The sequence below is a fragment of the Dermacentor silvarum genome, unplaced genomic scaffold (assembly GCF_013339745.2).
Source record: "Dermacentor silvarum isolate Dsil-2018 unplaced genomic scaffold, BIME_Dsil_1.4 Seq580, whole genome shotgun sequence".
Classification (NCBI taxonomy): Eukaryota; Metazoa; Arthropoda; class Arachnida; order Ixodida; family Ixodidae; genus Dermacentor; species Dermacentor silvarum.
Genome location: NW_023606462.1, coordinates 1 through 60,001, shown reverse-complemented (window position 1 = coordinate 60,001; position 60,001 = coordinate 1). Strand labels below are relative to the sequence as shown.

The following is a 60,001-nucleotide window of genomic DNA, read 5'->3' as shown; positions in this document are numbered from 1 at the left end:
AGCTTTGCAAGGTGCGGAAACCAATTGAAGGAACGCTGCGCTGACGCAAAAAGCCCCGCAAGAGCTGTTTCCTTCGCGTTGGCTGCTACGGCGCCGGGCGCATTTTGCGTAACGTAGAGAAATGTGTGTCGCCAAAAAACAAAAAAAAAAGAAAACGAAGAGAAAAAAAGGACTCATGCTGTTTGTTCTTCTTTGTCGGATATATCCATCTGTCATGCGCAATGTTCACATTTGTTAAATGGTAACTAAGCAGACGAGCAGATTTTGCGGAGAACGAGCGAATACACGTACGTGTAAAGTTGCGCGATCGCGCATTTTGTACGAAGGTGCTTACGTCGACGCTTAGCCAGCCACGCGCTCCGGTGTTCCCGCAAAGTATTGTTCCCCCTGTGCAACACAAATTCTTGTATAGTAGGAAATGCACATAGACGGTTGACCAGTAGCTTACAACGTTTGGCAGTTAGTCTTCCCGTAATAGGCATTTTGCAAAACGAGGAAGAGAGGGAGTAAATAAAAGGTTGAACAAGGTTATCCCGTCAGTGCCTTATATACAAGCGACTAAGAAATTAATGGATCAATATAGTTTACTTGTAAGAAACTGATCAGTATTTTCAGACAGCTGTTGAGAAAGCAGCATTACCAAACCTGTTACTTCAATGTAGCAGTTAAAGTAAGAATTTGGATTGTGAAATTTTTTGCCACATTTTTAGCCTAAGTCTCGCAGAAAAATATAATGAGAGTTTACATACATGAATTGAAAGCACTGTTTTGAGAAAACAGTGCTTTCTATTAGCCGAAAACCGTCCCATTAGCCTAAAGAACAAGATCATCAAGTAATCGCGAATGCCCCAGCTCCCGAAGGAGCACTGGAAGATTATCGCCCGCCCCAGGGCGGTCTTGTTCAGAAGACGGGCTCCGCTCGGCTTGGTCGGGCCGTTGCCGCCACGGCAGGACTCACGCCTGAGCAAGCTAGCCACGACGTCGTCTGCCCCAACACAACACAAAACACTATCGTCCTCAGCACCGCGTCTCGCAATAACGCAGATGCTTATCTAAAAATGAATTGCATCACCCTGGGAATGAAACAGTACGAACTTAGCACTTACGAAGCCGCGCCGCACGCCACGTGCAAAGGTGTCATACCGCAACTTGATGTGTCAGAGAGCCAGGACGACCTGGAGAGAAGCATTCTCAACGAGAGAAATCCCTTAGCCCTCGGAGCCAAGCGAATCAAGAATAGCGAAACGGTAGTCATCGTTTTCGACGGCTACAGGGTCCCCAACTTCGTTTTCTACGGTTCGGCGCTAGTCAAGTGTTCCTTGTACCTCAGGCAGCACGACTGCTGCTATGCCTGCGGTAGACTAGGCCACAGAGCCGACGTCTGTCCAACGCCGGAGGACAAACTATGCAGGAAATGTGAGCCCAGCAACCCCCACGAAAACCACACCTGCTTGCCTACTTGCGGCCTCTGCGGGGGCCCGCACGCCACAGCGGACAAGATTTGGAAGCAAAGATTCCAACTCCCGTACATCGTTCGACGGAGGAAAAGGGAAAGAAATGCGGAATCCAGGAATCGAGACCCGTCACCAGCACAAACAAGCGCCGGCAGCGAACCGGCTAGACCTTCGAGCAGGCGCTCCCGCTCGAGAAGCCGCTCGAGGTCCAGTAGCCGTTCCAGGTCCAGGGCCGCTCCAGATCAGGCGGCCGCTCTCGGGGACCACAGAACAGGGTCCGGTTCGAGGAGCCAGCCGATCCCGGGAAACAAGGCGCCACCTGGGCGGACAGGGTACGTAGCGCAGGGAGACCTGCCGAAAAGGTAACGGGGGGCGCGGGGTCAGAGCATGGTTCGTCTGAAATAGCTCAGCTTAGGAAAGAAAATGCCGAGATTCGCAGCTTAATGGAGTCAATGCGAGCCGAAATAGCATAGCTCAGATAGGCTAATCAACCTCACTCCGTTCCAGTCCATAGTTCAACCCCCTCGGGGACCCCGTCTCCGCAACCTGCAGACATTCCCATGGTCGTGGAGGCGAGCCACCGGGGAAACCCATCCAAAAGAAAGGCCGTTCCCAGCATGCCCGAAAATGTACAGGCTAAAGCCAAGTCGTAAATTAGAGAAATGTTGCATTCCATCTGCTTCGAGATCCAGATGATTAACGAACAACTCTCTGCAGTGGATCAGCGACTTTTGGTAGTTGATCAGAAGATAGACGCGCAAAACGTCAAAATTCAATGCTTGGAAAACAGAATACCAGAAATAGAGTCCAAGGTGCAGGAAATGGACATCAGATCGTCGACCCGCGTACGTCCCGTTTTCTTGCCGGATGGCGCGTCGGTACCTACGCCGCCACCACTGCACGTCCCCGGACCTCCCTCGTTCGAGACCCTAGTAGCAACGCCGGAAGGCGCTCTATACAGCAAGGATGGGGCCATACACTCAATTTAGGATTTGGCAGTGGAACTACAGGGGACTCCACCATAAAAGATGCACCCTGCAGCAGTTTGTTCGCACTCACAAAGAAAAGCCTCATGGTATATTATTGCAAGAAAGGATGACTGATCTGGTTTCACTCCAGGGATACAAAGCTTTTGCTCTCAGTGGGGACGGCAGAGGAATCTGTACATTAGTCAGCAGCAAGTTCACTTTCGTCGCACACGATCTAGGGGCCCGGCCTAGCAAGACGGAGACCTCCCTAGTCGTAGTCATCCCAAGTCCATACAACATCTCCAGCATTTTTATACTTTACGTATACAGCAGCCCGCGCGATCACAGACACGGTTTCAAAACCATAATCACTAGGGTAACGAAACTCGCCGGAAACTCTCCACTGGTTGTGGCCGGCGATTTCAACGCCCCCTTTCGCACTTGGAACTACCCGCGCGGCACAGACAAGGGCAGAAGCTTGTGGCAGGAGGCGGGAGATGCGGGGCTTTCTATATTGACGGACCCAGCCTTTCTCACCAGACGCGGCACCTCCTTCGACCAGGGACTCTGTCCCGGATCTCGCCTTTGTTAAAAACGCTGGCTCAGCCGTGTGGTCGAATCTGCTCATAGACCTCGGTAGCGATCATTACATCACGGCCACCAGCCTACAAGTGGAGCAGAAAAGAAAAAAGGCCTTCTCGGTCCCTGACTGGGAGAAATTCCGTGAGGTTCGCAAGGCCCGCGCCGCCCGTGGAGAAAAGCCCGAGAGCCTCGTCCAGTGGTCCGAACTAATTCTGCAAGATGTCTGCTCCACCACCAAAATCATAGAAACGGATCTGCAGACAGATAAAATGGATAGCAGGCTAGCACACCTACTCGAGGCCAAGTAATCAATCCTCGAAAGGTGGAAAATCCAACGCTTGAATCGCAAGCTGAGGAAAAATGTCACAGTTTCGCCCTAAGGGCGAATCAATGAATGCGATAGCATCACAGCAATGTCATACGAAGTAAGGTGAGCGGCTTTGGTAGCAATATGAATTGTAGTAAACATGAACTGATTAAGTAGGCAGGTGTACTGCGGCGTAAGTAGACCGACATGAAGAGAGACTCGATGACCACGAGAAGGTGCGTGTGAAACGGTGGTGTTGATGAGAAGCGCTTCCCGGGGCAGCGCGTGCGAAGGGGCAAACCTGTAGCACTGCACTGCCGATCCAGGCAGCATTGCATGTGTAGCGTGCGTTGCAAAATGTGGCCCGACTGTTACTAACTGGATGAACAAGCGTGGTGTGAGCGCGCACAAACATGAATAAATCACACTGAATGACTGCAGACAATCACTGTCAAAACGCTGGCTGCAAGCGCATACGCCGCAGCGGGCGAAGGTACGTGCGGTCCATCGCTTCAACGGAAACTGAGCGGCGAATGCACAGCGCATACAAAGGTCAGAGCCGTGTGGAGATAAGAGACGGTGCGGGCGAGCGACGAGCGCGGTTGTTGGCAAAGTAGAAGTGCGCCCCCCCTCCCCCGCTCCCTCGGCGCTGACTTCCTGCTTCCTTGCTTGCGCGTGGAAGATTGAGTGCGTTCGCTCTCCGTAATATCGCGCGTCCCCGCATGCTTCCGCTCGGGCATACGGCGCGCGGCGAAGATTTTATCTATACGGAACCTCAAGGCCACGGCGACGCCGACGGCCGAAATCCGGTTGAAGTGTCCATATAATTGCTAACGCAATACAAGATAGCCGAGATCAACAAACACATAGACGAGCACTGCCAAGCCCTGGCAGCAGTGGGAGGAAATTTGCAATCCAATCGACGGGAAGATGCGCACGGGCTGAAAGTGGAATCTTCTGAAACACTTGCCCGACGACTCCGGCACAAAATCAAACCAGAGAAGTATCCTCGCTAAAGCGCTACACGAAGCCAAGAAGTCGTCTTCGGAAGCAGAAGTGCTGGAGACGCTAGCTAAGAAATACCGGCCACTCAAAACTGTGGCCGATGAGGCTGCATACCCAGTATACAAAGGGAAGTCGAACTCCGCACTGGACGAACCTTTCCAAGTCAGTGAAATCCGCCGCGCCCTACACGACCTCAATGGTAGGTCGGCACCCGGCCCGGATCACATTAGCAACAAGGCTCTCAGAAACCTAGAGGACGAATCAGTCGAGTTTCTCCCAAATGAGATAAATCGCATTTGGGAGGAGGGAATTGTACCGGAACAATGGAAAGTGGCGAAGGTCATACTCATCCCAAAGCCCGGTAAACCACCGAGTTTGGACAACCTCCGCCCCATCTCACTGACGTCATGTGTAGGGAAGGTGGCCGAACACGCCATCCATAACAGAATTGCCGAGTATATCGAGACCAACGACCTTTTCCCTCACAACATGATAGGTTTCATGAAGCTTATCAAGATCCAAATCCTGGAACGCTGCACTTGGGACACGAGAGCTTGGTTTGGACCTGGAGAAGGCCTTTGATAACATCTGTCACGAGTTCGTTCTCGACGCCATCTCCAACCTCGACCTGGGCTCGTCCTTCCATGCCTTCGTCAAGTCTTTCTTGAGCAAACGATGCGCCATCCTCAAGGCTGGAGATTTGGAATCAGTGAAGATGGAGCAGAGCGGTAGAGGCACCCCCCAGGGTTCAGTCATCTCACCGCTCCTGTTCAACATCGCAATGGTCGACCTCTCGAGATACCTAGGCAAGATCCAGGGCATCGGTCACATGATCTACGCGGACGACATCACTGTCTGGTGCACGGGAGGCAGTGACGGACAAGTCGAAGCCACTCTCCAGGAAGCTGTCGACACTACAGAGCGTTTTATAACGGACACGGGACTCCGATGCTCCCCAAAGAAATCGGAACTCCTTCTCTACAGCCCCACTAGAAAGGGCCGCAAGCCACAGAACTGGAAACCCCCCACCGAAATCGACATTAATCTCTACATCTAGTGCGGAGATCCGATTCCGAAAGTCGCGTCCATTAGAATCTTGGGAATCACACTCAAAGTGGCGGGCACAAATAGCATCACCATTCACAAACTAGCAAAGAAGACGGATAGCGTCATCGGTCTAATCAAGTGGGTAGCTAAGAGAAGGAGAGGCCTGAGTGAAGACAATCTGATAAGGCTAGTCCACGCTTTCTTGTTATGCCATTTCACGTACGTAGCGGCCAGGCACGTCTGGAAGAGGGCCGAGCGAGACAAGCTAAATGCTATGATAAGGAGGGGGATCAAGAGCGCGCTCGGACTACCAAATTACACACACACCGACCGACTTCTGCAGTTGGGCATTCATAATACACTGGAAGAAATTGCAGAAGCACAAGAAACGGCACAGATTCTCAGACTCTCTGGCACCACGGCGGGCAGACGACTCCTAACAGAGATGGGCGTCCCCCCGGCTAAGGTCGAAGACTCCTACCAGGGCCTTCCGAAAGAGCAGAAAGACCACATCATCATTTCCCTCGCCCCGCGCAATATGCATCCCCAGCGCAATGTGGAAAGAAGGAAGGCCAGGGCCGTGGCGCTCCTACGCCGGGCGACAGAACTCCCTGGCGGCAGCTGCTTCGTTGACGCGGCCCAATATGGCAACAGCAAAAATTTCGCAGTAGTGTCCATCAACCACAAGGGTTCGACCGTTAACGCAGCTTCGGTACGAAGCACTTCGTCATGTGCGGCCGAGCAAGTGGCCATTGCCTTGGCCCTCCTGGACGAGAAACATGCCAACATCTTCAGCGTCTCCAGGGCAGCCATCCGCGCCTACAGCGTTGACGCCGTGTGTAAGGAAGCCTGTCGCATCCTCGACGGCAAAAGCATCGCCACCCACACTCTCACGTGGTTCCCCGCTCACATGGGGTCCATCATGGCAGGCCCCACAAACCTCAACGAGCTGGCCCACTCCAAGGCGCGAGGACTGGCTTTCCGCGACCATGGAGAACTCCCCGGCCGGCCAGGAGTGGTGGAGAACAGAGATCAACCGACAACATATAATGAAATTACGCAGCACTTTTATCTCTGCAGGAGAAACTTTCCCCTTCCTCGCAAGAAGTTAAATAGAGCGCAGGCATTGACCCTCAGATTATTGCAAACAGGCTCGTATCCCTGACGTAATAGTTCAGCGGAAGTCCGCTAGGTGGAGATAAGTAATTAAAGGAAAACTGAGACATCCACCGAAATGTGGCTATTTGCTACAATGGAAACTCAACCGGTTTCCTCGAAAAAAAGCCTCGCAGTTGAAGCAAAATTCGTCCTGGTCCGGGACTCAAACCCGGGACCACCGCCTTTCCGGGGCAGCCGCTCTACCATCTGAGCTAACCAGCTCAGATGGTGAATCTTTCGCTATCAACCAGGGCTAACCAAAGCTAAACGACACCAATTTTAGCACCTTGTTTAGCATCCAGAAATTGAGATTATTGGTCGTCACAGAGCTGTGCTTGAGGAAATTATGGCCAGTGAAAATATGCTAGTGAATATGAAACACAAAAGATCGTCCTGGGTTTGCGATATTGGAGGAATTCTATTACTTTGTTTATGCCTTTTGCCGCCGTTGCCAGGCTGTCATTGGTCGAAAATGACTGGGGCACACCCATTTTGTCTGTCAATAACGCAACATCAGGAACCCGCCACAACCCGCTACGTCAAACTGACGTTAACGCACTCATTATGCGAACCATAAGGCAAAATTTATTATCACTGCCGGAGGCAGGGTTGTTTGAGAACGCATAAAAAATGGTTGCCCCTTGTTACCTATTCGGCGGCTCGACGCCGAGGGCGGCAGGACGACCGGCCCAAGGAACAGACGACCCACGCAGTGCCAGGAAGACGATCACCTTTATTCTTTCAGCGACGCGCTTTTTGTGCGCTACGTAGCCAATCAGGGTGTAGCAAAAATAAAAAGAAAAGATATCGCGGCAAGCGGGGCAATCTTATCTGCAGGCCCCAACGTAGAGTGCGACCAGCACCGCGAATGTTATACCCTCTCATAGCTATGGCGGTGGCTCTTCGCCGTCGCCGACGTTGACACAGAGAGCCGGACAACGTGTTTCACATGCCGGATGACCATTTTCGACGGCATTTTCGCCTCTCGAAGGAAACGGTGCTGTTGCTGTGCGAGGAAGTGGCGGGGGAACTAGGAGCTGAGCGAGTGACGGGACTGTCGGTGGAGTGGAAGGCGCGCTGGGCTTCATTGCTACCGGGAGCAAGCGTCCGTAGGGAGCGAGGAGACGATCGGGTGTGGGAGTCGACCGGGATCAAGTGCGTGCGACGCGTGGCAGAGGCTGTCGTAAAGGCAGGCGCCCGCAACAAGTATGTCCATTTTCCGAAGACGTCCGAAGAAAAGGCAGCCGTGAAGGAGGTTTTCCTTCGGTGGGACTATGATGATCGGATGCATGGACGGTAGCCTCATTGCCATTATTGCACCCAAGGGTGAGCGCAAGGCTGCGTTCATGTGTCGATAAGGCTACTTCGCCGTAAACTGCATGTTCGTAAGTAGGCGTCATGTTCTCTAGTGCATGAGATAGCGGGATCGAATCCCGGCCGCGGCGGTCGCATTTCGATGGAGGCGAAATGCAAAAACGCCCACGTCCTTGCGTTGTAGTGCACGTTAAAGAACCCCAGGTGTTCAAAATTATTCCGGAGCCCTCTAATACGGTGTGCCTCATAATCAGAACGGGTTTTTACACGTAAAACCCCAGAAAGAAGAATGTACTCTAGTGCTGCTCATTCTCTTGACAGTTGTGTTGCACTCGTCAACGCGCACTTTCTCCGTCACATTTTCCTCAGATCTGCGACGCGGACCTGAGGATCGTGACCGTGGATCCCATGCGACCGGGTTTGGATCACGACTCATTCCTCTGGCGGACGAGATGGCTGCGCCAGCGGTTCTATGTGGGGCGCATCGCAAATCCCAGTGAATACCTCCTCGGTCAGACAAACCATTTTCTGTCTCAATTACGCTTCATTAGCGAATAGAACGCCATGTCCGCCCCAACATAAACTTTTAACTAGTAAAAATCACACGAGTAACTGCCTGCCTAATGTAGACAAAATCAAACCAATTAGTGCTAGCACTGACAATGTTAAATGTGTTAATAAGTTACAGGCATGCTACCAAGTACCTGCCAGGAGCAGAAGAAAGCAACACGTATTAGTGCTACTACTGTGTCATTGATAGCACCAATAAGTGTTGATTTCTTCAGCTTTTCGCGGGTACCGAGTTGCACGCTTGCAATTGGTTAACAGTTTGTGTCGAGGCGGACATGCCCAACTCGTGCTTTTATTTGAGACTCACAACAGTGATCTCTAAGCACTGCAACGTCTGAACCCTACCTTTGTTGAATGATGCTGCAACTTTCCTCAGTTGTCAACTTGCCTCTCGTCACAGGAGTACTCAGTGCACCATTTACATCTTCATGCAGGTGACAGCGGCTACGCCTCATTGCCAGGAGCCACGCATTGGAGCCGTGGCTCCTGGCCACAGTTCCCGGCCATCCTCCTACGCAAACGACTGAGGAGAAGTACAACAGCACATGCCGCCATGCGTTGCGTAGTGGCCAGGTGTATTGGGCTCTTGATGGACTGTTTCCGCTGTCAGCAGCGGTACCACACCCTCCTCTGCGAGCCGGAAGGTGCCGCTAACATTGTCGCGGCATGTCCTGTGTTGCACAACCTTCGGCTGTCTGAGGGCAACGTAGAAGACGACGATGAAAGTGATGACAACAGTAGCAGCAGCAATACAGCGAGCTTGATAGTAACGGCGACCCCATACCACACGGTCCGCCCCGAAACAGGGGATCTCGACTGAATTATCTGAGACGGCTGAGAGGCTGCCCGAGACAGTGTAATCGGCAGGTTAGACACAACCCGTGCGCAGCACATGTATTACTTGAGAACTGTGTGGCTGCATTTGCGACGTCAACAGCAGTGTGAGCATCGCTAGGTGCATACATGCTGTTGTATTGTCAGCAAGATGTGGTGGTCTAACAGGAGGAGGAGGAGGAAGAATAAACTTTATTGAGAGATGAGCAGACGGTAAGATCGTCCGAGGTGGGCGGCGTCCCTAGTCCAGGATGCCGTGGGTCTGAGCTGATAGCTTAGCCCTACTCACCAGGCGATGCTGGTCTTCAGGGCTCGGGCTTGTCAGCTGGGCCTCCCACTGCTCGACGGTTGTTCCGGTGATGGGTGGTGTCGATGGGTTTTGTCGACATTCCCATACCATGTGGTAGAGGGTATTGGGCGCAGAGCAGAAGGCGCATTTGTGAGTATAGCTCGTAGGATACATGGCGTGTAGCAGGGTGCCATGGGGAATGTGCCTGTCTGAAGTTTGCGGAAGATCACCGCCTCTTCTCTTGTCAGCTTGGGATGCGGGGTTGGGTAGATCCTCCTACCCAGTCTGTAATGATTCAGGATATCGGCGTATCTTTTCGGGACGCTATCATGTTGGCCTACCGGTGGTCGTGTACCCGGTGGGAAAGGCCGGAGAATGTGATCTCGGGCAGCGGCGTTAGCCGCTACATTACCCGCCAGGGACTCGTGTCCCGGGGCCCAGACAATGTACAGTTCTTGAAAATTGTCTAGTTTTTCGAGGATGCTCAGGGCTTGTTTGGAAATGCGGCCCTGTTGGTAATTTCTACATGCTGTTTGTGAGTCCGTGATCACTGTTATGTGATCTTCCTCTCGCTTGCCCGTAGTGGCCGCCAGGGCTATCGCCGTTTCTTCCACGCAGTCGATGTCTGGAGTGCTTACCGAGGCCGCTGGTACCTCTTGTCCTTGGCCGTTGATCACGCTGATAGCGTGGGCCGCTCTGTTCTTGTACTTTGCCGCGTCGGTGTATCTGACTTCTCCTTGTTTTGGTCCTTCGTAGGCCTTACGTAGAGCTTGCATTCTCGCTCGCCTCCTTTCTCTGTTGTATTCAGGGTGCATGTTTCTCGGGATGCTGGCCACCGTGATCTTCTCCCTCAGAGGTAGAGGAACCCGCTGTTTTATGGACTCATATTCGACTGGGTAGCCCAGTCTTATTAGGGTGTCCCTGGCCGTGCTGGTGAGCTTGAGTCGCTCTATCTGGCTCATCTTGTGGCCTCTGCTAGTTCTTCCCAAGATTGTGGATGCCCCGGCTGAGCAGCTTCTCCGTCGACGTCGTCGGTGGAAGCCCCAGTGCCAGCTTGTAGGTCTTTCGTATTAGGGTGTTCAATTTGTCTCTCTCGCTGGTCTAACAGATACGAAATAATTGCATTCTGCATTTAATGCTGTCAAATTGCTGACACATAATTTTTCATACTCAGCTGTAGTTGATGTCTACGTAGTGCAAAGCATTCACGATTTGCAGGGAAATGTAAATGTTGTGTTGTCGAGGTTTATGTAGACCTTACATTTATAATAAGTAAAACAGAATATTTAGTGGTGACGTATAAGACTGAAAGCAAGCTAAAATTTAGTGGCTTTTAGAAGTGTGTTTGACATGATTTGCTTACTGCTGCTGTCGTTATGTAGATGTCCTGTGTGCCATGGATGTATCGTGTAGTTTTGTTTTCTACCCTTTTTTTCTTACTGGTATCCCTGACAGATCTCCGCGCCCTTTAGCAATGAAGGACTTTAGGGTTCGTCTGCTTGTTTCAACTCGGGCAGAGACGCTCATAAAAGCCAAAATGCACATTGCACATCAAACATTCCACTCCATCAAACGTGCTGTTACAAGCACACCTTTAGGTCCTCCACCATTTTCTGTCGCAACAACCAGTCCTCTGAGCGACAAAAATGCTGTCAACTGGTCATCCAACTTGTCAAGCGCCGTGGCTTCCGTGAAGTGTGTTCACCCATGAGCAGTTGATAGATTTCCGTAAAGTGCCCTCACTTGTAAATAGTAGAGTCAATTATTGAAATGTTACACCGTAATATTTTTACAGTGCAAGCAAGCACTGCAAACGTAGCAGTGACATGTAAATAAAAGCATTATAATGCTTTTATTGCATTAAAATTGCAGTTTTGTTTGTGATTGCATTGTAATTGCAGCTGCAGTTTTGTTTATAAACAAAACTGCAGCTTTCTTTATTATTCAACCTACAGCCCTTTTTAAAAGTAAATCATGTTTATGCACACATCACATGGAATAGCCTCTACATTAAAGACAGACAAAGAACTTTACTGAATAGGTCCTGAGAAGCCCTGCCCTAGGGCAGAGCTGCGGGCCGCTCCCACGTGGGGACTGGTAGGCCGAGCCTAACCGCCGCATCGTGGGCCCTCTGGACAGCCCAAGTTTGTCGTGAAAGCTCTGAGCTCTGGATGGCAGAGCTCCATTCTTCTTCCGTGATTTGATTGGGTCCCGGTAACGAGGGGCATCGCCAGAGCATGTGTTCTAGATTGCTAACAGCCGCAAAGTTGGGGCAAGTAGAGCTAAAAGCCTCTGGAGTGATCGAATGCAAAAGGGCCAGGTTGGGATAGGACTTAGTCTGAAGCATGCGTAAACTGGATGACAGAGGTCTAGCCAGTTTGCTATGAGGGCATGTCCGCCTCGACACAAACTATTAAGTCCTCCTACCCGGGTGATAGTGCTTAGTGATTTCGTTGAATGTAGCGAGAGTGTCCCGTTAACTCGAGAACCCCGACCTCTGAGCTCGCCCTTGCTGCCGCGCGGTGAGTTAGTGCGCGCGCTTGGGAGTGGGCGATGTCATTGAGATTGGGCAAGGAGTCAAGCTGGGGGCCGAAGTGCGCCGGAAACCACGTGATGGTGTACGTAGAGATGATCTTGTTCTTGAGAATCTTGTGAGCCTCCTCAGCAATGGACCCTGAAGCGAAAGCCCTGACCGCCGATTTGGAATCAGTGAATATTTGTGTTTTGCTGTTATCTAGGAGTGCCATAGCAACGGCGACATGCTCCGCTCTGGATGAAGTCGAGCACTTCAGAGAAGCTGCATTCACTATCTGCCCGTTGTGATCAACGATGGCAGTGGCGAAGTTAGACTACTGTCCATATTGGGCTGCATCGACAACATGCCGAGTGGGGATTGTCTTTGATACTCTTGAGGAGGGCGAGGGCTCTTGCCCTGCATCTGCCTTCGTTGTGTTGAGGATGAACATTACGGGGAAACAGTGCGACTCACCTATTACCCCTTTGATCTTCTGAGATTTGATATTTCAGTTCTTCGATGAGTATAGGGCTGATCCCAAGAACCACCAGGATCTTCTTTCCAGCCGGAGTGCTGGATAGACGGGCCAGTTGGGCCGACTCCTGGGCCTCGATTATCTAGTGTAATGTGTTGTGCACTCATAGTTGCATAAGGAGGTACGTGCTCACCCGTAACGGAATACCTAGTACTCTTTTGATACTCTTTCTCATGAGCGTGTCAAGTTTTTTTTCTTTTCGGAGTTATACCAATTGTGCATGGCTGCCACATAAACTATGTGACTCATGAGAAAGGCGTGGAATAACCTGAGGAGGTTGCCTTCCTGAAGGCCTTCACGCCTATTCGAGACTCTGTTGATGAGCCTGATCATGTTCTCGGTCTTGGCTGTGGGGTTGTTGAGCGTCCTATTGTTGCGCTGTGTTATGTGCTCTCTCTCCTCATCCCCATCTTTCATTCCCCCTCATCCTGCTCCCATGTGTAGGGTAGCAAACCGGCTGTGCTGAACTGGTTAAGCTCCCTGCCTTTCCTTCTCCACTCTTTCCTTCCTTCCTTCAGGTTCCCGCTTCTCACGTTGACGCAGGTGGCCAGAATATTGTGATCGCTGCCCAGGTCCACGTGCAGGTTGGACCAAGAGGCGGACTGTACATTCCGTATGAAAAAGAGGTCAGACGTGGTATCCCTAGAGCAGGAGTTGCCGATCATGGTCGGAAAAGCCGGATCTGTTATAAGTGTGAGATTTTCATTCACTTGGCTTGCCATAGGTCAACGCCATTGCGGTTAGCTTGTGGACACCCCCATGCTTGATGCGAAGCATTGAAGTCTCCGGCCACCAGGAGTGCGAATGTCTTGGCCTTGCTAACGGCCCTGTTGATGATTGCTGCGAAACTTTGCCTGAGGTCTTTGGGTGTACTGTATATGTAAATCCGGGATTTATTTGTACTGTATAAATACACTTGTCTTGAACTGTAGGTGGGGATGATTTGCACGAGCGACTGTTCAACCTTAGTGGATTCAAGATTGAGATCGTGGACTATGAACGTACATTTGTTGGTGACTAACGTGCTGATGCCCCTTTTCCCATCTCCATACCGGGTATGCGATTTATAGCCCGCTAGGGTGACCGTATGCGTGAGCGTTTCTTGTAATAAGAGGACATGCGGCTTTTCCGGGTGGGAGCGAATGAACTGCTGGAGGACGTTCTTTTTACGATGGCGTCCCCTGCAGTTCCATTGCCAGACATTAATTGCCCTGTGATGCGCCGTCATGGTGGTACGTAGTAGTTGGCTTGTCCTATAAAGTACTGCGGAGTGCAGCCGCTGCTCACCTTTCAGTGTCGGCAGTATTCAGTTTGTCCGTCGACGTAATTGGAGCCGTTGCTGAAACCTGGCCCTCCAGATTATCGCATCTGACCCATAGTGCTCTGACCGCCTCCGCGAGTTTGTCGATTACAATTTGAACTTTTTCGTTGGATTCGTCAATTATATATGTCGTCTTTTCCAATTTACGAACACTGGCACTGTTGCCTGAGGCATGAACCGCCAACGCCCTCTTCTTTGCTAGACCATTGGAAGTCGGTTCCGCTACTGGGATCTCCATGGGAGTTTCTGCCGCAGAGGCATGAGTGGGTTGAACCATCTCTCGCTTGCTAGCCTTTTTGAGTTCTGCAATTTCTGCTCTAAGCTGCTCCATTCCGCACTTTAACGAAACGTTTTCTTTTTCCAACTGTGCTATCCTATTATGCTCTGACGATTGACCCCCCGTTACTTTTTCGGCGATTCCTTGACCCGATCAGCCCATTTGGTACCACGATCAGCAGGCTCCTGGATCTGGACTCCATGTCCCCGGGAACGGGAGAGGCCCCTTGTGCGGGAGCGGGTCCTGGAAGCCTTGCGGCCCTTAGAAGACTAGCGTTCCACGGAGCGTCCCGTAGAAGAGGCACGGTTCTGGCAGCCGCCATCGTCGCCGCCGGGGTCTCGGAATCCGCTCCTGGATCAGTGCGAGCTGCTGAGGGCCGGCGTGAGAGGCGTTGGCGACGTAGTTGATAGGTTGAATTGGCCGCGGTTGCACCGTTCTCTTCTCCGTTGTCTAACGACCAACGGAATTTGATATCTTTGCTGGCAAGTTCTGTCAGCCGTGGGATGAGGGCTTCCACAGAGGGTGCACTTCGGTTTACATTCGTGTTTATCGTCCGGGTTGCTCGCACCAAAGCCGCGACAGATTGCATTTTCAGGGGTTGGGCAAATGTCGGCTCTGTGACCGAGCCTTCCACATGCATAGCAAACGTCATTTTGTTTGCGAAACAGTGAGCATTTGACCAAACTGGGACCGCATTTTACATAGCCGGGGACGTTGAGTCCATCAAACAGGATGGCTACCGTGCTTGCTGTTCTTGATTCTTCTCACCTCGCGGGCGCTTGGATTCTTGGGTTGAATGATGAGGCGTTTGAGCTCCTCCCGCTCCATGGTTGGATCAATGTTGCGAATAACTCCTTTGCACGAGTTTTCTGGCGCAGCGAAATAGGCACTGTCTTCGTAACTTGCTTGTCCAATAAGTATCGCTTTCACATCGGCGTAGGCCATGGCGTTGGGCTTTGATGGTGTGTTTGCCACCAATATGTTTTGCACCATGTTCGGACATGTGATATCCTCCGCCCTATCCGCCTCCGTAAGCCTAGCGGCGGTAGGGACGGCCTGGGCAACTCTGAGGTGGCCCATCTTCCTGATGTCCAGTCCTCCACGGGGACGGATTATGACTCGAAAGGGCTCTTTCAGTAGTGGAGGCTGTCTGGAAGCAGTGGTGAGCCGTTTCTTAACACTCGCCGGAGCCGGGCTTTTGTTCCTGCCACTTGACGTGTCGGGGGCTCGGCCGGCCTGCTCGATCGGGTTCTTGCTGATGAATTTTCGCTTGTATAATGCCGTGGTCCAACCAGCACTTTCACTGACTTCGTCTACATTAAAGAACCGTGGAAATCATCGGGCTGAAGTAGTAGAGACATATGCATCATATATCACATCATCTTGTATAAATATCACATACCCTTGCACTTGCATCTAAAATATCAGTAGTAATGGCACGTATTGTTTCAGAAAACTCTTGTGTATTACATATATTGTAACGGGACGTCAAATACATAAAAGAGGGACAATATTTATGTACAGGGACTGTTAGCAGAGATGGCCAAGATGGCGGAACACGCGCAGCGTTTCCCGGCGATCGTCGTCTTCTTCCTTAATGCAAGCACTGCACGGGCCGATTTACAACGTAAACACGTTGTTTACGTTGGGCTGCCCGCCCGAGCCCGGCCAAAAGTTTTATGGCAAGACCCTAGGAGAAATAATCTACGTTACCCGCCCGACCCGGCCAGCCACCCCTTTACTTAGGCCCGAGCCCGTCTCGAAATCGGCCCGAACCCGGCCCGAGACCGAAAAAGACCACCGGGTCTTTTTCGGAGAGAAATAAAATAAAGAAGAGAATGAAAGGAATTTATTCCTAAGGCATAAATACATGTGATATGATATTATGAACACCATTTTAGCGGTCTGAACGCCAATACCAGCGCGAGAAGTAGTACGAATGACCCTGCCGAGCAGTATCGCCAGCACTTTCCAACGGCGCGACCTTGATGCGGCCCAATCCACTTCGATCGCAGCGCCGCCACAGTATTTTTTCACGTCGGGCGCCTCACTGCAAAGCATGCGCCGCCCCAGCGGCTCGTTCCACTCAACCGCATTCTAGTACACTCTAGCCGAAGCGCAGCCACGACCGGAAGTGAGCGTAGCGCATGGATGGAGTAAAAGAGAAAAATTCTCGTTCGTCCATGGTGCAGCATAATGCGCTGCTGCTAGGCAGCCGGTTGAGAACATGCATGCAATCATGGATGGACGCAGTGCCATATTTCAGCCACGTGACGAATTATCTTATCACCAATTCGCCTTTGAAGAATCAGCAAGTCGCGAACCCGCTTACACCGCGCTGAAAGCCTTAATTACATTGATTTAGGTAAGGAATACAATGGCATCCTTTGGTTTGAGGCGACTTCGGTCTTTCTGGACATTCTGTGCAAACAGCGCAAAATACGACGGAAGAAGAAAAGGGAAGTACAGAGGAGTAGCACTGCTAGCTTCCAGCTGCGCCGGGGCAACCGGTTTTTCATAGTCAAGAGGCGCGAGGATAACTCGCTGCACGTTACATGCACACCACTAGAAAGTCCGTGCCCGGCCCGGGCCCGCGTCAAAATACCCGAGCCCGGCCCGTGCCCAGGTCAAGAAGCACATGTAGTGCCCGAGCCTGGCCCGAGCCCGTGAAAAAACTGGCCTACCCGGCCCGACCCGGCCCGTGGGCCGGGCCGGGCCCGGGCTTTCGGGTAAGCCCGAGCCCGTGCAGTGCTCTAAATTGTGGCTACGGCTTCAAAAATAGGAGCACTTTCGTTTGCTTTCTTTATTCCGTGCAACTTTCGCGTTGTAAGGTTATAAAATAAATTTACTTTACGAAGGGTGGACGCGTGCTTTTATTAAATCTATTTTTACTAAATAAATTTGCTATACAGCCCCGGAAAAAGAGAAGAGGCCACGAAAACAACATCCGCCCAACGGACGGAGCTGTTTGTTGATTGGACTATTCAAAAAACGTCGTGCATGCGTCCCCACCACTTCCAAAAGCGTTGACGTCGCGCGAAAAGGCATTGGCATAGAGAAATTCGTTTCTACAATTTATCACCCCTGCAAACATCGTCGAGAAGATAATAGCGCAGAAAGAAAGCAGGCGATACTGGCGTGACGGCGCAATCCATCGCTGCTAAATTAGTTTCGGGTGCGTAGCGAGTGGGATTATCACCAGGGTCACGCGTGGGCATCAGAAACAGCGCATGCGCTCGTGGTACTCAGATGTTATACAAATAGCTCTGGTTTAGCAACTGTTCACGGGGAGCAACCTTGGCATGTCGCATGATTCAGAATACCATGTATGCGCCCGGCCCTCCTCTCTCGTTAGATCTCGTCCGAGCGAGAGGGAACTAGGCGCACAGAGGGACAGCGCCGGCAGCTGCGATAGGTTAGGTTGGCTTAAGCGATGCGAGGGTCCGTCGTAGCTCTGTACCTACATGAAACGCTGGTTTGCCTGCTTTGGCTCTTTTATTTAAAGGGGTTTTTCAGGCCTGTTTTGTTGTTCATACTGCTTTCTTTGTTTCAACGATGTCACTCGCTTCTCAGGTTGATATTCACGTATAAAAGCACCGAACATCCTTCTGCTGGTCTCTGTCTCCGTTATCATCGGTTCAGCGACGCAACCACCTGTAAGGGTTCCGCCATGAACGCAGTTGTGAGTATCAGGAGAGGCCGGGACAAATGCTGAACGTTGGCTGTTTAGCACGTCGATTGTTCTTCAGGACTTGGCCCCTGTCCCGATGCTGTCCTCTACCGCTTTGTTTAACGAAGTGAACTAGAGAAATTAGAGGCTAACCGCATGTGTATAGACAGCTCATGGCAAACGCTTATTTAGACGGTCTGTAACAGGTCCCTTAGGGTTTTTGCTTTCTTTTTATGACGTCTACAGACGTTTGGAAGCGAGCTTAATGCTTACTGTTACGCACTTTTGGTAGATATTGCTTGTCGACTGTACAGGAGCTATTATGTGGAGAGAGAGATATAATTATTTGCGGTAAAGGAGAGAGATTAGCCTCAGCTAAACATCCTCTAGAGAATTGTGTGGAAGCGGATGCAACAAATATGTGCTAATAGAAGCACGCTCTTTAGTACAGTTTGTTACACAACGTATATGTTTTCTACAAACAAACGGTAGGTATATGGCAGAGTACTCGATTAGGAGTATTTAGGCAGACGTGCGAGTAAATAGGCCTCTCCTGGGGTGCGTCACACCACATCGAAACGTCACAGCGTGACGTCACCGGCGCACGTGCGGTGAACCTGGTTGGCAAAAACCAGCCGCCGCCAGATTACTGCGTGGTACAGTTGCGCATTATATGGTGAAGGTGGGTGCCACGTGGACGCGTGTTTTACTTTGTGCATTTATTTTTTATTTTTACTTAAACCTCCACAATTCTCTTGCCAGCCAGATGAGCAGTAATGTGTGTAGAACATCGGCGTGTGGTAAACTGCGTGAAGAAAATGTGGCGACGCAGGCCTTTTTTTACTTGCGAACGTGAACCACGTGTTTGTGGTGTCTGATGGATTGGGCGATGAAGAAAATCGGCTTTTCTATAGAAGTGTGCCACGTATGGTGTGGTAAAGTGTACGGCGAAAACAGCGACGTTATCGGCTTATATATTTGTGTAGGCAAACGGACCACAATGTGTGGTGTGTGTGTGTGTGTTCTGCGATTAGCAATGCATCTCGCTTATGAGACTGTAGAGGCGTGTAAAAACCAGTCGTAGTGATCAGGGGTGCTATTTTGTAGACATGACTTTCTTTATCCCAATGCCTTTTCGAGTGACGTCAAAGCTTTTGCAAATGGTGGCTACGTATGCACAACATTTTTTCAATACCCCAATCAACAGCTCCCTCCGTTGGGCGGATGTTTCTTTCATGTTCTCATCTCTTTTTGCGGGGCTGTATAGCAAATTTGTTTTGTAAAAGGACACTCAATAAAATCACACGTCCATCCTTCGTAAAGTAAATTTGTTTTATAGATTTACAACGCGAATACTGCCGCAGCATAAGGAAAAGCAAGCGCAAGTGCTCCTATCTTTGAATCCGTAGCCACATATTTGTCGAATCTACATCCAATCCAAGCCGTTGAGCGCAAGCAAAATGCGGCCTCTGTTGAACCCCGGAACAGCTGACTGTCGCATCACCGAGCGTTTACGCTAGTCTGTAATGTTCCGCAAGTTATTGTGACCCATGACGGTGTACTTTCGTCTGAGAAGAAATTCAGACGCTGCTTCCGAGAAAAGTGAGATACCGGAGTCAGGTGAGCAAATATTCTCGAGTAGTGCTTGCATTGTTTTGTGGTTTTCGCTGCAAGTGTTGAATGACGTGTGACCCTTTTTCTCTACAGCGTAAGCTGTTATGGGCTCATTCCAATAGCCGTTTGGGGTCTCGACGCCGCCGCCGCCCCGTAGCCGCTATCGCATGCGAAAAAAAGTACCCGCTCTCTGCCGGGATCGAACCCAGGGCCGCTGCGTGGGAGGCGGATACTCGACCACTGAGCCACGCAAGCTTTTTTTTTTCTTTATTGCCGGGCTTCGACACAGTACAACAAATGAACACACAAGAATAGACAGTACGCCAGATTGCTCAAGTGGCCAAATTGCCACTGCGGCCAGGTGTTGTCATTTTAAAATTCCTGCGCACTACCAAAGGCTCCAGCCTTGAGAGCCACTCAGGAACATCTGTTTGTGCTTTCAATACTATCTCCAGAAACCTGTGCACATTTTCGCAGAAATACATGCGTGCTGGTCTTGCGTCTGGGTCACAGAAATAGCCAGCCATTCGGGAGCGCCCATATACTCGCTTGCTATCCGAGAGCGGGAAAGTCGCTAGCCATCGTAGATGGAACGCGTCGGCTTGCACGCGCGTTGGCGTCCCAAGCAGGCCGCGCCGGGGGCGTTGCAATGGGAGCGAATGTGACAGCTGTAGTTGCATTGTCGGCCACTTGGCTGGGCCGAACGGCGCTAGCCATCGGCGATGGAATGCGTCGGCTTGCACGCGCGACGGCATGCCAAGCTCATTCCTTACGTATTCACTCAAATTACTAGGTTGTACTGTCGAAACGCTCGTCTAGCTTACGCTCTGACTGTGCTGCGTGTGCCGCACCGGCCTGGTATTTTTTTAGGAAGAGCGAACAAGAATTATTCATAACACCGGAGGACAAAATTTGGAACATAGTGAATCGAGAACTGTCAAGGCACCGAGCACCTTTCAGTAGGGCACCGCCTCGACAGAACAACAGCTCCGTCAAAGTGGTCGCATCGGCGGTAACCCTTTCTCGGTCAGGCGCCCCTGCATTGACGGTTCCGCTCCTAGAAAGAAGCTGCTACAACGGTAAATGTGAGAAGCGACATTACCTTTTTTTACATGAACGGTATAAAAACCTAAAACATGCAGTAATCAAATCGAAGTGAGCACGTTATGCGGGCGATAAGCTTCGACTGTGTTGCGGTCGGGCTGAAATTCTCAAGTTTCTAGAAAGGCTTCAAAATGTCGGCGTCAGGCTTAGCCGTGTCGAATGAACACGCCACAATTCTGTTGCAGTTTATCAAGCAGCATTCATACCTGGCGAGAGCTTCTACCGACTTCTCGATACGTATGAATGCTGCTCGAAAAAGCGAGCCGTGGGAGGAGATGGTGCCTCTTCTAAATGAACAGCGGTAAAGCCAACAAGCCGCAGGCGCAATCACTGGGCAGCAGGTGCTGATCTCTGTATTAATTGTATCGATCAGTAAACAAAGCATAAAGTTTACATGCAGTGCTGTGATGATCATTTCTTGTACACATTTGCATGATATAACTGGCAATATCTAGGCACTTATGTGGCTAAAAGGCAAAAGTGAAGTTCAAGTAACCATGTAAGACACCTTAGTTAAATGGGATGGCAGAATTTTGATGGGCCAGAAATATATTTTCGGTGTCTCAATATAGAGTGACAATAGCATTATTACAGTAATTGCGGACTAATGCAAAGACATACCAAGGCCTTGTTACTGAGCTAGTGTAAGTATACTAATTAAATTTTTTTGCGAGCCCCATAACATACAGATGGCTGGGCTGCGGAAGCTGACAGAGGAAGTGCGTAGCCTGCGGGGTATACAGCAGCAGTTGCTCGAGCAAAAGTACCGGTCTCAGGGATGAATCAACGCCTCCTGCCGCTGTTTCTGGCTACACTTGCTCATTGTGCAACCCAAGCACCTCACCCCTTTCAGCCCCCTCATTAAAAGTAAAGAAGCATAGGCAAGGAATTTTTCGTAACAATTTTTTATTGGCTGTAAAGGTTTGCTGGTGTAGTAATGAATATATGAAGCCACAATATTGCTGGTTTCCAAAAAATAATTGCTTATGTCATCCTTTAATGCAAGCGCAAATAGCTTAGCAGATGCAGCGTGATTGTGAGCTTGAATTGATACTGCAGATATAGGCGTGGCCATACCATCAGGTTCTCCTGCACAAGTGCCAGTAAGCTTGGTGGTGCGAGAATTCTCACTGTGGCACTGAAATTTCCAGGCACCAGATTACTGTCATGTAAATGCGCGCACGAGGCCACACCACAATTGTTCTACAACTTCATCCTTGCTCATCAAATGGCGACAATCAGCTCTTGAGAGGCAGGGATTTTGGACCTTATCATAGCATCGAAAGCAACCTATGAACACACACACATAAAAATGTGATGAAAATGCCCTGCCTATGCTCCTTTATTACATTCGTATATTTGTGAATATCAAAGTACAGCATTGTTCTTTTTTGGATGTGACTCCACGACAGCATGTTCCTTTCACATGTGATGATGTACCTATACATCTGGCTGTGATAAATATGGTTCTGTTGATGCGTGATGATTTACGCACCTGTAGATTTTTTTGTGGTACAGATTAAACTGGGTGCCATTTCTGTGTAACTATGGATTGCAGAATAGGTTTCTGAAACAATGCCTGCCGTTACTTGCGATAGTTTAGATGCAAGTGCAAGGGGATGTGATTTTCATACAAGCTGATGTGATATATCTTGCATATGTCTCTACTACTGCAGCCTGACGATTTTCACGGTTCTTTGATGTAGCGGCTATTGCATGTGATATGTACATAAACGCGTTTTACCTTAAGAAAAGGGCTGTAGGTTGAATAATAAAGAAAGTTGCAGTTTTGTGTAATGCTTTTATTTACATGCCACCGCTACATTTGCCGTGCTAGCTTGCACTGTAAAAATATTATGGTGTAACACTTCAGTTATTGTCTGTACTATTTACAAGTGAGGGCGCTTTGCTCAAATCTATCAACTGCTCATGGGTGAACACACTTCAAGGGAGCAACAGCATTCGACATGTTCGATGACCAGTTGACAGCCTTTTTGTCACTCGGAGGAAACTTTGCGGTTGTTGCGAGAGAAAATGGTGGAGGACCTAATGGTGTGCGTGTAAGACCACGTTCGATGGAGTGGAAGGTGTGGTGTACACGGTGCATTTTGGCTCTTGGGAGCTTCTTTGAGAGAGTAGAAAGAGATGAAACGTACGCTAATCTCCTTCATTGCATAAGGGGAGCGGAGAACTGTCAGGGATACCAGTAAGAAAAAAGGGCAGAAAAAAAACTGCACGCAACATCAATGGCACACAGAACATCTACATGACGACAGCAACAGCAAGCAAATCATGTCAAACACACTTTTAAAGTCACTTAATTTTAGTTTGCTTTCAATCTTGTATGTCACCACTAAATATTCTGTTTTACTGATTATAAATGCGAGGTCTGCATAACCCTCAATTACACAACGTTTACATTGCTCTACAAATTGTGAATGCTTTGCATTACGTACACATAGAAAATGGAAAATGTGTCGGCAATTTGACAGCATTAAATGCACAATGCAATTATTTCGTATCTGTTACAACACCACATCTTGCTGACACTACAACACCGTGTATGCACCTAGCGATGCTCACAATGCTGTTGACGTCACAAATGCAGCCACACAGTCCTCAAGTAAGGCATGTGCTGCGCATGGGTTGTGTCGAACATGCCGATTACACAGTCTCGCACAGCCCGCCAGCTGAGATAATTCAATCGAGACCCCCTGTTTCAGGGCAGATCGTGTGGTATGGGGTCGCCATTACTAGTCAGCTCGCTATTTCTGCTGCTGCTGCTGTCGTCATCATTTTCATCATCGTCTACCATGTTGCCCTGAAACAGCCGAAGGCTGTGCTACACAGCACATGCCTCGACAATGTTGGCCGCACGTACGTTCCGGCTCGTATAGGAGGGTGCGGTACCGCTGCAGACAGCGGAGGCGGGTCATCAAGAGCCCAATCCACCTCTAAACGCATGGCGGCATGTGCTGTGGTGTACTTCCCCTCGGCTGTTTGCGTAGGAGGATGGCCGGGAACCGGGGTCAGGAGCCACGGCTCCAAGGGGTAGCCGCTGCCACCTGCAAGAAGATGTAAATGGTCCACTGAGTACTCCTCTGACGAGAGGCAAGTTGGCCACTGAGGAAAGTTACAGCATCATTCAACAAAGATAGGGTTCAGACGTTGCAGACCTTACACTGTCATGAGTCCCAAGTAAAAACACGGGTTGGGCATGTCCGCCCCGACCCAAACTGTTAACCAAATTACACGTGTATTACTCGGTGCCTGCCAGAAGCTTAAGAAATCAACTTATTGGTGCTACCAATTACACAGTAGTAGCACTAATACGTGTTGCTTTCTTCTGCTCCTGGCAGGTACTTGGTAGCATACCTGTAACTTATTAACACTTATAAAATTGTCAGTGCTAGCACTAATCGGTTAGATTTTTTCTACTTTAGCAGGCACATCCTCTGGTACTTGTTATTGATTTAAACGTTTGTGTTGGGGCGGACATGGCGTTCTATGCGTTTATGAAACGTGATTGCGACAAAAAAATTATTTATCTCACCGGGGAGGTATTCACCGGGATTCGCGATGTGCCCCGTTTGGAACCGCCGGCGCAGCCATGTCGTCCGCCAGACGAATGAGTCGTGATCCGAAACCATTCGCATGGGCTCCACGGTCGGGATCCTGATGTCCGCGTAGCAAATCTGAGGAAAATGTGAGCGGAGAAATTCTGCTTTTACAAGTGCAACACAACTGTCTAAAGAATGAGCAGCACTAGAGAACACGGCGCATACTTACGAAAATACAGTTTACGGCGAAGTAGCCCTTCCGACACATGAACGCAGCCTTGCGCTCACCCTTGGGTGCGATAATGGCAATGAGGCTACCGTCCATGCATCCTATCACGTCGGGAATAGCGCCGCGCCGAAGGAAACCCTCCTTAGCGGCTGCCTTTTCTTTTACAGGTCTTGGGAAACTGGATGCAGTTGTTGCGGGTCCCTGCGTTTAAGACAGCCTCTGCCACGCGTCGCACGCACTAGCTCCCGGTTGACCGCGACGTAGATAGATTCAAAAACTTTATTAGAAACATAGAGTTTTCTCATGCCCCGAAGGGGCATCGCTAATGGACGGTGCTCTTAGTCCAGGGCTCCGCTGGCGCTTGCCATCTACTCTGGTCTCTGGATCAGCTTGAGCTGGTCGTCGAAGGCCGTCGACTGCGACCCGATCTTCTCCTCGCTCCCTACGGACGCTTGCTCCTCGTGGCAAAGAAGCCCAGCGCACACAACACCTTCCGCTACACCGACAGTCCCGTCGCTCGCTCTGCTTCTAGTTACCCCGCCAGTTCCTCGCACAACACCCGCACCGTTTCCCTCGAATGGCAAAAATGACGTCGAAAATGGTCATTCGGCGTTTGAAACGCATTGTCCTGCTCTCCGTGTCCACGTCGGCGACGGAGAAGAGCCGCCGCAGGGGGCAACCATTTTTTATGTGTTCTGAAACCACCCTGCCTCCGGCGGTGCTAAAAAATTATACCTTATGCTCCCCATAATGAGTGCGTCAACGTCATTTTTGACGTAGCGGGTTTTTGTGGGTTCCTGTCGTCGCGTGATTGACGGACGAAATCGGCGCGGCCCAGTCATTTTCGACGAATGGCACCTGGGTGGTTACGTCAAAAGGCATAAACAAAGTAATACAATTTCTACAAAATCGCACCCCAGGCGCCGATAGAACTTCAGGACCTGTAATTGTGGAATAGGTGAGAATGAATGAGACGCGATGATTAGTGAGCGCATGTATTTCGGCGCCATCGGTGCTGTGTGCAAAAAAAATATGAAAAGAAAAAAACATGTCGTTTGAGAAAAAAAATCACCGTGTAGGTATAAATGAAGTTCATCTTGTGTACCGTTTAAAGCTCCAGTGTAATGAGGCGCAAATCTGTGCATTCACGACAATGCTATACAAATTTGTGTTCGAAGATCAGTCATTTAAGCGAAGTATCAATCTGTCACCGCGAATATGTGCATCATCTGGGGTAAAATGTTCGTTTGCGAGGTGTAATGCATTTTTGTGGATGTTTGAACTACGGAAGAGGCGCACTTTTACGAAATCACCACACGCTGACTTACGGGAACCGTGCACTCGGCAACAACGCTGCGTTGTTGTACCGCTAAAGCGGGGACAATTATACTTCCTAAGCACAGGGCGTAAATGCTGTCACTTCAAAAAATAGCAATATGCCAGACTTACTATCCCGGCAGTTGATATACAAGCAGCGCTCTTATGCAGAGAGGACAGGTAGCATGAACGTCTTTGGCCAACCAGCGCCCTCTTCGGAGGCGCGGCCGACGGGATGCGGCCCCGGCAGTGACGTCACGCTGTTTGCAAACAGAGAGAGGTCTACTAGTTTTGACAGAGCACAGCTGCCTGCGGACAGCAGTGACTGGATTCCTTACGGCATTGCTTATGAATCCTCACTCTACTGAATTGTTGTGAATTGTCGAAGTAAGAGGAACGGGAAACTTTTTTTTATAAAGAACGACCCATGGAAGCGTTACGTGCTTCAATTTTTTTATTTTAAAGGACTACTCTTATGACCCCTTAAGGAAAGGTGAAAAGAACCTACACTAAAGCACTACCCCAAAAGTGTTATGAATGCTTTAGTACAACCGGTGGCCTAGTTGCACGAATTCATGTGCACGGTCCAAAGTTAACTTGTTAGTTTATCTCTTTGACTCAAACGGACAGACAACTGCTGAGACCATGAATCGAAATTACCCCGCTGATGGAAAGATTGCCTATCGTACTGGTTAAAACGAGCCATGTCTTTCTCAATAAACGTGAATTTATATATTTAATTCTTCACTAAACGTCGCGAAAAATGACCTTTGGCGCCCCACGCTGCAAAAACATGAAGATGCGTAAGAGATCTATCACGTGACCGTCTGTTCGTGTACGTGGTTGTTGGGCTCTTATTATTATTGAAAGTCAATACACCTACACTTTTTTTCTGCTTTAACTATTTTCTAACTTACAATGTGGGCATAGGCCTTCGTTTGTAGTGAGTAGAAAAGTGGCGCTGCCTTCGCCTTCGTTTTCGATGAGTTCCCTTGGCTCGTCTATCGATAGAATAGGGACGACGGGTGCGAGCCAACCATGGCCTAGGCGTGTACTTGAAAAAAAAACGCGGTACAAATATAAGAAAGATATGCACAACGCACATTTATTGTAACAGCTTTTTATTTTCAAGTGGTTGACGAGATGAAAATGCAGGTGGTAAACCACAGTTGCACTCACTACTGTGAAAGTAGAACGATGGGCGCCTTTCACAATGTGCGAGGCGGGCTATCGGAATCGCTCTCACTTCACAGCGTTGCTGGAGGAGGGACTGTTACTTTTTGAGAGGCTGCTCAGATCGACACATTCTGCTTACGTACTCGTACTTACTTTTTGAAGTAACCGCTGCAGGTGTAAACACTACCGAGGGGGATCTTATAGCTGCGCCGTAAAAAAACAAGGTCATTAAAAATTGGTTCTCAGTCCCTTTAAAAGTAAGCTGACAGGCTGGTTAATTAATTCCAATCTACTAAAGTAAGGCAAGGAAATGTCCTTAAAACCATCCTTTCTGGAGCCGCTCGCTGTACAGACACTTGAAACCTATTTGTTCAATTACAGAGGTTTAAGTGGTTATCTAGAAGCACACTAGAACAACTTTGTCCTTTATGGAACCACATTATGGTCATTACGGACCACACGCCATTTCGGGCGTCTGTGAACACCACTCTGAGCAATTTCAGTTTTTCGTCATGTTTTGAACTCTTCGTTCCATTTCTTCCAGCACTAGGCAAGAAGGCAAATGCATTATTTCCTTCCTTTATGCTCACTGGCTTATATAACAATGATTAATCAGCAAACATTTCAAGCATATAGTCGTGTAACTGGGTTACGTGTAGTCAACTCCTGTGAACACTCTACCGCAGCTCTCAACCGTCCTCCTCGGTTTCGACTCTGCCGCCACCGCCGGCGTTATCATTGGTGATGATGGCGGCTACGGCGCTGGACACGGCACCGGCGACGGCACTGCCTACAGGGCCGGTTATGGCACAGGCTCCGGTGCTGGCGACGTGGCCGGTTATAGTGCCAGCTCTGGCCCAGGCTCTGGCTCCGGCTCTGGATATGGCTCTGGTTCTGGCTCCGGGTCTGGCTCCGGGTCTGGCTCCGGTTCTGGCTCCGGTTCTGGCTCCGGCTCCGGCTCTGGCTCCGGTTCTGGCTCCGGCTCTGGATCTGGCTCCGGCTAGGGCTCTGGCTCCGGCGCTGGCTACGCCCCTGCCGGCGCTGGTCTAGCCGTCGCTAGGGTGGCTGGATGGGTAGGTGTGCCGGCCAGCGTAGTTCACTGCTTCTCCGCATCATGACAGCAGGTGTGGCGCAGCGGTCGAAGGCCTGTCGCGAAGCGCGCTTTGTCTACTACTGGTGCGCGCCATGACCATTTCAAGTTTTTTGCTTTTTCTAACTAAAACATAAAATAAAGTGGGACATTTACGGCGAAAGAGTATAAACGTCTGATGTTTCTTGTTGTAATCATCATCGGCCTATGTTTTAGTCCACTGCAGGACGAAGGCCTCGCCCTGCGATTTCCAATTACCCCTGTCCTGCGCTAGCTGACTCATATTTCCACCTGCAAATTTTCACATTTCGTCCCCCGACCTAGTTTTGCATCGTCCACGACTGGTCCCCCCGCAAACTACCTTCCACAAGACATGACCTGCCCAGCTCCATTTGTTTCTTTTAATGTCAACTAGAATATCCGCTATGCCTGTTTACTCTCTGAACCACACCGCTCTCTTGCTGTCTCTTGACGTTACGCCTAACATTTTTCATTTCGCTCTTTGTGCGGTCCTTAACTTGTTCTCGAGCTTCAGAGTTAACCTCCAAGTTGGAATCAGTCGCCCTCTAAAATAGTCATTATATCATCTGCTAAGAAGTAGACGGCACGCTGAGCTGGCCTCGGAGCCATGATTGTGTACCGTTATTTCATCATTTACCTGAATGTTTAGGCAGTGGAATCAACAACTTGGATAATATTCGTCATTATCGTGCTCCTCAGGATCCAAGACCGAGTGAAAACGTCGCTACGCAGAAAAACGCCAGGAGGGACCCCACTTGCTTTGCACACTATTGTAAGTCTGGATACAAACATGCGAGCCAAGGGCAACATATGTCGCTTTTTTTCGACGCCGCGCGACCCAGAAGTGTTAAAAATGGGAGGGTTCACTTCAGCACGCTGACGAAGAATTTCAACCGCATTCGATGGTGTGCGAGCGCCACCTATATAGGCGGCTAGGTTGTACTGATTCCGAGGGCATATCCGCGGCTAAAGAGCAACGATGTTCCATTAACACCGCCCAGCGCACTTGCTTACCTACCAAAGACAATTCCCGCAAAGAGAAGCAGCATGACTTCGACGGGATGTCGGCCAGTAAACACGCGAATAAAGAAAGCGTGCCTGAACTTCGACAGATTTCCGCCGAATCAATTGTCAATGAAAGCAGCACTTGTTGTGATCCACCTGTTGTAACCACCCAGGAAAGCATTGATGTAACGCACTGATGTAACGCCTCCACTTTGTCCAACATTTCATGGACGCTGCATTCAATGAACGATAGCCCAGAAACGTCGGCGTTTTTAATTTGCTCAAAAGGTGGCCACAGCATCACCCTAGTAAATGTTATCCTTGTACAGTTTTTAGGCAATGAAATTCTCGCTAGTATGTGTGTTCAAGGAAAAGTAGTACTGAAAAGACTTTTTGCACACAATTGAGGAAATGAACTTACTCCTAACGAACGTTGACAAAACAATCCCGTGTGAGGGAATTAAAGCAAGTGGGTAGCTTGAAGATGCGCTGGCAAGAACGACAGCAAATACAAAGGGCCATGGCAGCAGAAAATTCTGCCTGAAGTGCAGCAGCATCGCTTCCTAAGAAAATGAATGCTGCGTGCACTGGCGCTACACGAAAAAGCTGCTGCAGAATCAGATCTCATTCGGACCAAGTAAGAACAAAGGTTCCGGCAACTGTACATACAGATACAAGCTTATCCCTTACAAAAATTTTTAATGTGTTTTTTTAGAGAGCCTTTTGAACTTGTTCGATAGAATTCTATTGTGTTTATTTTGACTGCTTATAGAATTTTCCTATAGAGTTCCAACAGTTATTTGGCCACCGCATTCTTATAGGAACTCTGAAGACACAATTCTATAGAACATTCCTACGGAGTTACTTTTAAGATCCTAAAGACAAATTTCTATAGAACATCTCTACGGAGTTCCTTTTAAGATCCTAAAGACAAATTTCTATAGAACATTTCTATGGAGTTCCTTTTAAGATTGTAAAGACGAATTTCTATAAAACATCTCTACGCAGTTCCTTTTAAGATCCTAAAGACAAATTTCTATAGAACATTTCTATTGAGTTCCTTTCAAGATTTAAAGACAAATTTCTACAGAACGTTTCTATGGAGTTCTTTTAAAGATACTAAAGACAAATTTCTATAGAACATTTCTATTGAGTTCCTTTCAAGATTGTAAAGACAAATTTCTTTAGAACATTTCTCTGCAGTGGCTTTACAGACCCAAAAGACAAATCTCTATAAAACCTATGTCGATGTTTGTAATGTGCTTGTACTTTGCCGAGGTTCTAGAGAACTGTACTGTAGGCATTAACGATTACAGTAAATGCAGTGGCAAAAATAATTGGCACTACAACCACAAAGTGATCTGTTTTAAACGTTTATTGCACTTCAGACTAGATACATGCATCATACATACTACATACACACTTTAGAACAGTCAGCATACATGCTTCAGCCTAGAACTTGCAACACACAAACTGTAGCTGCCAATGCGCTTCACGGATCAAGCTGGTGGTGCTAACATACGAAACAGGAAAACATTTGTGGCACACTCGACTGGAGTTGACATCTGAGAAAAGCAGGCTTGTCTAAGACAAGAAAGCTTCGCATTAAAACTGCAGAAGGACCTGCTGTTCCAGCAATGCACATTAAACGGTTGGATACTAAAGCCTGAAAGTAGATTCATATCAATGTGCACAGATATATGTGCACTGCAATGTTTTGCGTCAGCTCCACAAAACCACACTAAACTTATAAAACACAGCATTCTGGCCTATTTTGAAGTGTAAAAAGAACACTGGCAGTCCTTGTAAAAATGCAGCAAACAGTGGTACTCCTGGAGAAGTGCATCATATATTGTACAAAGCTTAATAAGCTTGAATGTTGTTATAAGGCAAATTTGAGATCAGGCTCAATATTCCAAAATTATGCTGGGAAATACAAACATGACTGACGCACACCAATACCTAAGAAAACGATTTAGCTCAGGAGCTCCTATGCATGTGAATAGTGAAATCGTTTTTCTTGGCAACCACAGGACTGAACTTGATGTTTGTTATTTAAAACATTTTTAATTGGTGTTATTTACATTTAGACCAATTTTTATTAAGAATGGTTGACAATTGCACAATTAAAAAAAACATGTTTAGAACTATAACTCACAAAAAAAACTAGCAAGCACAATTATGTTCTGCAAATCGGAATTGGCCTCGAGCTTTAGCTAAGGACCAACTCCGATGTCCCTCCTTAAATACGTGTGAAATTCCTAAATGGTTTTGAGACAACCACAAGGCTATTTTGAATTAAATTTGTAGCATTTGAGAAAGTTAAGGTCTACCGGTTGTTGGAAGAATTTCAATTCAGAGCCTAAAGTAAAAATTATTAAAAATAGGCAGGTTTAAAGAAAAGTAAAAGCATGAAGTTTAATAATCCCCAACTCTGCAATAAAAACACATATCACAGTTCTGCAGACTGGATCAGCTATGTCTTAAGTCAAGCAATTTGATATATGAATTTACAGCTTGCGTGAAATGTTCCAATATTTATAAGCATTTTGCATGTCCTACTCACAAATTAATGATTGTATTTTAGAGCAGTATATGATACGTCAATTTTGCCAACTTTAGTTATGGATTAGGTGCAACTAACAGAACGGTGATATCACTGTTTTTTTTAGTCAGAGTTGTTAACTTAATAGCTTCGTTTCTTGGAATTTTCGTGGATTTGTATGAAACGTCACTTGAATAAAAAATGTTACATCATGCTTGTGCTATGCGAATGATGCTTTTTTGAATGACGTGTTTACTTTGATTTAATAATGCTTTCCTATTTTACCTAATTCCTTCCTGGAGGCATGTAAGGCTTTAGTGAGGTATAAACAAATAAATGTAAATTATTTAATACTTAAATAAATAAATAATAAGTGGTTTGTCTCAGCATTCCAGTTTTTACCACCAGCATGACCTGTATGAAGCTTTGGCTACTGCTCACATGTTGCAAGTTCATTCTTACATGATCGCCCACTACTTCACTTCCTGGAAAGCAGCGAGGAAAGGCTAGCTTTTACCTCGTTGGTTCCGCCTGGTACTCTGCCACGGTGAAGCCTGCAAAATACAATTGAAAATCATTTTAAAAAGGTGTAATGAACATTTAGCCATGATGTATAGGCAGGCGCAAACATGTCACAAATATATATATCTACAAATGTGGTATAAATATTTATATGTATATAGTTGTAGCACTACACTGTTTCATTTAAGTATTTCAGAAAAAAAAATTATAACAAGAAAGTAGCAGAAGTATCTCCGTGAAGAGGGACAGTTCTCAGGCAATCACTTTTGAGAATATTTTCCCTTCCCAAGATTTTGTGACACTAGAACTAGGCCAATGCACTGACACTAGCATGCCATTGCTAGTGACAACAATAAAGTGTTTCCAAAAGACAGCAGCCCAGTTGCACATTAACGTCATCTTGTAATGACAACACATTTTAAGTTTAACATATGTAAGCAAGCAGGAACACCCATGAACTAAGGCTCCTATATAGACATTGTGCTACGCATAGCAAACAAATTTTTGGAAGAAAAAGAGAATGATCTACTGGCTTCTATTGTTCAGCGGGTGAAACAATATTACATCTGCCGGTCGCCATAGTTCGTATGTGCTATGCGTAATATGGCAGTATTCAATTTCTCACGTGGAGCTTGAGATTTTGAGCAATCATGATAACAATGCATTTAACTATCTGTTGCATGGGGACCAATCACATTTTTTTAGGGTTGTTTGCAATGAAAAGTTTGCAATGCCAAGTTTGGACTGCTGTCCTCAATTTCGCATTGCTTTCACAGGCAGAGGAAAAAATTGGCTTTATCGCTCAACCCCTGGTCCGTATAATTTTCTCTCCTAGGCGCATGTTGAGGCACCGGCCAGTCTGCGCCATGTACATTTGACCAAATATGCATATGATCACAGAAATAGCACTACCCCTGACAGACACAAGACAAATTTAATAGTATCTTTAATAAAGCAAGTCTCCCTGGCCAGGGTGCCTTTCTTAGTTCACTTGTACACTGCTATGCACATGTATTTCTAGCGAAAAATAAAGCAGGCAGGATATGCATGGCAGCCCGCAAGCGAATTGAGAAAGGCAAGCAGGCAAGGGAGGTTTGCGTCGGTGAGAAATACCACCAAATTTGTCCATTACGTGTCACAGGTAGTGTACTGTACTCCTTTCACATGTGGTCAAACTTACATAGGGCAAACTGGCCGGTGCCTAAACATGTGCCTAAGAGATGACCATATTTCACTCAAAAGACCAGTATGCTTGTCCTACTTGGCCATGCATTGTCACAATAGGGCATAATGTAGGATTAAGATTGTTCATCTGTGTTCACCCACACTGAAAAATTAACTAGAGAAATCAGTGAGGCATACCACATAAATAAGAAGACGTGTGAGCGAGCTTTCATTAATAATGCACCAAAAAAAGATATCCTTTCTCGGTGACAAGGGATCGAAATCAGTCTGCCTATTTATTACTGAAGTAACTGAGTAGAGCGAATACTGACCTTCATATTTATTTTCAGCAAATTCAAGCAAATCAAATGTGCATTTGCCAGACACAGTTTTTCTGGGAACAGGACAGAAATAACTGGGAAGATATTAATGATAAACAATGGTGTGCACACTACGTGCTTAGACTTGTGACATATGTGGCAAACTACACTACAAATTCTTAGATGCACAGGTAACTGCATGAGCTTGCAGCACAAACAGGAAAAATATGGAAATAAATGCAACAGCATAGGAAACAGTTTTAAGACAATAAAACCAAACTAAAAAGCGATAAACATACTGTGTACTAAACAAAAATAAAATTTATGTTGCAGCCAAACAATTTATGCAGGAAAAAATACTAAACATCAGGACATGTTAGGTCTAGTTTTATACAGAACATGATAATGTGTGCATAAACTTTACGCACACATGTAAGTAAGTTGAATACAGTTGCATAAATATTTATCCTCTTTAGTAAACTGCATAAACTAATGTGTCACTAAACTGAACCATGAATGATACCAAGATCCAACTTTTTTGGAACATGTACACTTCATACATACCTGACATGAGCATCCAGACATGCTGCTGCAGGCACTCGTATCGGGTCTGCATTTCTGGGGGCTCCTCCTTTTAGTGGACACTGTTGCAGGCCAAGGCCTCGCCACTACAAAATGAGTTGTGTTAGCTTATAGCAGTGGAGCAATAAAGCTGTCATATCGTAAACACATGCAAGGAGCACCTAAAATAGTCACGAAAACAATGTCTGCACTAGTACATGATGGCAAGAGAGCAAAAGGTTGAAATTATTGAATGGCTTGATAATATGGACCTCTTCATCAAAGTAAATTTTTGGGCACGTCGCAACTGCACATTACAATGTATTTTAAAATTTTTTTAGAGAGTCGTTTTTTTTTATTACTTAGATTAAGCAACTTTCCCCTACCATGTTTATTTATGTGAAATTACGTCAGCACAGCTTGTCATGAAAACAAGGCTATACTAGCAAGTAGCAAGCTGTGATTGGCTTACATTTTTTTCCTGCTGCTCGTAAGCCTAAAACCTCGTAAGCAGAGATTAACCACAACGTCGAAGCATTTATAAGCAAGGAAACATCATTGAAAGAATCGGTGAAGAGGCAGGTGGATCGTTACTATGCAACTGCAGCAGAAAAACGGGAGCTCACGAACAGGTGCACAAGATGATTTCCGAACGTAATCTATCTCAGCGGAAGAAAACGCTTATCAGAATTATCAATTCCGCATTGTGGCAACAAATTTGCGTAACTAAATTCTGACAACCAGTGCGCCGCAAGCATCAGCACAGATTTCACTGTTGCCGTGGGTGTTCTATTTCCTACGTCCGCAAGGCACTCTATGCACACGATAAGCACGCACAACACACGTGTAGTTAGCAACTACGATTGCTTACCTTTTGAACAGTACGATGAGATCGAAAAGAGCTCTCCGAGTTGCCAGTGCTGCGTCGACGATGTTGATCCAGCATACATGCCGTTGCGTAATGGACGAGCTGAGGCACGCTAATAATACGCATTATTTCATCGCGACGTCCACAAAACTTTTCACGACCACCCAAGACAAAGGGAATACACTCCACGGCATGAAAATCGTTGGTCCACATTTGCCTGGCGCGCCACGCATACGGCGAGTTTGCAGCGAGACGCAGGCTACCTTCCGGCACTTTCGTGCACACGAACTACACAACATTTCATTACGGCAAACCTAAAACCACACGATCAAACAAAAACATCGAAGCAGCGTGCACTACCGACCGGCACATTCAAGACGGAGGAATAACAACACGACTTATTTTACCGGCCGCGTGGGACCGGCGCCGCCAGCGCCGTCTGTATACTTGTGAGGCTGTTATGACCTCCGTGATGCCAGCAATAATAACCACTACAGCACGTTTTTGTGCCATTTTGTGCCCAATTACGTATATATATATATGTTGCCAGACAAAAGGAACCATCGACCAGTCTATATTGCACACTACAATTTAGCGCAGGAAGAAATTCCATGACCAATTCTTGCTTTTGAATCACTTATGCCGCAAGTAGCCAACAAAGCATGGCCTTCGAGATCTGGTTATGTGATCCTGAGAAATCCGTGGCTGGGGCGTGATTTGAACGATTTGAACTCCGATCACCTGCCTTAAAGCGCCTAAATGACATTTCCCGCAGCCGTTAGCTGCGCTACTTCGGCCGTAACTTCGTTTTAAGTAGCTTCCTGCTGTCTTCAACATTGAATGTAGCCCAGAAATTTTTGACACAATCTCGGAGGTACACATGGCAGTGTGCGATGTTTCCGTGTACTTTGTAATTGTCCGTCGCAAAGCAACAAATATGCGATGGTTCTTAATTTTGCTCGTGTGGCGCAGGTTATACCCATGTCGTCCGTATCTTGCTTTCGTGTCGGTGTGTTTATCGTGCGCGGATTGCACTCATGTCGTTCGTGCCTTCTCTGTGTATCGTGCGACCTACGAAGATTCCTCGAAAAAAACGCATGTCTCTGCAGCGTGCATGCGTCGCATTTTAGTGACGTTGGCCAAAATGTGCGGCGGCGTTCTGTGTGTTTGCTGCCAAGTGCTGCAGTCACTGCGTTCCAGCAGATAGACGCGGCTGCTTACGCGTAGTTTTGTTTAGTGTTCCTCGGTCATCTTTGTGATTCACCTGCATGGGCGATAGAAACCACAATGCGCTTCCTTGACGTTACTTTGTGTAATTTCGATTTTTGTTTTGTTCGCCTTCTTCAGTGATTATAAAGATGCTCTTGCTTGATAGTAAAAACCCATGAAACGGGTTTGAAATAATCAGGCTTTTTATTCCTTGGAAATTGGCGCGAGTGGTAATTTTACAAGAGCTTAGCAACAGCTCTGTACATCGAGCTAAAAAGCAAAATATCTAAACGTGTTACAGTACGTGAATCATACTATTATGTGTCAATATCTCAGTACGTTCTCTGCTGAGAACGATTGTCCAATTCGCTCTGAACTAGCGTATATAATTTTTTTTTCATATCATTTGTTGCAAGTACAAAAATTTGCATGGTTGCACTGTTGTCTTTTTGAGCTAAAAATACACTTTGAGATATTATTCAGCAGTATTCGACACCTTCTATTGAAACGTTTATAGAGTGCAAATATAGAGCCATTCTATAGAAAGGCCGCACGGTAGCTTCTTTAAGCGTCCTATAAACGTTCCTCTATAGAATTCAGTGCATATGTGAATACACACACTATATAGAACGCTTATAGAGTGGGAATGGAGGGCCTGTCTATAGGCAGCCACAATAGAAGTGCTACAAACATTCCATAACATTCTTCTATAGAATTTAATACATGTGATGTCAATACACCCTCCATACACGGTGTTTCACGTAACTTGAGCCAAACATTAAAAATATGCAAATGCCACGTTGCTGGACCGAACTATCCAACCAAGGTAATGTTGTTAGCCGTCGCTTGGAGATACTCACATAATTTTTTGCATTCCCCCTAATTAGATAATTAGTCTTAAATAATTAATCAACTTCTGAAATATTGCCGCGCGACTGGCCGTTCGAGGCACTTTGCGTGTATTCGCGGGATTCATTCACACTCGTAACAACACTTTTATGCAGCGTGTATTGAGCAACAGAAATATGTGTCGCGAGTATTTCATGTTGCGCTGTAATTTTCTCATTGATAATTTTTATCTAATTATAATACTTGAGAAGTTCAATAATTAAGACTAATTATTGAATTAGGCGGAATGTAAAAATAATTTGAGCATCTGAGGGCGACGGCAAACATTACCTTGGTTCTCTCCAGCTACGTTGCATTTGCATATTTTTTTAATGTTTGGCACAAGGTAAGTGAAACACCCTGAAGAATGCTTAAAGAGCGCGAATAGAGAGCCGCTCTATAGACAGACCACATTAGAACTGCTAGAAATTTTCTATAAACATTCTTCTATAGAATTTAGTACATACGATGTAAATGCAACCTCTATAGAACTTTTACAGAGGGCGAATGGAGAGCCAGTCTATAGACAGGCAGCATTAGAAGTGTTAAAAACGTTCTATAAGCATTCTTCTATAGAATTTAGTACATATGATATCGACACACCCTCTATAGAACGTTTATAGAGAGCGAATGGAGAGCTTGTCTATAGATAGGTCACAATAGAAGTGCAAAAAACTTTCTATAAACGTTCTTCTATAGAATTGACTACGTAAGATATCAATACACCCTCTATAGAACATTTGTAGAGGGCTAATTGAGAGCCAGTCTATAGACAGGCCGCATTAGAAGTGCTAAAAACGCTCTATAAACGTTCCTCTATAGAATTTAGTACATAAGATATCAATACACCCTCTATAGAGCATTTATAGAAAGCCAATGGAGAGCCATTCTATAGAGAGGTCACGTTAGAAGTTCTAAAGACGTTCTTTAAAGAATACTTTATAGAATTCAGTACATATAACGGCAATACACCCTCTATTGCACTTTTATTGTGTGTGAAATGACATGTTTCTATAGACAGGTTGCTTTAGACTTCGTATAGAGATTCTATGCAGACGACTCTATAGAGCGCGAGTTTCTATAGAGTTCCTTTTGACTTCATAGGAACTCATTAGGAGTTCTAAAGGAACTCTAAATTCATTTTCGTAAGGGTAGTGTAATGTTTATTGCACATTGATATATAATGTCTATTGGTGTTTTGTGGCTAAAGCGCCCTTAGGCGTTGATGCACCCACGCTGACGCCTGGTGGCACGTCTCCTCCATCACGACTACCAACGTCGATGACCATGAGCAACCGTCGTGCATATGGAAGCTGCACTACGCTGCACACGCTAGCACAACGCGAAAGACGAAGCACGTAACTGACACACTAATACAACGCGCAAGACAAAGCACGTAACTTAATCGTCACCGAGTCAAATCAGCGCGTACAGCGCGTCGTAATTGCAGCCTCCGCGATCAACTTCAGAAACATTTTCAGAGCTAATTGCGGAGGCCACGCTCCGCTGTGCTGAGTACGGTGAACGCCACCTAAGTGGCGTTGGTAGTGCTTCTTGATGCCAGCGTCCCTTCGAATGCTGGCATCGAGGCGTCGTAGTGCTGAGACCACCGAAGCGTTCACTGTCGGTGCGCGTTAGTGTCATAATGCAGTACTTCTCTTTTCTGCTCGTAGGCGGCGGCACCGCCCCGAGCAAGAGCGCGGGTACACGGAGGAGTGTTAGATATATAAGGCGCGTCTGTGTAGCTCTCTGCAAATGCGTTTGTGGCGCAATGGGTTAAACGCTCGGCGATCTATCGTCGCGGACCGAGAGGTCGTGGGTTCGATTTCCAAATTTTGCATGTTTGTGGAACTTTTTCTTCTGGTTTCTTTCTTGTATTATGTTCACTGACGTATTTCCGTGACGGAAATACGTCAGTGAAGTCTTGGTGGACCCCGGCATAAAACACTTTCGTGTTAAAAATATCGTAAATGAAACACGAATACAGAACAACACCGGCTTTTTTTCTCGGCATATATGTGCCGATATATCTGAAGTATAAACGTTTTATACATATGATTAAAAAAGCCGCAGTTTCGCCCAAAAGGCGAAGCATCCATTGCGATCGCAAATTAGTCGACAGCTATACGAAGTAAGGATAGTAGTTTTGTCGGCCGTAAAAACGTGGAAATATTTGCTTACTAACTAAATTAACAAGGATGGTGTCAGCGCGCACAGGAAAACGTGAATTCATCACACTCGAGGACCGCAGACACTCGCTGTCGAAACGCTGGCTAGTCCAGCAGCAGCAGCGAGCGAAGTGACGTCAGCGCTGTCTATCGCTTCTACGCAAACGGAGCGACGAGAAAATCGCACGCACAAAGGTGTGAGCCATCTGCAGATCGCTTTAAAGATAAGGCGCGCGTGACCGTGAGCAGACGAGCAAAGCACGCAGATGGTGCCAGAGTAAACATCAACCCCCCCCCCCCCCCCCGCCTTCCCTACCCTGCCGCGCTACCGCCCCGCTTCCGTCCCTCCGCGCGCGAGATAGCGCCGCGATCGTCGAACCCCCATGTGCGCGGTCGCGAAATACACAGTTGCTGTACGAGAACAATGCCGCCCCCCCCCTTACTCCCATCCCCCACGGCCTTTCGCGCGACGGAAGACGGCGCGTTTACTGTCAGCTTCCCTCTCTTGCGCGTGCCCGATCGAGCCACGATCGTCGGCTCCGCTCGCGCGCTTTCACTCGCACATAGAGCATACAGCGCGGAGACGATTTTATCGCCATTGGACTTTATATGGAAGCTCACGTCGTCGGCGGCGGCATAAATGAGCCTGGAGCGTCTGTGTAATTGCTATCGCAGTGAAACAAAATAAGATAGAGGAGACCAAGGTAGATGTTACTCTTCGCAATCGGGCAATAGCACTTATTTGCTGATGATCTGCGGCGTACACGCGAACACAGTCTTTGTAAGCTGCTTTCTCTGCAAAAATAAACCTCAAAACATGCCCCCATTCCTCGTTTTCTTATATTTGTCCTTAAGATGAGGCTTCCTTGCGGTAGCTCTTATTTATTTACGTGGTAAAAAGAAATTGTTTTTGTGGGCATCAACTGCACCAATTTTGATGAGCCTCGTTGTGTTAAAAAATACAATCTATTGACTGCAGGAAGAACATATTGTATTTTGGTCGTCATATTTTATAACTATTATAGAAAACTGCAAAATTAAAAATCACACCTCAAGTGTGAAGTTTTCAACTCTGTTACCTAACTATAAATAATGATTTAACAATTCTGGTAACGCTACGCATAAGATACGAAAACGGAAAGTATAATGTAGTATACACCGCTTTCTAATATAGCAGTAACCTGTGAGAGAACTTTTGCGTAACCTCCTGAAACAAAGCAACAATTTCACATAAAGGTTCAATTCATACAGCAAGTTTATCCGCTTTAACAGCTCTAACAAACGCGTTGTGTATAAGTATACCACATCTGTTTTTGGTACGGATTAGAGAACTTCAGGATTCCTTGTTTTAAAGACGATAGTCTTTCTTGGGGAACTTAAACGCTGAAAATTTGGTCTGTCTGTCTGTCTGTTTGTCTGTCACCCGATTCAGCCACCCGGCCAAAGTTGGACCACTTGCTTACCGCCCACACTACTTAAACTGGTACGGCTGTTCATACTTGTGAACGTTATCGATCACAAAGTAAATATTACGCATATCTGAGGCGCAACATCACTAGGTAAGTATTAGGAGGTGTGTTCCTTTAATAGAAAATACATAGATACGTAACTCTAAAGACCCTAGTTTCTTAAGCTGCGCTGAAAATGCCATGCTATGCGTCGTCCTCAGCCATCCTGGCGCGTTCCGCACGAGCAGGAGCAGCGTTCCGTCGGGCCGACGGCACTGGGTGCCCGTTGCTGCCCTTTCGATAGCGAGTCAGACGCGTCAAACCAGATTGCACGTGGTACGCGAATGTATAGCGTTGTACAGTCTCGAATTTATCGATCACAAAGTAAATATTACGCATATCTGAGGCGCAACATCACTAGGTAAGTATTAGGAAGTGTGTTCCTTTAATAGAAAATACATAGATACGTAACTCTAAAGACCCTAGTTTCTTAAGCTGCGCTGAAAATGCCATGCTATGCGCGCCGACGAACGACGTTCCCCGACTGCGCGCCGACGAGCGCCCTCTGCCATGGAGAAAGGAAACCCTCTGCACAAGCTCATGTTTCCCGATGTATTGCCAGATGGCGTCCATGTCTCACGCTGCGCCTCCTCAATTTTATCAATGCCAGCCAGATGCGGCCGATTCAACATAAAGGAAACGCTGTCTGAGGCAGGGCAAAACATAATGGCCGCTTGATGAAATAATGCGGTAAAATGAAATCTGTTCAAACAAACCTCCATTGTATTTATCATGCCAGGACGGAAATGGTACGAGAACAGCATCACGGGTGGCCGCGGATCAGACCAGCACTCATGTAGTATACGGCCGGCAGAAGACTATCGTCTTTCGACGACATTTGCAGCGAAGCACGCAGATACACGGCCATTTTTTTGACCTTACCACATTTCTTGATCTTTGTGAAAAAATTTCGCGCCTTAAAGCACAATTCTGCCTCATGAAGCCAGTACATTTCACCTTCCTTTCTCAAATGCAACAAATTTCATTCATGTCGGTTACGCGATTGTCTCAAATGAGCGTTTCTGCGTTTCACATGGGTTCGTATAGAGCAAAGGGATTTGGCCATCAGCTAAAGGTACCTCTTAAGGAGCCGTTTGTGGCTGTAGAGGGCGCTGGCTACTCATATTCCCATATCGAAGCTCGAATTACGAGAGCACGGCAGGACGTCTGGCACACCTCATCGTCTTGCTTTCTTTGTTGTCGGATATCGTGCGTATCAATGAGGCTTTAGAAGTTCTGTTTGCGCCGCAGATGCAATAGGGATTATGATACAAAATATCACAAGCGTAGAAGAAGAGCACAACCAAAGTGATACAGAGAAAAAGCTGCGTTGAATAATCACAGTTATAATAATGACCAAGCCCTTCAGTCCAGCAGCTCACTGGTCGTGGCATGTTTACCGATTTCATTAAAGGAGCAACGCAATATTTGTCGCTGGAGAATGTGCCCTGAGTCAGCCAATCGGCGGAAGAGGTAGGCTGAGTTGGCGTTTGGATGGGAATGTGGAGGTCGGTGTCCATATACCGATAAAAAGTGTGTTGTGTTGTGTCGGCCATTTCAATACTAAAGCGAAGCTCCGTCTATGTGTCTCACAACGCTATCAACACCGTAGGATCTTGCCACGTCTTCCTTTGGTGGCAAGTGGGATGAAAATAGTTAACATTCTCTTAATAGTTTATAGTTAACAGTTAAAGCGCGCGTGTTCTAAATGCTTTGCACTGTCCTAGAAGGCGAGGCATCTTTGACAAACCTCCTGTTTGCACGTCGTGAAGTGCGAAGAGTGAATGCAGTTTTAGGTAAAAGCCAGGAGCAATGCATAATTGAGCGCAGAAATGTGGTGCAACGCAGCGCTGTTAAGAATTTGCCTGGTATAGACGTGGCATCGGTTACTCTGGTTTCCGACATCACGTGGGCACGGTGTTGTCTTTACCTCACACAGCACTAACACCTTTGACTTTTCAAGTTGTGCATAGAACGCTTCAGTGGAAAAGGGGCGGCCACAGTGTCAATTAAGCCATCTTCAAGAGAAATATAATTTGATACGTCTTAGTTAACCAATTAAAAAGTAATATTCTCACCGTTGTTGAAATTTTGGTCAGGCAGAAAAGACAGAAGTATCAAAGAAGCCCGACGAAGATGCCACCTTGAGGATTCGGCATCAGCCGCCATTTCGTCATGAATTTTGACGGCTTGTGTCTAGTTGGATTTGTTTGTATAGGTGAGGAAGGAGTACATTGCATTCTAATGGAGTTCAAGGGTAAATTCAGCATGTTTTGTGAACATAAACCTTCTCGCGATAGTCCAAATGCAAGAAAATATCTAGAAACCGTGACATCACATTAACGCCGAAGCGCTCTGGTTATGGCCGGAAATCCTAAAGATTGAACTATGACCTTTGTCACCGCTTAAATAATGAACATGTTAACGCGAAGTTATTATTAAAGGTTAAATTAGTGGTTCTCATTAGTGTAGCTTTAAGGGTGCAGCTTGGAGCTTGAAGGAGTTATGCCGACAACGTGTGAACAGCGGCCGCGCGTAATCTTTGACAGGAAGCACGTCCTACACGCTCCGCTTCACACACAAACACACACACACACACACACACACACACACACACACACACACACACACACACACACACACACACACACACACACACACACACACACACACACATATTGCGCAGCCATTGTCACAGCGACCTTGCGTTAGACGGAAAGGCTTCAAATAAAGCCAAAGCCCGGAGGTATAGGAATGTACGAAGTAAGCTTTCGCTAAGTTTTTGCCGGCGTGAGCATTCGACCAACTCTGATAGACATCCTCTGACAGTGACCAAACTGCTTACACCCTGTTCATGGCCTGCATGGTAACCAGAGGTGCGCCGTCAGCGCCCTTCGCGATCTTTTATTAGACACTAATCGCATGAACTGCCTTAGAGGGACATTATGTGTGTTGTCTAGCTGCTGTGCACGCTAGTCATTTTCTTTTTCGTTGAACAAGACGTGTTGTGCTTTCATCGATCGGGTTTGTGTGTACATGCGGATGCTGCAAATTTGTATACACAAAAGGACTTGTGAGCACTCTCACACCCTTTCTTGTGTGATGGATGAATGTATACTAATGATCCGTGCTTCCGTTGACGGTGCCTGTACATAATAAAAGTTTTTGTGTTCTACGAAGTTATTTTGCTGTTTCTGTTGTGTGTACTTATCTTGTTTTGATTTGCTTTCTTTTACTTTCGTATTCCTGCCGAAATAGTTCATTTGCGATTTTTGAATAGCTGCACCTAAATAGGCCTACATTGCCATCATTTATAATAAAAAAAATTAGTAGCCCTTCCCCTGTTGAGGAAATGGGGGTAAGCGAAGCTTGTCGTGTGTTGCTTCGGTGTTCCCGCGAACGAATTGCACTGACTAGTACCCCGTTGTGCTCGAACCACAACCGGTCACATGCGCTGCAGCTGGCTCCGAAGTTCCCGTTGAGAAGCTCGCGTTTAAACCTGGCCGTCGCACCGGGGAAGTTGACGCTAGCGTTGCCGAGGCGTGCACAACCGTTGTCGGGTTTATGGAGGGTTAGACAACGCAGACGTCTGGCCTCAAGATCGCGCTCCCGAAACTCGGGTTCGGCGGCTCTTCGCTGACGTAGGACCTCAACATCGCGTTCCCTCAACTCGGGGTCCGCGGCTCTTCACTGACTTTTTGCCTGGGATTCGGAAGTCCTTAGTCTAGAATCGGCACGTCGACGACGAGCCCTTTGCCGAGCGCGTTCATTTTCGAAGAATTTCCATGAAAAGTCTTCAAAAATAAATCTGCGTGTTACTAAAGGGCCTGCGAAAGGGCCGAAGATCACGGTCTTCCGCCCCCGGTGCAGGTGCGGCCCGCGACTACGACAAAGTAGTCCCTTAGGACAAAATAAAGTTTCTTGTCTGTCTGTCTGTCTGTCTGTCTGCGTGTTACGTAAGACAACGAATGGCTCATACCCGCTAGAGGAATGGCTTATACCCCCGTAAATGCGCTCTCCCCGTTACGACGACAGAAAAGAAGTGAAATTCTACGCTGGAATGATTAGCGGCAACGTAGCCAGCTGTGGAAGCTGACGGCGACGACGAATACGGGAGCAGTGGCACGAGCGCGTGCCGACCCCCTGTGCAGCTCTGAGAGCAGCAGGTTTTTTAAAGACGACAGTCTTTCTTGGGCTACCTAAACGCGAAAAACTTTGTCTGTCTGTCCTTCGATTCAACCGCCCGGCTAAAACCAACCAAGCTACTAGCACTGGCGGCACGGGTCATACACGTCAACATTATACAGGGCAAAGGAAACCTAAGGCCTATTTGAGGCAAAATATATGTACATAAACGTCATGCGCTGCTTTCGTTTAATTAAGAATACACATTGTACTGGTTTTTACGTTAGTAAATGAAAAATCAAAGCGTTAGAAATGGTGGCAAAAAGACGCTACGCATTAAAAAGAAGCCGACTGAAGCCGCGGCTGTGTAGCCGGCTTTAAGCCAACAGTAACAAAAGGTCCCAACATATGGCGCGAGAGCAGGGCGAACGCGGGAAATTTGAATTGAATTCAGCAAAACCTCCATTGCATCCATCATGGGAGGAGAGAAAGGGGAGAAGAGCGTAAGGGGTGGGAGGGGGAAAAAGAGAAGGTGTTACGTATCAGGGGTGGCCAAGGACTTACGTCTTTAGACGTCATTTGAAGCGAAGCAAGCAGATATGCGGCCAATTTTTTTAGCGTTACATCGTTGGCGCAGGCTACGTATACAAGTGTCGCTTGAAAAAAGGTTTATTTTACATTGGGATCACGTGTTTGCTCCACCACTGCAGGTACCCCCTGTGTAGCATGTGACTTGCGGTATCGAAGGCAAAGCGAACTGGTCTTGAATATTAAAAAAAAATGTCGCAGTTTCACCTGAAACACCAAGTATTGTTGGCGATAGCAAATTATTAGGCAACAATACGAAGTAAGGTTGGTAGTCTTATTAGCTATAAAAACTGTTATAAACGTTCGCTTGCTAAGTAAACAAACAGCACGGGGTTAAACACGCACAGGAAAACATGAATAGATCTCACTCGATGGACCGCGGTCACTCGCTGTCGGAATGCTGGCGTCATGAAGAGCGGCAGCAGCGGCCACCTGCTGCCGCTGCTGGCAGGCATCTTGGGAGTGATGGGTAGTACATGGGTAGTATGGGTACATTGGAATGATGGGTAGCACATGTATCTGTCTGGTCTTCGGGGTTATGGCTTCAGACGTTCTTGTGGCTTGGTTTATCACGCTCCATCTCCTTCATTGGCCCGTATTTCTAAGCAATGTATCCTTTTTTTAACGCAGAAATTAATAAAATAGACTCAGCGAACACGCGTAATCGCTGCCAATTGCAGCGGTTCCGCTTGCCCATGAGTCCGTAGCGTAATGGTTTCACTATCGAGCTTCTGTGCCAGACGTCTTGTGTTTCTGCCGTCGTACAATTTAAATAATGTTGATTTAATTATCTGTAACGCGCAACTCTGTTGAAAATGATGAGTTTCCGATGTCACGAAGCCATTTAGAGCCATAAGGACGACGTTTAAGCAAATCTATGCACTACCCATCATTACCACGATGACTGAACTGCCCTTCTTGCAGCTGCGGTATACACTAGCGCCACAGTTACCTCTAGGATTTGTATGAAACTTTATGCCATGAATAAGTGGAAAGCATGGACACTGTGCCTTGCGAATAATTTGCAGGATTCGATACCAGCCCTGTGCTAGGCTTTGAAACGCCGAAGACATGTTAAACGCGACATGAAGCAAGAAACAGGTCTCGTATTCTCTTTCTGCGAATGGGAGCGCTAAAAATGTACGGAAAGAAGGAAGAGTACACTAGCAGGCCCTTCTTTCCTTCGGTACATCTTCAGCGTTCCCCTTCGCAAGAATGTCATACTAACTAGCCCAGCAATTTTCTATTCCTTTATTCGATTTACCGCCTTGTATCGTAACTGCGTGCTGAACGGAAGACATTCCTGAAGGGAAGACGCACTGCCGTTCTTGCTGTTATCTAATTTTCCGGCCTCGAGCACCTACTTTTTTTTGCGCTTTGCTTGTAACCTTGGATGCGTGCTTAAGTAGTTTTCTATTTATTGCAAACATCTTTTCTTCGCATTACAAATGGCATTTATGTCGCTTGGCGAATAAGGCGAACTCTGAGGTTCAACACAAACGATGACCGCGTGGAGCCCCCAGGGCAACATGTCGACAGCGGAGCTTAGCTGGCCTTACTAAGATCAGCGCAGCCAATTCCCCTGTCGAGGTGAGCGTAGCTGCCGGCATGTAGCCATCATCGCTCCCCTTTCACACATTCTACACTTCAGCAAGCTGTAACAATCGTGCGGTGGGACTGAATAAACAAAGTAGTTTTAAAGAATACCAAGTTTTGATAGAAGTCTTTTCTGTCTGAGCGTGCGTGCGTGTGTGCGCACGTGCGATAACCTTTCGGTGGAAGTGATTTCGAACGTATATATGCTGTCGGAGATTAACAATCTGGGCGCAACTAATAGCGCTAAAGCCTCATGAACGTTTACATTCCATTTAATTAAAGGAAACAAAAAAAAACGCGGGCATTTAGAAAACAAACTAGAAAAATACAGCCTTCTCTTTCTGCCTGTCCCATCAAGGTTTAGGCCTAGGTAGTTACTTTCTTTTTCATGTTTGTGTGCGTGAGAGAAAGCTGCAGATCTTTGTATGGTTCATAAGCAACATTTCTTTTGCGTTTTTTATAAGGGGGGAGGGAGGGGGGCTAATGCTTAAGAAGCTTTCAACCATCTGTACAAATACATTTTCTTTTGCTTGGTTCCGTATAAATAAATAACGCCGTCTTTGACTCCTGTACGGCAATCAGCGAAAATATTTCGCAACTCAGTGAGCTCTTCGTGACAACAACGCGCTGTTATCACGCAGAGCTCTCTGATTGCCGCACGAACACTCTGACAACAGCACTTTTTCGCGCTTTTCGGTTGGGCCTTTGCCTATTTACACTTAATACATACATTTCCGTCTCGCGTCGGGTGGTCGCGCGCGGTGATGGCATCAACTCCCGAAGGGCGCAGAGCAGACCTGTCAGGAGCTCAGCGGAAACGAAATCTCGGTTACGCCACAGTAGCCTGAGGTTCTGGTACACATCCCGCTCTTGCGCGAGATTATCGGTCGCACATTACCTGAGGGAGTCTTGCGTTCTCCGAAAACCACCAAGGCAAAAATATCGCCCAGGTCAGCGAAAGCCAGAAGGTCGCGAGTGGAACGCAAGGAAAGAACCTAACGAATCCCAAGCAGACACCAGCAGTTCGCACTGTTCAGAAGGTTACCGTGCATTTATGACGTTGTTCCGGGTCTGCTCGCTCGTTTACCCAGTGCCGACCTATGAATCTGTGAGCATGAGTGCGCGTTCTCGCATCCGTGTCTTCGGTGTTAGCTAAGTGCAGCTTCGTCCAAGTAGATCATTTCTAAACGGGCCTTTGCTGTTGCAATAATACAGGGGTGCTGTGTATATTTAAACAACATGACTTGTGGGTTACTCGCCACAGTGGTTTTCTTTCTGCTACTGAGTGCGCGGGTGAGCGTTCGGTTCCCGGCGGCGGTAGCCGTATTTTGATGAGGACAAAAATGCAAAAACGCTAGTGCGTTTACGTTTAGGTTCGCTTTGATCAAGCCAAAGTAGTATAAAATAATTTAGAAGCCTCGACCATACGACATCTTTCATAGCTGGAGGGCTAAATTCATTAGAATCCGAGGTTTTGCGAGGCGATATCAAGATATGATTATGAGGCACGCCGTAGTGGGAGGAGGTGGGGCGCCGCATTAATTTTGACCACCTGCAGTTTTTCAACATGCACCAAAATCTATAAGCACGCGATCACTCTTGCATTTCTCCCCATCGACATAAGGCCTCCGCGGCCGATATCGAACACGCCACGCAGGGCTCATCAGCGCAACGCCGCAGCCAGTTAGCTACCGCGGTAGTTGGGCTCGGTAACTTTGCGCGTAGTAAACACACAAAGGTGCCACACGCAGACCACATACATACATACATACATACATACATACATACATACATACATACTTACATACATACATACATACATACATACATACATACATACATACATACATACATACATACATACATACATACATACATACTTACATACATACATACATACATACATACATACATACATACATACATACATACATGCATACCATACTTACGATTTAATACGATTACTAATTACTACTCCATGAATTTATTCGAGCTAATAATTGAGCAATTACAGTAAGTATAACGAGCTGGCCTGGCTCTCTCAATGCGTCCTCTGGAGCCCTTCACACGTTGTTGACCTTCACTAAGTATTCCTTTTGATAATGTTATTTGGTTCTCTTCCCTGGTTGTCTTTTGAACACACCTGGCAGTGACACTCAAAAATCGCTCAGGGCACACTCTAGAGAAGGGCTGTGTAGTAACGTACGAACACCATTCTAAACTACTGTGGTTACTCAATGCCGCGATGATTGGGTGTGGATTCGCTGTGAAGTGAAACACTTAATGTTGCTAGGGCTAGGGGGAAGGCGTTCGCGACAGGGCCAGTCAAAAACTGAGAAATGATATTACGTGATTCCCTCGCATCAACGTCCAGAATAGCCTTCTCTATCGAGTCATGTTGATTTATTGACCAACATGTGACGGACCTCCTCTCACGCCCTACGTTCACTCGTTAGCCATTTAGACTTAATCGACTAACTGCAGCCGACACCAAAAAACGTTCTCACTCCTTGAAAAGGTGTCTGAAATCTGTAATATAATTTAATATAATGCTGCCGTATTTATACAGAAATTATTTTCGTTTCTTGCAGTCACACAAATACATGTATCTGAGCCACGTAATATCAAGCAGAAAGAGACATATGAGTTTACCTGCCAAATATTTCTGTCCAAATCAGTGAAGTCATAGAATGCGCTAAGCGAAGAATAATTCATCAGCAGCTCCTATCCCCTATGAAAGCAACCTAAAGGCGCTTCTGAATGCCTGTTACTCAAGCGGGTTTGACATGCGTCGGTGCGCATTGTTTGTGATTGTCTTCGCGATAAAACATGTCGTTAAGCGCTTCCAGGAGAGACCGAGAGAAATTTGTTATATGAGAAAAACCCAGAGGTCGTACTCCTACGAGAAGTGTGCAGATCTGCAAGCCTGACATTTTCAGCTGATCAAGGCATAGCTGCAGGACGCTGATTGCGGGAAGGAGGTAACCAATGCGCATGTTTTCATCTGTGTGGACTCTATAGTTCCCGCCAAGTTTAAGCTCTCAAAGCTGCGTCGTCTGCCAGAGCTTCTTTCGTCAAACATTTTACTGGTTACATGTAATGGGTTAATAAAATATGTAATTGAAATACAGGGAGTGTCACCGAGTAAACAAAGTGATCGTTAAACTACGAAATTCACAAGAAATCGCGGCCGGTATCAAGTAAATAGTTACGTACAACTCTGATACATACATACATACATACATACATACATACATACATACATACATACATACATACATACATACATACATACATACATACATACATACATACATACATACATACATACATACATACATATCATTCTACGCCTCTTACTATCGTACGGAATTAGACCTCCTAGTTGCATATTTTGTTCATGTTCTCGTTTTTCGTCTGCTGCTTTTGACCTTCGTGCAGAAAATTAAAAGGCGGGTACGTTCCTTTTGTAAGCGGCTATGTTGAATAAATCAATGGAAATGATTTACACAAATTTCGCAACTGGTACCATGCATCCGGCACTAACACTAAACACTTAACAAAACTGCAGATCACAGATTTCGTAAGGTTTTCAATTCTATGTTTCTTTATATGCCATATGTTTACTGTTGCATCTTTCAATCTCGAGTGTCCTGTCTGTGTAAGCCTTTTTATTTCGATAGCAATTATATGGACACTCCAAGGGAGCGGCCCACTGCACGCTAGCGCGCGCCCTAAAGGACCCTAGTAAAGTTCATCCATCCATTCATCCAAGCGCATTTTTCGTCGCCGTGAGGTTCCGCATAAAGTGCAACGGTGATAAAAGCGTCGCCGCGCGCCGTATGCTGTGTGTGTGAGTGAAAGCGTGCGAGGGTGAGCCGGCAACCGCAGCATATATTCTCGCGCACGCGAGAGTGGATGGCGGCCGCAAGCGCGCGCGGTCTTCGTTCGTGCGCGAGGCACGGGGAGGAGGCGCCACAGAAGGTGTGGGGGTACATTCTGCTCTTGCGCCTGCTACGCACGGAACTGCCGCGCGGGCGCCCATCTTGAAAGCGATCTGCGATGTGGCCGTAGTGTGCGCCCGTGGGGGCCTCATATTCAAAGCGATCTGCGGTGTGTACAACGTGCATGCGCCCACTGCCGGCAGCTTTGTATACGCTGTGCTTTCGACGTTTAGTTCACGTTGAAACGAGAGACAGCGCGAAGGTCTATTTGCTCGCTACCGCTGGCGCGCTTTCTCACTCCAGCGTTTTGACGAGTTTCTGCGGTCATGTTCATGTGTTCATGTTTATCTGTGCGCGCGTGTCACCGTGCTTGTTTATTTAGTTAGCGAATATTCACAACTTTATACGGCCGATAAAACTACTATCCTTACTTCGTATATTTGTCTACTGATTTGCTATCACAATCGATGTTTTGCCTCTCGGGCGAAACGGCGACTTTCTTTAAAGTTGTGTTTGCTTCTTAAGAGTACTTACGTGTGGCAATGCGAAAGCATTGTAGTCGCTTTGGTGAAATGTTTTCACTTAGGTATTCACCCGTATGTCGTCATGCATGTTGTAAACTGGCACGGCGTTTCTTTTGAGACGTGGTGGTACACATCATTTTATACACTCATGATTTGACGTCGAGAGTGTTTTTGTTGTTTCCTGTCACGTATTTGGCTCCTGCCCACTATGGGGGATTGGCGAAAAATTTGATACAACGGAGCGCAGCGGTGCCATTTCGTATTCCAGGATCATTAGCGCGTGATAGAAGACGATGTCGACGATGACCCGTGCACCGTAAAAAAAGTGTTGCGTGAGCTTTTGAATATAGGAAAGACACGATGCCTGGTTGTCTAAGAAACTGAGAAATTTGACGTCAATCCGTGCATTCCTTGTCATGATTTTACTCTTTGCGCTGGCGGCCATGTTTTGTACGATGTTTTGGGCACGCCGCTGCCGGATTTTGGCGAAATGGGTCATATAATGGATTTGGATTAAAAAACAGTAATGAAGTATTCAACAATTCAATTCCAACCTGATGGAAGAATTGACACACATGCCATTGCTACAAAAGAGCACACAATCACACACCGCCAATGCAGAGTTGAATTAATCCTGTGGTGTTACGTGCCAAACCCACGATTTGATTATGAGGCAAGCCGTAGTGAGGGAATCCGGTATAAATTTGAACACCAGGGGATCACATGCCCCCAATGCACGGGACACAGGGATTTAAAATTCGAAGCATTTCTTGGCAAACATTTGCTACTTTGACCGTATCTATCTATCTATCTAGCCGCCTACGTCTTTGTGCTCTCATGGTTGTTTTAAATGGAAAGCATTTCTTGGCGAAGATTTGCTATTTGACAGTATCTATCTATCTATCTATCTATCTATCTATCTATCTATCTAGCCGCCTACGACTTTCTACTCTTATCGTCGATTCATTAACTTGGAATGTACCAAAATTGGCGTACTACGTAACAGTATATGAAGAACATGAATGATATGTCATGGCATGAATGTCGTAACATGCGTGTCATGTAGGTCATGACAATAACCTATCGGAAAATACTACCACTCAAAAACAACTGAGATGGATTCTGACGTGGGTACTATGTAAGGGAAACACTAAAGGATGATGGTAGAAGTCATAGTCATGAGCATGACTCAGCAAAAACGTCAATGACTCAGCGAAAAAAGATTGTCACTCAAAAACCACTGAAATGGGTTCGGACGGGGCACAAAGTGAAGGAAAAGTCAGTCACGAGCATGACTAAGGCTTTCGCCTTAAGGTCTCTTAGGTGTAGCTAAAGGGACTCCTGACGACTCATGACATGAATGTCATGGCATGCGTGTCATGTAGGTCATGAAAGAGTCGCCTACGTCTTGGTGCTCTTATGGTCATTTCCTTAATTTGGTAGGCTCCCCGCAGACTGCTTCGCATAACATCGATTCCCACAGGGCATGGGATCTGCCGGCTTTTTAACACGAAGGTGTTTTATGCCGGGGTCCACCAAGACTTCAATGACGTATTTCCGTCACGGACATACGTCAGCTTACAATGTACACGAACATAATACAAAGAAAGAAACCAGAAGAAAAAGTTCCACAAACATGCAAAATTTGGAAATCGAACCCACGACCTCTCGGTCCGCGACGATAGATCGCCGAGCGTTTAACCCATTGCGCCACAAACGCATTTGCAGAGAGCTACACAGACGCGCCTTATATATCTAACACTCCTCCGTGTACCCGCGCTCTTGCTCGGGGCGGTGCCGCCGCCTACGAGCAGAAAAGAGAAGTACTGCATTATGACACTAACGCGCACCGACAGTGAACGCTTCGGTGGTCTCAGCACTACGACGCCTCGATGCCAGCATTCGAAGGGACGCTGGCATCAAGAAGCACTACCAACGCCACCTAGGTGGCGTTCACCGTACTCAGCACAGCGGAGCGTGGCCTCCGCAATTAGCTCTGAAAATGTTTCTGAAGTTGATCGCGGAGGCTGCAATTACGACGCGCTGTACGCGCTGATTTGACTCGGTGACGATTAAGTTACGTGCTTTGTCTTGCGCGTTGTATTAGTGTGTCAGTTACGTGCTTCGTCTTTCGCGTTGTGCTAGCGTGTGCAGCGTAGTGCAGCTTCCATATGCACGACGGTTGCTCATGGTCATCGACGTTGGTAGTCGTGATGGAGGAGACGTGCCACCAGGAGTCAGCGTGGGTGCATCAACGCCTAAGGGCGCTTTAGCCACAAAACACCAATAGACATTATATATCAATGTGCAATAAACATTACACTACTTCTGTGAAGACACGTTTCACTTTCGTGTTCTATACCGATTCCTATATAAGAGGGATCAACCACATTTTTTTTTCAATGCGCCCCCATCGAAATGCGGCCGCCGCAGCCGAGATTTGATACCGTGACCAAGTGCTTGGCAGCACAGCACCATAACCGCTAAGCCACCATGGCGGGTACCGCCAATACAGCAGCTTCAATCCTGGGTGACTTCTCATGCGGCCAATCAAAACCGACGAATATCATAGCCGGGTAGTTCGACAATGTTTACGGCTCCAGTGAACCGGAAACAAATAACGAGCTTGTTGCGCTGTTTATAAGTGGAGGCTCGTGGGCTTCTTCACTCGTGCTTTTCGGTCAATAATGCAATTAGCATTGTTAGGTCACTTCGCGCGTTTTCTGGGATCTATATATATATATCTATCTATCTATCTATGTATCTATCTATGTATCTATCTATATATCTATCTATTATCTATCTAGCTATCTTCGGATTAGTAGGGCTTCGGGCTGCAGTGCTGAGGCAGCAGGGTACGAATCTTATTGTCGCACCAACTTGTCTTAGGTCACTGGTTATGTGGCACTATGTACACCCGGCCGCAAAAGTTTGTGGACCATGGGATCTCAGAAAAAGTTCAATTCCCGAGCAGCTTGTAGCAGTAGCCCGTAAAACTGTATGCGACAATGTTGTCAGGCTATTCTAGTCGAGGCCGGAAAGGCAAATACCAGGCTGCGTTGTGAGGCTGCGGTGATATTCAGTTTTTTTTTTTTTTCAGATTTCATGGTCCGTAATATTTTGTGGCCGGGTGTACCTATTTTCCGCTCTTAAAGTGACTACTTTGACGCCGGCATCGGTCACTGGTGATACAAGACTCAGAATGTAGCATGGTGATGTACTGTTCTTCAATTAATCTCTTTCACGCATATCGTTTCTCCCATCATCATCCCCAATTGTGGCCCTCTTTCATCCCCTCTTCCCCTTCCCTTACGCAGAGTAGCAGGCCAGATGCTCCATTTTCCGGCCGATCTGTCTACATTATCCAATCAATAAACTACTTCTCTTTCACGCTGATTTGGAGCACGGTCCATGTACCACTCAGTATTTGTTTCTGTTTAATGAACGTCTCTGATGTCAACTTCGGTAATTAGGTAATTGCCACGGCAAATGCGCTGCCCGTAAATGCCAAAAAAGGAGAAATCCTTTTCATTTCTCCGATGCTCGGCGGAATCCAACCCACGCAGCGCACGGACTTTACGGCAGCTCCAATAAACGCCGGAGCGTGTGCCGTGGCAAACAGCGTGCAGTAGCAAGAGTGCACCCGGATAGGAGTCAGACTTCGTTTCGACAAGTCAATTTCACGATGGGCAATTTCGTTTAGCCAAATGCACCATTTCGAAACTTTTGAAATTTCTCCAGTGCTGCGCAGAATCGTACCCACTTCACACGGGCTTCTCAAGGAGAGCAGCCCTAGGCTTTAGCAAGCTGCGTCACAAATTCACTGGGTATGGGGAACTTTTCAATGAACGTATTTCATACCGACGCTTTTCCGACCTGCGGTATGAATTCTCTGGGTACGTGCCGCTATTCAATGAATCTCTCGAGAACTTGAGTCGCTAATATGTGCCGCTGGGTGTGCGGCAAGGTTGGGAAGAAGTTTCTTCTCCCAGGACTTCCCGCCAAACGATTCTTCAAAGCGTCTTCGTCGCCGTCCGGCGTCACTTTGCAGGCCTTCGTAGCAATACATATGCTTATAACAACAACGTCGGACGCATTGACTAGCGACGGCCAATTATCGGGCCGCTCTCCTCCTGCATCTCATATGTACACACTCTTTTAAATACTCCTGCGAATTGGGGCGGCAGCCTTATTTTATCTCTACTCGCTCAAATTCTATCGGTAAGTTCTATGACGTGACGTCCATTCAAAATAGGCGGGACCATCAACGATTCACTCTGAGGCCGCCACCTTTTCTAGTCCAGTATTTTGAACAAACTGCCGAATACCTAAAGGAATGTCACATTGCTCTCCTTCCCGAAGTGCACACGCCTCGGTGCAGCTGGCCCAGCGCAGTGTCCTGCTCTACGGACATATAAACCGCCCCGCGAAACTAACCACCGACACGCAGCAGAATCGTAGTCGCGTGCGACATTGCTGCCAGGCCTCCCGTTACACACGTTGGCTGGCTCTGCAGAGTAAACCGTATATCTCCCACAGCTCAACGGGAATGCCGCCACCCCCAGTAGTGCTTGTGTTTGTGTTAGCTCACAAGAACGCGCCTATAAGCCACTGAGCAACATGCGCGCGGTGAGGGGACTGCTTGGCCTCTCGTTACATACGCTTATCCGTAAAACCGTCCGTATATCTTGGGCACCGGCAGTGGATGTGCGCTATTCCGAGCAGTCCTTATTTGGAAGAGCAGTGCAGTTCGAAGAACACAAGCTACCGTCGGCTTACCTACAGCTCTACCTACATTTCCAAACGGAAGTGTAATAGTAATCAAGGGCTTGAATGAAGACCCGTACTTGTATGGAAAAGGTAATGGTTGCATATGCCAAACAAAGTTTTTCCTCCTAAGCATAGACGACAGTGTTCAACGCGGTAAGGCATCTGTATCGCGCTCTGTTTAAAAAATTGGTCATATTTAAGTCATATAGGCTTTCGCTTAAGTCAGCTTAGGTAGGAGGTGACAAAAGCATACTGATTTCGAAAGCTTCTGCGCAAGTCCATATTCAATTTTTACTATTGGCTAAGTCAGCGCATTCTTGTTTAAAATGGGGAACCCTGTATGAGAACGTTAGGCGTACAGAATTGTCTTGGTGTAGGTGCGCCTTCGCTGTGACCATCTTAAGGAAGGCTGATGTTGTGCCTTCTTAAAACTGAATCTGCGTTATTACAATGTGTAAGTGGTCAGTGGTAAACGAACGGTATCTTAATGCAGCATACCTCATTAGCGTATGAAAACTTTAGGTCTTATTTTTTTTATCCACTACATATGAAAGTCAAACGCTTAGGCTCTACTGTCATGGTTAGAGAGTGCGATATATCTGGCGCCACCTATCGATACGTTGAACATATTTTATTTCCGAATTGAGTGACGAAAAGTGTGCCGATGCCAGTTGCAAAAAGATGTACAGATAGGCCCGATGACACTGATATAAAGGAAGAAATGGGGAGACGAAGTGCTTACACCATGAAGACAAATGTAAATGAATGCATTAACTAAAGGCAAAAGCTGCACTTAAACCACATGACTGGGCGAGTGTTTTATTATTATTTGTCTTTTTATGATCTAATTGTGCACTTTAAATATCCTGCTTGCTTTAACGATGTACACATATTGCATGCGAATTAGAAATTATTGGAGGAATCGAAGTAGTAATAAAATTAAACTGCGACTATACTATCGAAGACAGATTAGCAGGAAATTCATAGGTACGTGTTTTCCAGCATCTGTCGCAAGATGAACACCATGGGTACTCTAAAGTAAAGCTATCCCCCCCCCCCCCCCAAACTGTTTTTATTCCAATCTCCTGACGTCAAATTTAAGTAACCACCGACGCAAGCATCGGGCGGTGACCCGCAGCGTTGTCTTAACAACCCAATCAAACACTCTCCTCGTTTAGAGGAGGTAACCTTTGTTCGCTTTCAAAACGAATAACATTGCCTGCACTGAGAGGTGTTTGTTATCCAATTGGCTGACAAGAGGTGAGGAGCGCGCTCTAGTGGGGAGGGTTTCACTGGGGCCGAGCCAGCACAGTGAAAACATATAACCGCATGAAGAGGGTGGTGACTGCTTCTCCGATTCGTCCGCTTCGCCTTACTTAGCTTGCGCTGATTGGTCGAAAATCGCGGTGGCGTGCAACAGAAGGATAAAAAAGCCGCTAAAACAGATCCTCATCAAGGAAGAGTTGGCAGAGCGATGTCGTATACGTGCCGAAAGGGCTCGATAACGTTTTACTGCCACGAAAAAAGGTTTATCATGCGCAAATAAGTACTTGCTCACCGCCAGGTGCGAGTAGCGAGTGCCTGAGCGATCGGCGGGCAGCCATCTTCTATCCCTTTCGGAATGGGGCAGTCTCTGGCTATTCAGAAAAATTTTGAGTTTTGTTCGGTATATTAATGCATTTTTTCGCGTACACGTCACTTTGACGCGGTCAGTTGTGGCGGCTTTCTGAGGTCGCGTGACAAACAGGCGAAGTGGGCATAGCCAGAAAACATTGGATCAAAAGCAGAGGGCTAATGGTGAAAAGCCGTCGAATCAGGAACGATTATTTTTCTTCTGTGCGGTTTAATCATGCATAATCAGTGAGTACACGTTATATCAGATGGGGAGCTATCGCGGTTTTCGTGACGTCGCGTGACAGACAGGCGAATTTGGGAGTGGCCCGAAAATGTTTTGACCAATCGGGGTGGGCTGAGTGCAGAATTGGAATAGAAAACTTTGGTATAGCTTTACATTATAGCGCCCCATGGCTACTTCTGTCTGTTACTTAGTAGATTCTGGTACTTATTATGTATTTTTTGGAAGAGAAAGCAGGATAAAATCAGTTCACCACGGATATGACAGACAGTAGACGTGAAGGTGGCGGTTATAGAGTGATTGTAGTGCAAGAAGACGCAAAATAAAAAAAAAAGTAAAATGGCCTTCTTGGTTATCCCTTTCTTGCCATGTTCCACGCAATGAGCAGTGGACATAGCATCTTAAAAGTATTGCTTATATTTTTTTCCGGGCACTTGGTAGTACACTCAAGCGAATGTTGAAAAGAAAGCCCGATTCAACGGCAGAAGGTGAATACGCTGATTCGCGTTAACGAGTACGTAGGCGGGTGAGGCTGGAATTGAAGCGCGTTCTCTGGATTCTTACCCAAAATAGAAACCGCACACGTGTAAAACTTTATTTCTTATGAACTAAAAGTCAGAAATTGTATTGTTCACTTAGGTTTTTCTTGTAATCAATGTCGATCTTCTCATAAAAGTCAAAATGAGCTCTGCAGCTTTTTTACTTAACTGGGAAAAAGCAAAACTCAATTTGCATCAACGCAGCAGGAAATTGGAGAATTCTGGAACCTCTACCGCACCGGTTCACCTAAGTTCCCTTGATGACGTTCAATATTGCGAAGGCTCAAAGCGAGCGCTACCCTCAGTAATTAGTTCTCGCGCTAATTGATTGCTGCTCCCGCGAGGCTACGTTCAATTATCGTAAATGCTTCGAGCTGCCGGAGGGCAAACCTGTTGCAACAATTTACGTGGAACGACGACGTGCAGTTATAGTGAGCTCGAATACAGCAACTTTTATCACTTAGCGCGTGCAATGTTAATAGTCATCTGGATTGCTAACGAACTTCTTTGGCGATTAGAGGACAGTTACGTCAGAGCAGGACATGCGTAGCACCTGTTCTTGGGCTAATCAGTTCATACTGAGCAATTTCAGACAATAAGACGTATGGTCACTTAGCGCTAAGTGGCCATACGTTAGTGGTCCGAAAATGCGCGGCATGTGTCTTATGCATGGTCTGAAAATGTGCGGCATATATCTTCAACAGGACAAGCCACAGGGTCCGCGATCGGAACACATTAGCACTGTTTTTCATGAAGTGTCATAGTAGGTAAATCAGATATTGCTATATATCCTACACCGAAAATCAAAGCAGATAATAATAACATAATCGCCATATCAAAGTGTAGCAGTGCTCAGTGCGTCTACTCCTTTTATAAATACCGACATTTATTATTTTTGCTTTCCACAGAATAAACATTTTGTCATAACATTTGATCGTGTTTCACCCAAAATAAAAATACTTTAGTCCCCCGGTCATCAAAAAAGTACGCTGACATTGATATATATATATATATATATATATATAAAACAATGATATATTGATATATCATTGTTTTTTACGCTAAGGCAGGCTTTCCGTGAAAACAGGAAAGCTCGCTGTTAAGCGCGGACATTCAACCTGGCAGATTCTTTTGAAGGTTCGTCTTAATTAGACATTTCGCAACGATCGCTGCTTTCGATCTAAGAATCAAAGCGTTGCAATTAGTGTCTCAATTAAAAAAGCCCGTAAACTAATTTGGGCAGAATATTGAGTCACGTCATGCGTGGAGCTCAAAACCTGACCTCTAGAATTTCAATTATGGCTAACAAGACGATGAATGTCTTCTTCACTGCTTGCAGCGAATT

At 46.8% G+C, this 60,001-nt stretch overlaps 1 protein-coding gene across 1 annotated transcript; it reads left to right on the top strand.

The window, feature by feature from the left end:
- Window positions 1–17,768: 17,768 nt before the first annotated feature.
- Window positions 17,769–27,850, top strand: LOC119435260 (putative per-hexamer repeat protein 5). Its single transcript, XM_037702174.1, has 2 exons — window positions 17,769–17,858; window positions 27,533–27,850. The coding sequence occupies exons 1-2, from the start codon at window positions 17,847–17,849 to the stop codon at window positions 27,848–27,850; spliced, it is 330 nt and encodes a 109-aa protein (XP_037558102.1). The 5' UTR covers window positions 17,769–17,846.
- The last annotated feature ends 32,151 nt before the right edge of the window (window positions 27,851–60,001 follow it).